The sequence below is a fragment of the Beta vulgaris genome, chromosome 7 (assembly GCF_026745355.1).
Source record: "Beta vulgaris subsp. vulgaris cultivar EL10 chromosome 7, EL10.2, whole genome shotgun sequence".
NCBI classification, from domain to species: Eukaryota; Viridiplantae; Streptophyta; class Magnoliopsida; order Caryophyllales; family Amaranthaceae; genus Beta; species Beta vulgaris.
Window position 1 is genome coordinate 54,090,949 of NC_079208.1, and position 55,600 is coordinate 54,146,548.

At 34.8% G+C, this 55,600-nt stretch overlaps 8 protein-coding genes across 17 annotated transcripts; 5 read left to right on the forward strand and 3 right to left on the reverse strand.

Moving 5' to 3' along the window:
• Positions 1–3,580: 3,580 nt before the first annotated feature.
• Positions 3,581–7,701, reverse strand: LOC104899798 (hypothetical protein). 3 transcript variants are annotated; one of them, XR_007276504.2, is made up of 6 exons: positions 7,386–7,701; positions 7,196–7,288; positions 4,747–4,843; positions 4,451–4,562; positions 4,104–4,220; positions 3,581–3,948 (listed from the first exon to the last, which is right to left on the reverse strand). XR_007276504.2 is itself a non-coding variant. In XM_019250961.3 (5 exons), exons 1-4 carry the CDS (start codon positions 7,600–7,602, stop codon positions 4,490–4,492), a joined length of 480 nt encoding a protein of 159 aa, XP_019106506.1. In that variant the 5' UTR covers positions 7,603–7,701; the 3' UTR covers positions 3,974–4,220; positions 4,451–4,489. The 3 variants fall into 3 exon arrangements, 2 of the variants coding, with proteins under 2 accessions (XP_019106506.1, XP_010685368.1); XM_019250961.3 differs by lacking the exon at positions 3,581–3,948 and having other exon boundaries at positions 3,974–4,220; XM_010687066.4 differs by lacking the exon at positions 3,581–3,948 and having other exon boundaries at positions 3,974–4,562; positions 7,386–7,700.
• A 2,718-nt stretch (positions 7,702–10,419) lies between these two features.
• Positions 10,420–14,774, forward strand: LOC104899799 (hypothetical protein). Its single transcript, XM_010687067.4, has 6 exons — positions 10,420–10,563; positions 12,443–12,525; positions 12,612–12,710; positions 13,877–13,947; positions 14,056–14,118; positions 14,214–14,774. The coding sequence occupies exons 2-6, from the start codon at positions 12,471–12,473 to the stop codon at positions 14,496–14,498; spliced, it is 573 nt and encodes a 190-aa protein (XP_010685369.2). The 5' UTR covers positions 10,420–10,563; positions 12,443–12,470; the 3' UTR covers positions 14,499–14,774.
• Positions 14,775–15,038: 264 nt separating this feature from the next.
• Positions 15,039–19,831, reverse strand: LOC104899800 (uncharacterized). The gene is made up of 10 exons (XM_010687068.4): positions 19,256–19,831; positions 18,673–18,767; positions 17,955–18,022; positions 17,834–17,877; positions 17,367–17,444; positions 17,122–17,275; positions 16,649–16,789; positions 16,431–16,529; positions 15,626–15,691; positions 15,039–15,542 (listed from the first exon to the last, which is right to left on the reverse strand). Exons 1-10 carry the CDS (start codon positions 19,534–19,536, stop codon positions 15,444–15,446), a joined length of 1,125 nt encoding a protein of 374 aa, XP_010685370.2. The 5' UTR covers positions 19,537–19,831; the 3' UTR covers positions 15,039–15,443.
• Positions 19,832–22,329: 2,498 nt separating this feature from the next.
• Positions 22,330–24,440, forward strand: LOC104899801 (uncharacterized). Its single transcript, XM_010687069.4, has 2 exons — positions 22,330–22,926; positions 23,773–24,440. The coding sequence occupies exons 1-2, from the start codon at positions 22,458–22,460 to the stop codon at positions 24,288–24,290; spliced, it is 987 nt and encodes a 328-aa protein (XP_010685371.2). The 5' UTR covers positions 22,330–22,457; the 3' UTR covers positions 24,291–24,440.
• Positions 24,441–26,271: 1,831 nt separating this feature from the next.
• Positions 26,272–32,662, forward strand: LOC104899803 (protein STABILIZED1). 6 transcript variants are annotated; one of them, XR_008967143.1, is made up of 6 exons: positions 26,272–29,651; positions 30,117–30,208; positions 30,313–30,405; positions 30,702–30,812; positions 31,201–31,253; positions 32,210–32,662. XR_008967143.1 is itself a non-coding variant. In XM_057390926.1 (2 exons), the coding sequence occupies exon 1, from the start codon at positions 26,545–26,547 to the stop codon at positions 29,617–29,619; it is 3,075 nt and encodes a 1,024-aa protein (XP_057246909.1). In that variant the 5' UTR covers positions 26,272–26,544; the 3' UTR covers positions 29,620–29,651; positions 31,201–31,254. The 6 variants fall into 6 exon arrangements, 1 of the variants encoding a protein (XP_057246909.1); XR_008967144.1 differs by lacking the exon at positions 30,702–30,812; XR_008967145.1 differs by lacking the exon at positions 30,702–30,812 and having other exon boundaries at positions 30,313–30,373.
• A 2,269-nt stretch (positions 32,663–34,931) lies between these two features.
• Positions 34,932–40,453, forward strand: LOC104899804 (glyoxylate/succinic semialdehyde reductase 2, chloroplastic). Of its 2 annotated transcripts, none has more exons than XM_010687073.4 (12): positions 34,932–35,273; positions 35,738–35,813; positions 36,402–36,467; positions 36,691–36,766; positions 36,842–36,897; positions 38,023–38,107; positions 38,376–38,436; positions 38,595–38,647; positions 38,722–38,792; positions 38,892–38,964; positions 39,937–40,041; positions 40,146–40,453. In XM_010687073.4, the coding sequence occupies exons 1-12, from the start codon at positions 35,042–35,044 to the stop codon at positions 40,302–40,304; spliced, it is 1,113 nt and encodes a 370-aa protein (XP_010685375.2). In that variant the 5' UTR covers positions 34,932–35,041; the 3' UTR covers positions 40,305–40,453. The 2 variants fall into 2 exon arrangements, with proteins under 2 accessions (XP_010685375.2, XP_010685374.2); XM_010687072.4 differs by having other exon boundaries at positions 34,933–35,273; positions 35,735–35,813.
• Positions 40,454–46,256: 5,803 nt separating this feature from the next.
• LOC104899805 (nucleosome assembly protein 1;4) lies at positions 46,257–52,154 on the forward strand. 2 transcript variants are annotated; one of them, XM_010687075.4, is made up of 12 exons: positions 46,257–46,488; positions 46,579–46,622; positions 46,719–46,814; positions 49,378–49,470; positions 49,608–49,695; positions 49,819–49,880; positions 49,980–50,164; positions 50,250–50,427; positions 50,514–50,557; positions 51,037–51,253; positions 51,705–51,722; positions 51,830–52,154. In XM_010687075.4, exons 1-12 carry the CDS (start codon positions 46,398–46,400, stop codon positions 51,896–51,898), a joined length of 1,185 nt encoding a protein of 394 aa, XP_010685377.2. In that variant the 5' UTR covers positions 46,257–46,397; the 3' UTR covers positions 51,899–52,154. The 2 variants fall into 2 exon arrangements, with proteins under 2 accessions (XP_010685377.2, XP_057252079.1); XM_057396096.1 differs by lacking the exon at positions 51,705–51,722.
• Positions 52,155–53,498: 1,344 nt separating this feature from the next.
• LOC104899806 (cell wall / vacuolar inhibitor of fructosidase 1) lies at positions 53,499–54,187 on the reverse strand. The gene has a single exon (XM_010687076.4). The coding sequence runs from the start codon at positions 54,158–54,160 to the stop codon at positions 53,606–53,608; it is 555 nt and encodes a 184-aa protein (XP_010685378.2). The 5' UTR covers positions 54,161–54,187; the 3' UTR covers positions 53,499–53,605.
• Positions 54,188–55,600: the final 1,413 nt, after the last annotated feature.

Consider the following 55,600-nt stretch of genomic DNA (forward strand, 5'->3'; position numbering starts at 1 on the left):
TTATTATTAATTATCATTATTATCATTAATTATTATTATTAATTTATAATTATTAATATTATTTATTTATAACTATCATTTAAAAATATCCAAAATACAATTATTATTATTATTATTATTATTATTATTTATTATTATTATTATTACTTATCATTATAATTATTAGTTAATATTCATATTATTATTGTTTAAAATATTATTTATACATTTATTACATTCAATTTAATTTAATTTAATTCAATTCAGTTCAGTTCAGTTCAGTTCAGCTCCAATAAGTTCAGTTCAGTTCAGCTTCAATAAATACAAATCAGTTCAGTTCAGCTGTTTTATGCCGAAGAGAACAAGCCCTTAGAGTGATCATGGATCGGGCTGGGTTACGCCAAAAATTTGTCCGTTGGTCGGGCCGGGCCAAAATTTAGACCGGATTTCTGTGTCCAAAGCCCGCTATTTATGACCAAAATTAGCGGGCTTGTCCAAAGCCATTAAAATTCGGGTTGGGCCCGATCATGGGCCAAAAAATTCTTCCCAAAACCCGGTCCAAAATCGGGCCGAGCCAAAATGATCAGCTCTACCCTCTTTTCTAAAAAAGTTTCTCTATTATTAGTAGAAATATCTTTATTATATAAGGGGGAATAAGATTGTGTCCTCTTATAAAATATCGGATATACTCTTAATGAATTTAGATTGACATACATATAAGATAATCTTTTCTTTTTCCTACTCGCCATAAATATTGAACAATAATAATGGAATTAAATTTGAATTTTTAATTAAATATCAAATTAAGGAGAATGATTTCCTCTTCTTACATATGTGTGAAAAATTCTTATCAAAAATCAAATTGAGAGTATAACTTGATTGAGACAATTAGAAGAAAAAAGTAAAAATATAAATTTCATATTAATAATTATACTTGTGATATTCTAAAATCTAGATGTTGATTATTATTTAGTAATCTCTATTATATATATCAAACTCTTCCACTTTATTAATATTCAACTATTGAAGCAGGAACCTGATACACAAATTCTTCCACTTTATTTCAGCATAAGCTTTCTTCTGCTTTATATTTCCTTCTCTCGGTACTATATTTGAATAATGATGAACAAATAAGTGAAGAAAATCAACAAAATATTTATTTAAGAAAAACATATTAGAATATTCAAGACCGGGCATCCGACTAATTTGCAGGCTAAACTACAAAGATGTGTAATATAGGAGCAAGATTTCACAAATTACAGAAAAAAAAAAAAATGTTTGTTCGATCAAAAAAATTGTAAAACTGATGAATAACTAATTGAGAAAAAAAAAAGTTAATATGACACGCATGCATAACATGAAAAAAAAGCTAGTATATACTAAATCAAGGGTGAAAGTTGGGTGTACGGTTTAGATTTAGGCCTAATTCAATCAACTAGAGACATAATTTGGATTTTAATTTTTCAATTCAAATCCAAACCAATTAGAATTTGAGTCCAACCCAGTTCAATCCGAACTTTATTAAATTGGATTAGGTACGAATTATTCAACTTTTTAAAACCCCGTTTTTTGGTGAAATAATTAAATTTGGCGCGAGCATCAAAAATAAAGTATCGGATAATAGAAATAATATTCATGCAATTCCTTACATATTCATTACTAACTAATAGTAAACTAATAATTCATTACATCAAAAGGTTCAACAACATAAGAACGTGTTCAACTATACAACATCAAGTTAGAGTCTGAACTTTTAAGTGAATGGAAGGATTGCGGACCTTTGGGCTTTTTTTAAAGTAAATCAGTTAAGCCCAAACAATATAGGATCTATTTATTATTTGGTTATTTTGGAATTTTGGATCCAATCCAATTCGAAAATTTAATTTTTCAAGAAAACTCAATATGAACATAGTTCGAGTCCAATCCAAAATACTTATTCGATTTGGATTCGTTTAGATTTCAATTTTATCCGAGTAACTTTTATCCAATTATCCCTATATCACCTATAGGATACCACAAACTTTTGTGATGGAAGCCCATCAAGGCGATTAATTTTGCCACTTAAATTGTTCAATTGAAATAGAGAAGAGTGGGATTACTTCTTTTTCCGTGGCCTAGTATTCCTATCAAGCAAGGAGATCTCCTATAATAAAATGGGTGAAGATTAATCAAAAGGAAGCTAATCTATGAAACAAGGAGAAAATAATTGAGTGAATTATCTTATACTTCTTCCGTTCTAAAAATGATGCAACATTTGTATAGTAATTACTATTCATCTACCAACATTTTCCCATCTTCTCTCACAAATGTATAAGAAAAGAAATATATTTAGGTGATTTCCTATTTAATTCATCTTAATATATACTCTCATAATATCAACTCTTATAATTTCTAACTATACAGAATGAAAGACATTAAGGATCAAAAATTTGCATTAGATAGCGTGTACTATGCAAAAGTTGCATCCAACGAATGAAGTAGAATCCAAATGACTATAACGAAGAGACAATTTCATTGAAGAGTTGGAAGTAAATCAAGGGTATATGACTATATGCGAAAGTCAAAGAATAGAGGTAGAGAAGGCATTGGAAAATGAAAAACAACTGGCCTGGATGGAATTCACAATGAGATTTGGAGGTGCCTAAACAAGGTTAATATTATTGTATATGATACTCAGACAACATTTGGATAATATTCAATATACACAAACTCGAAGGAAAATAACCTTGTCACCAATGAACAAAAACAAACTAAGACTGCTCAAATAAAAATTCACCTATTTCATTTGAAAAATTAACATTTTCAGCAACCCCAAAGATTTGGGACCAAAAGCAGTTAGCAGTGACCATTCCAATTGCCATTCCAAAAGTAATTAGTATTTTTGGTACCGAATCCGTTTGATTTCTAAAACAGATTACTAATTCTTAACTTTTCGAGGAATCCTTCATCAGTTGTACAATCTTAATTTTTAGAAAAATTCAAAAGTTGACCGGGATCGGAATTCCCACCGGCCCCATGATATTCCGCCACTGTATAACATACACTGGTGTATTACATTAGCAAATGATATTGTATAATTGGACGAGACTAGAAATGGGTTGATTGTGAATTGGAGTAATGGATTCAAACATCATCAACTTGAGCCTTAAGGCTAAATTGAAGCAATATAGAGCATATGAAGTACAATTCTAATAATGAGACGGAGCCAATTGAAGGTAAGGTGACATTGGATTGAAAGGAGTCGTCTATTAGTGAATATTTTGAGTACTTTATCTTGATAAAGAATGGAAACATTAAGGAAGACATGATTCGTGAGATTCAAAGAAATGGCTTAAATGAAGACATGCAACCAAGATTGTAGGCAACCGCAGTTTACTTGAGGTTAATACTTCCTTTATCCCTTTCAAGTTTGCTTCAAAGGAGATTTTCAGTTTATTAGGAGTTGCGCAAAAGAAGACCATGTGAGGTAGTCCTTATCGACTTTTCCCCGACTATTTAAAAGAGCAACACTGGTAAATTGGTTATAATTAATGGAAACAAGGGTGCAAAACAAAAATAAAATTAGACCAATCTTAAAAGGACGGAAGGTGTAGAAGAAATCTACAAGACAAACTACTAGACCAATATTATTGGATAGCATAGTGTTAGGCATTTACAATCCGTATGGTCATAAATTATGGTAATCGTAATGTAATTTAGTACTCATGACGATAAAATATCATCCTAAATATGAGTTTTCCTTTATAATTTTCCAAATAAACAAAATAACAATCCTAGCTCATTGATTAATGTTTACACTTTTCTCGTCTAATGGTTCATTACCTTCGGAATCAGAACCCTCGGGCATCGGGTAGTAAGTTCTACAGAAAGTTTCATCCACTGGTGTGCCGAAATGGAACAAACAAGTAAAATTCGAATCCGATATCCCAAAAGTCAAAACTAATACTTCCTTTTTTTTTTCCAAAAGTCCTGAAAATTCACCACCCATTCATCGAGAAAACAAATCATTTTGAAGTACTGCACATATCATGACTAGTGACTCAAATAGTTATAGAGTTGTCTACATTGAGATAAAGAAATCTTTATTACAGAAAGAAATAGTCTGTCTTTTAAGACTGGTTTACCTTTCTATGAGAGATCGCAAGATATGCTGACAAAACATAAGGCTCGAGGAACTGCCTTTTCACCAGCCTACTCTTGCTTGTACGGGCGTGAGCTCTGAAGGAACTCTCTTTCTCTCTCTGCAATAGAACTATCACTTATCTAATAAATTGAGAAGCTAGATTATCTCTGTATTATTTTGTCTAAAAAACTTTTAATCCGAGAATGAAAATCAATCAAGAATTAGGTAAACCATGAAAGCGGATTTGATTTCAGCAGGATCATTGTGACAATGCTACCTATCCAGATAAAAAGAGAGGCTAATGCAGCACACCAGATCAAAGTGTATTCTTATGTGCCAAGATCTTACAACGTTTGCGAGCAAAAGCAACTGGTTAGCACAAAAGATCTAAGCTGTGATTCGGTGGCGCCCCTTTGCTATTCTCCGAGCAATCACTCTACGGCCACCTTTTGTAGCCTTGCTGCAAAGTGACAAGTGGTATATAAGTAACAAGAAACATAGTTGCCAACTACTTTTTTAGACTTTCGTCATGTTTCTCTTCTACTATCAGCCACATTTCCAGTCAATACCAGACGCTCAGTATTGGCTCACAAGAAATATATTTTTTCGACACAATAAACAGATAAAAGACAATGGAGACTTACCGTGCAAAGAATCCATGATTCCTCTTGCGACGGAGGGTACTTGGCTGGAAGGGTCTCTTGGGAAATAAGATCATTGAATCGTTTGAAGAATCATCGGCTGCAACCACCAATAATATTAGCTCATACATAGCAAACAGAAGTTACACAAGTCACAGCATGCAGTCATGCCAAGGAAAAGACACGTGAAACTCTGCAGTAAAATGATTACAGATAAGCAATGCAGACACAATCCAAGAATACCAACACCGAACATAATAAGAAGCAGGAGTGAGTCATGCTGCCATCAACACAACCAGCTCAAGATCAATATAAAGGGGGTCATCCAGAGACTAGTTACACCATTACTGTTGTAACTCAGTTATTATCGGTTGACCTAACAGTAAGAAGATACTTTCTTTTATTCTGACATGCATAGAAATAAAACTTATGACAGATATTCAATCTCCTTTTATGCTGAATACAGAACAAACTAAAAGAAAAGGTGCATTCTACAATCATGTGAACAGTTTCATCTGAAATCAACACCATAAAAAACAACAATCATGGCATCTAGTTCAACAAGAAAGAGGCAATTGACGTTCTGAACCGCAAATTCTAAACAAAAATCTTACAAAACAAGAATATATAGAGCAACGCACGGAAAACATGTCAAGTATCAGTACAGAAATCAAAAAGTTCCCATTTTTGCACCCAACATAACACAAAACAAACCGCAAAATAACGGGTTTGGCATTTTCCCAACTTGCACCGCGTTAAACAGTTTGGTACAAGGCGAGTTAACCATTAATTTTCCTGCAACAAGTTTTATAATTTGAAAAGAAGAGTTCTGTTATTTGGTAAGTTCACAAACTTTATAACAAATACTGGAATTGTGTTTCACTACCTCCCCTGCCCTGCCCTTTGTCTTAATAAAATTCAAACCATATCAACATTTTATATAATCTGTGACAAGTATATTATAACTTGCACTGCATTAAACAGTTTATGGATGCAGTTTGGATTAAAAATTTCAAACCAAACCCAAACCGCAAACCACAGCTTGGTCAAAATCCAGAACCAGCCCACATTTTTTAGAATGCAACCAACACAAACCACAACAGTATTGTTTGGTGTAATCCTGACCATACTCTAAACAACCCTAGGCACCATCCTCTGAAAGTCAAGAATATGTCAAAACTCAAATTCTAGTTCAAGTGTTCAGGCATAGCCCACACTCTATTCAGCCGCAAAATTCGACAAAGACAAATTATTTTAATGCATGGATATCCCTAGACCACCTCAAAGACCATTTACCTCCTCAAATTACCAATAAAAGGCTACTTAACATTTTAGGAACATTGCATCTGACCTGCAGAAGTTAAACTCCGCAGAAAACTCAACAACTGATTCAAAGGACGTGTAAAGCCAAATGATTTGCACTGGATCTGTTAGTTTATTTTAAGGCCTAGGGATCAAGTGCTAAGTAAAACTCTTTCGAATGGTTGACGAAGTGCATGGCCTATTAAATTACGAGCTTAGCTAAACTTGTATATGAATTATAACTTATGAGCAAGTACTTTGTTTTTCCTCTTATCACACACTTGCACGTAATTCCTCAACTGAAACCTGCAGATTGTTTTAAGGACAAAGGAAACAAGGTGCTAACACTCTGATAATCAGTTTGCCACAATAGTTTGAGCAACAATGCACTCAAAACTGGACAGAGAATATCCATCATCTGTGTGATTCTCTCAATGATTGATGCAAATCAAGTCAGTGAAATTGCTGAGTATTCAGGGACAGATTTGCAGTTATCTAAGCTAGCGTTAAATATGCGTCAAACTCCTTGCTGAACTAATATAAAGATGATGCTACTCGTGCACAATATAGCATTCAAGTAGAATATCTTCCTTACTTTAAAAGTAACCATTTGGAGCTTAAACATTCTCCTATAATTAAATGGTGAATGAACAATCCAAAGGCTGAGGATTCTTACTAAAAACATCAACGCGCACGCAAGCTCAGTGACAAGCTCCATCGTGTATCACACACTAGCAAATGCTATATTAAGCTTAAGCGCCCTATTCTCTCTAATTGCTTGAGTCTATAACATCTCAATAATATCTCAATCAACCAGTACTTAGTAAACCATACATCAAAATTTTAGATCAAATTAAGCTCCGATTTCGCAATGCCCAATCAATCTTCCTCATAATCATCCAAATACACATCTATATCTCAAACTTGCCTCAATATATTTCATCACATAGAAAAACATCTTAATAATCCATTCACCTAATGAACATTTTCTACAATCACAATGTCAGAAATTTCACATAAACAAGGGAAAACATCATAATCAATCTCATTAATAAGCATCAAATCACTCATTAATATCTAGAAATATAAATTTACAAAATTTAAAAAATGTGATTTGTAGAACAAATTAAAATTAAAAGAACATAATTACCATCAGGCAAGAAGAACTCGAGTGAAGGAAGACCACAAGGGTTCAAAATCTTCGCAATCTCCAACCTCTTTTCTTCTACAATATTCTCATTTTCTACAATTTTATCGATCAACCAAACACGACTTTATTTCACAAAAAAAATAGAAAATTAATCAATCAATTAATCAACAAGAAAAGAAAAAGAGTGTACCATGAGAGATGAAATTGTTGGAAGAAACGACATCGTTTTGAGGAGAAAAAAACAGAGAGGAGTGAGGATTTGATAAGGAAGAAGAAATCAAAAGTTTCGATGCAGAAGAAATTAGGGTTTTTTGCTGAGTTGAACTCGGGGGTTTCTGAGTTAAACCCGAGTTAAGAAACCGAGTTACGATCGAAGCTCCAGAACGTAGTAGGGTTTTAGCTGCCATGTTTGGGAAAGATTCAGAGAGAGCGAGAGAGAAAGAAAAGTTACACTGAAGCTGGGACTGGGTGGGTAATGGGCCTGGAGATGGGTTTATTAGTTGAAAGACGTAGGAATATTAATGTGCTTAGTAAGCTTGTAAACTATTTGAACTCGACTTGAAATGTTTAAAACTCGATTTGGTAAATGTTTTGGTTCTGATGAGGTGATTTTTGAATCACATTGTCAAGTTGTGACTTGCAATTAAGGGCGTGTTCGGTAATAGTAGTTGTGGTGATAGCTTTTAGTTGTGATAGTAGCTGTTAGATGTGCTGGTAGCTGTTAGTGGTTGGTGTGTAGCTGTTAGCTGTCCAAGTAGCGGTGTAAAATATTGATGTTCAGTAAAAGAAGTTGTCAAAGTAACTGTTTAAGAATAACTAGTTAAAATTCAAATAAAACTTTAATATATAATTTATACACCACTAAAAGCTACCCAAAAGCTACAAATTGTAGCTTTTGACAAACACTACTGAAACACTACTTGTACCACTAAAAGCTACTTACACCACTACCTTGCCAAACACTCTTATTTTTTCTAATTAGTCTTTTGACCTAGTCAAGTCACTAAAAGCTATTTAAAAAGCTTGTGCCGAACACTCCCTAAGTGTTTTTCAAAGAGTTTTCTCTACATCTTGGATCTTGACATTATTCTACATGAAAATTTAGCTTCTTGTTCTTCTTTTTCTTTCTCTTGTTTGATCACATGTTAAATATGATGGTAACTTTGTGGCTAACCATTTAGCAAAGCTAGTTCCTTTTGGAGTTGAACAATATGGACAAATCATTCTCCTCCGAAAGGTGGCGGCGCCCTATATACTTATGGACACTTTGTCCATGATTTAATCCAGCTTGTTTTTCCCCTAGAAAAAAGTAAAATTCGATTTGAAAAATTCATCGTTAGGCTCGAAATATATTTTTTACATTAAAGGAATTTAGTGAAAAGTTATATTTATTCCTTTTTTTTTACATGTTATACTTTTCACACGTGCCAATGCAATACTTTGAAGACATATATCTCTTATCTTTTATTTGTAAAAATTTATAAAAAAGTACATATAAAAAAATACAGTATATATTAAGACTAATCAAACAAGATTCTACATGACTATATTTTTATTCACGTATAAATCACTAACGATAATAAAAGTGAAATTTTTGTGAATAATATAAAATGTCAAAATATAATACGTAAAAAAAAACGAAGAAAGTAATTAAATTTTCCATAATACTTATAAAAAATTAAAATAAGTAGATTAAACCAATTTATGTCAAAGCGTGGATTATGGACTAGGGTGCATAATGTTCATTGTGCACCCAAAAAGAACATCCAATCAATATAAAAGAACACGAACTTTTTTCAAGAACTTTTCTACTTTAAAAAAGAACACACGGCTTAAATTAAAGAACATGTAAATCTATATTTATAAAAGAACAAATGCTATAATAAAAAGAACATATAGTAAATGAACATCTACACTTAAGGTAACAGAACATATACCTTTTAAATTTAAATTTGAAAAAAGAATCTTTACTTGCAAAATTTAAGGAAACAAATAACAATAATTTTTTAAAATTATACTCTAAAAATGAAGAAACGATGTAGTTTAGAAGAGGGTGCACCATGCTCTACATGCACCCAGGCGCATGTACTTATTTGCGAAATAAAAAAAACTAAAAATAACAAACCCTTCTTAAAACTTAACCCCAACAACAACACAACACTACTCGACTACGGGCCTGTTCTCCCCAGCTTATTTTCAGTTCAGTTCAGTTCAGTTCAGTTCAGTTCAGCTCTAATAAGTTCAGTTCAGTTCAGTTCAGCTCCAATAAGTTCAGTTCAGTTCAGTTCAGCTCCAATAAGTTCAGTTCAGTTCAGTTCAGTTCAGTTCAGATCAGTTCAGTTCAGTTCAGTTCAGCTCTATTCTTTTATAACCATTTTGTTAAATATTATTATTATTATGTTGTATAATTTATTTTACTAATTACTATTATTATTATTATTATTTAAATATATATCATTACTATTAAGTATTATTATTATTATTATTATTATTATTATGTTGTTGTTGTTTCTATATATTTTTTTATTATAGCTTTACTAATTATTATTACTAAATTATTAGGAGGAACATGGTTTAGGTCAAAGCACAAATAAACCCACTTTTTTTAGCCCATAAACCAATCAAATCGCGTCAAGACGGTTTATGACGTAATTTAACCCAATCATTATTTTTATTACTAAATATTTTTAAATTATTAAATCTAATTATTAAAATAGTAATATTAATTTACTTCTTAGATATTATTGTTATTATATATCATGTCAAGTATTAATATATTAATACAAATAATATAAAATAATTATTATTAATTATCATTACTATCATTAATTATTATTATTAATTTATGATTATTAATATTATTTATTTATAACTATCATTTAAAGATATTCAAAATACTACTATTATTATTATTCATTATTATTACTTATCATTATAATTATTATTTAATATTCATATTATTATTGTTTAAAATATTATTTAATATATTTATTACATTCAATTTATTTCAATGTAATATAATTCAATTCAATTTAATTCAATTCAGTTCAGTTCAGTTCAGTTCAGTTCAGTTCAGTTCAGTTCAGTTCAGTTCAGCTCTGATAAGTTCAGTTCAGTTCAGTTCAGCTCCGATAAGTTCAGTTCAGTTCAGTTCAGCTTTGATAAGTTCAGTTCAGTTCAGTTCAGTTCAGTTCAGCTGTTTTATGCCGAAGAGAACAGGCCCTACTACCCCAATTTGATCCCTCAATAAAATTACTACCTTGACAGCAGCAGCCACCACCGAGCAGTCTCAAACCGCCGCCTATAATTCCGACTCGCGTCTTCGTCGCCCGTAATTCGAAGTTCGACTCATTGTCACAGAGACCACAGTAAGTTGTTTGGTTTAGATTTTTGTGTTTTAATTAAACATTTTCCTACTTTTATAAGTTTATATATACTATTAGATTATTATATTGATTGAATATTTAGATGTAAATTGTTGAATGGGGATTGTGGAAATTGTTTATTAATTAGTTAGGGTTTGCTTATTGTAATTCGAAATTCAAATTGACATTATTGAAATTGAACAATTTATTAACTTGGGAATGAAAAAATAGTATTAAGTTCATAATAATTCTGACTTTTGGTGAATTGGGGGGTGGGGGTTTACCTATTTCTTATCATATTATACAAAATGGATCCTGATTTAAGATTTCGGTGGCTTCAAGTGAAGTTTTTTTAATTGAATTTTTATTTACATGGAGGAAAGAGCAATGCAAATTAGTATGTTCATAGTCCAAACAAATTGTTAAATTTGTTGGTTAATTATATGGTAGTTTACATACTAAAAAAATAACAAGTCCAACAACACCAAAAACGACCTCCATAGTTGAAGCCCCCATTATAATTAAAAAAAAAAAAAAAAAAAAAGGGTGTAGAGAGTATGATCATGGTAAAGGGAAAAGTGTTTGTGGCGAGTGAAATTATATATTTTCGAATTTACTTTTTGGTGAGTAATAGTTGTGGAATTATATTCTGGAATTTTACATATAGTAACTGATTAATCTTTTTTTATTAAACTCTATTGTCTAGCATACCATCTAAATTGATAATTAGTGTTTTTTATTTTTTTGAGCAATTGAATGATTGAGTTGAAGTATCTTCATCTCAGCTAGAAAAGATAAGAAGAAACTAGGATAAGTCAATTTTTTTTCTAATATTTTTTAAACCAACCCACGCCCTTGTATATGCACGAATGAAAATTATGTAATTAGGAACAGCAAGTCACCTTCAACTTCAAGTAAGTTGTAGATGATCACAATTGCATGTGGTGCTCACTAATATTCGTAGCAGGAGTTCAGAAACATAACTTTGCTTTTTTTCTTCTATTTTTTTAATTATATAAAGGTGAAATTAATTATGGTTAAGTTCTACAAAATTTTAGGTGTTGTATTTTAGCCTTTTCTTTTGTTGTATATAGCACTTATGTATAATGAATACGGATTTTTCATCAACTTCTCATGAGGTTTTACGAAATTCATGAGGTATCCTTACGGTTCCAAAAATTCACCAGGTACCCCTTAAGTTTACGTATAATGTACCATATACTCTCAAGAATTTTATTGGTGTTGATTCTGCTAACTTAAATGACCTGAAATCAGTTGAACCAACCTAATTCGTCTACTAACCTACATTATGCCAAAAATGTTCTTTTATAGTAATATAAATCCCTTTTTTCATGTGGTAAATAGTTTTAATAATAACTTAAGTACCTATTAAAAAAAGTTGACTGCTTTTAAAAGACTTTATTAGGCATAATATGAAATGTTAGGGGAATTATGATAGATGTCAACTGATTTTGAGTAATTTAAGTTAACATAATCAATACCAGTAAATTATTGAGGGGGGTTGGTACATTATATGCAAATTTAAAGGGTACCTGATGAATTTTTAAAACAGTAGGGTACTTCATGAATTTTGAAAAACATGAGGGTTACTTGCTGAACAATTCGTAAAATATATGTAATTTACTTTTAGAACTTAAATTGACTTTCAAAGTAACTGGAAAATTTATGCTCAAGTATTAGTAAAAAGTGTTATGACCCAAGCCGAGCCAAGGCGAGCAACCCCAAACTCAGTCTTGGTTTGGCTTGGTAATACCCCTCTAAGTCCCAAGGATAAGGTCCATCTTAGTAAGGTATTGTTTGGGTCTTTGGGAAGATGTATTTAAACCCGGCAAAAATAAAATAAAACCCTTTCTTCTTCAAGGTGAGCGAAATTTTGGAGAGAGAAAATTATGGAGAAGACAAGTAAAGAGTTGTTGCAATTGGAGCAGAAGGACCTTTTTAAAGGTAACCCTTATTTTCTCTCTTTCTAAATTTTTCTATTTTATCTTGTTAATTTTGATTTTTTAAAAAAAATTGGATTGGAAAAGCAGAATCAGCGTTGATTGTTTGTGGGAAGAGCAAGAAAGTAGCAGAAGAGAGACCAAATCCTGAAGGAAAGCCCTTAACTGCACCACTTCCTAAAAGCCAAGGTTTTTTTTTTAATCTCTATTTTTCAAATTCTGAATAACGATATTTCGTTCTACTGTCAAGAATGAATGATATAATATGGAGTTGCAATGGTTGGTTTGATATAGCATCTATTAAGTTGTAATATCGATTTTTTGAATGCACTCATAACTATAAACAGTCGTACTTACTAGACATTCCAAATTCTTAGATGCTTCTAGGAGAATGTAGAAGTTAGAACTAGCATGTGCTACCGAGCACATTATTTCGCACATTTGTCACATATTTTGATCGAATGAGCAAATAGTAAAATGTGCAAATATATGATGTGCAAAAAGTGTGAGAGGTTCCTGGGAACACTATGGAGGCTTTGGCTGAATATACAATTGTTTGTAATTAGTAAGTTTTCAGTAATCAGTATGAGATGAATACATGATACATCCATTATTTGACATAATTTCGAATGAGATCAATTTGGAATATTTGAACTATGAGTTTCTGAATTTGTGGAAGGGTTGTGATTTGTGGTTTTCGATTTCAAGGAAGCAACAATGCTAGGAAGTAGGAAGTTTGAAGTTGGATACTTGCGGATGGAATAAACTGATGCTATATTTCTAATATCACCTTATAGTTACCTGTTACCCCTTTGAAGTCGGAGATGTGCATTATGTTTTTTGTTGTTGTTGCCTCTCCATTACGCTTATGTGTGCGGTTCAGCGTTTGTGCCATATATATTCAGTGCAAGAAAGTTCTTGAATTTGTCTTGTTGCAGAACTTTGCGGATAAGATGAAGAAAGGCACAAGGTTGGAAATGTTGAAGTAATAAATGGATGAATGGTTTGGTATCTACCATTTGAGTAAATTATCATAACTGGATTGGCCTATATGCTGTTCTTGTATAATTTGATGTATTTGTTTCATACATGTGTTCTCTTTTGGTTGCTATGTGTTAGCATTGTTCTCTTCTATGAATATCTATACTTATGCTCCTCATTTTGCTGGATTTCAGTAGCTGAAATAGGCAATTCTCAGTCTCTCCAAAGGGTTACCTTCATTGTTCATCTCGTTATTAATTCCAACCCCCCCCCCCCCCAAAAAAAAAAAAATAACATGATGAAACCTAAATATAGGAGCTTTCCAATCGATTTCTAAGATTTAACTGTGTACTAACTGATTAACGGTTGTGCAGTGCTTGGTAAGGTGAAGGATTTCTTAGGAGTACTATCTGAAGCTAACAAAACTCTCCAGCTCAATGCAAAGGTAACAACTGAGTACCAACAAACCTTGTAAAAGGAGTTACGGTTCCCTGAGCTCTTCAGGCGACACTCCTAATTACTTACTAGAATGAGTGCTTTTTTCAATGTGCAGGACAAACCAAAGGATTTCGACATTGAAGTTCTAGATGGTAATGAATCAGAGTACATTGAAATGGTATAGTTGAACTCCCTTCTCAGGAAATCTCAAATATTAGATGAGTTTTTGACTGGTATACCAGGACTAAGACTCAATTGCTTAATTCAATGTAGGATTTGATGCTTGGTGTTACTGATCTTCAAACTCCAGAAGCCATAGAAGCCGCAGAGGCTGCAATTGCTGGAAACCAGCCTGTTATTAATTTGTATTCCAATGATGGTTCTTCGGAATCAGAATCTAGCAGTGATGATGATGACAGTGATAATGATATTGATGAAAAAGAAAATCAGAAGCCTGGTTCGACTGGACAATCAGAAATGGAGTTAGATGGTTCTTCAACACAACAATCAGAAAGTCGTACAAAGAGAAAACGTCCAAAGATTGTTGAGCTTCCATGATGAAACTCCTTTCTAGGAACAAATATCACAATGGCGATCATGTTTGCCTGGGAGTGTTTCAAATGATGATTTGTTTAGATCTTTATTCTGCAGTCTTGTATGATTTTACATGTGAGCAATTGTGATCTATATGTAGTCTAAATTTTGCTGCTTAGTCTTATACATGGGTGGCTATTGCTTCGTTTTTCACCTCCGAAATTCTCAAGTTTGTACACTACCGAATGTACACGTTTGCTTTATTATATTGCAAAGTTTACGGTTTGCCCTTGTTTTTCACTGATTTCTTTACAGTTAGCTCTGGTTTCTTACATTCTGAGTCAATTATTTAAGATCATGCTGCAAATACTGAAGATAAGATTAAAAAAAGGAATTGTTCAGGTTAGTTTAAGTATGTGAGATGTAGGAACATATAACACCTACAATAAAAAGACTAAAAATATTGAATGAAATGTCCCTGTGAAGCAGATACTTGTCACAGTGAAACAGCAAACCTGAAAATGGGGCACAAGTTCAGGAGATGGCTTTTTTGAGAAGAGCAACTGAGTCAAATTTCATTCAATAATTATCAACCCTAGCCCATCTTGATTACAAATTTGTTCAGAGTACAACAGACAAAAGCTACAAGTCATAACTTAAGAAAACTGCTGTGGACAAAATCAAGCCATAACTTGGGGAAAACTGCTGTGGAGAAAAGCCAACCCCTTAACTCCAAACTCAAATCGATCTCGTATCGAAAAAAGCCAAAGTCAGCCATTTACAACATGCTACAATTATATAAATCCAAAATGGAAGCATTTCCTTAAGCTTCCACAACCAGAGAGTGAGACAAAATAATTTATGAACCAAAAGCAACCCAACATACATGCTCCCTTTGTATGTCTCTTGATAGCTTAAACTAATGGCTTCGTTTTCATTGTCAGCTAACTATCAGACAGTTTTATGCTCTTACTGGTCTTCTTTGAAAGTAGACATAATCCACTCGGCAGCTGCTGTCTGAGTGTCTGACTCCATGTAGGGAGAAATAAATATGGGAGTAACAGCAACCTGTCGATGAATACCATGAATGAGATGGTGGGAAAAGGATTAACATTGAAAAGGAGTTCCCTCCCAATTTTCTATCCACTTACAAAATTGCTTTCAAGAGCATTGATATCTGAATCTTCATCCGCTCCATCGTGTTCTTTCTCAATAAACTGTAAAGGATTCAAAGACATGAAAGTGAACCGAACTTGCCAATACAAGGCTAACAATGGCAACTAATAATTACTTTCTTCAATTTTCATTTTGCAATGTTTGTTTTAGAAGGTCTCGAATCGACAAACTTTCATGTGATAATATTACAAATGATGAAAATTAGATATTTAAATATCATGCATTGCCACAAATCGAATAAAATCTCATGAGAAAATATTTTCAAAATACACTAGTAAAATAGAAGTGGTCAAAGTTTGTGCAATCATGTCCCACATGTATACAGCATGGAAGGCTCCTCAAACAGAATTTATGTAAAGGGCGTTATGAATATGACTTTATAATGTTGTTGTAGATTATGGGTAAATGACTTTATTAGCTTGGAAATAAGTAGAGAAGTTAGTTAGAGAGAGGGGGTGGGGAGGGAAACAGAATTCTAAAAATTGATAGGGCGATAGAAGATTCAAGATTATACGGAAAATCATTGAGTTGTTTTAGCTTATCTTTGTACTTTGAAAGAAAGCAAGCCACTCGAAAAATTATCCATTTATTCTATAAATATTCGAGTTTATCATTCAAAGTTTATCCTCTTTTCTTACTCAACTTCACTAATCTGTTCAAACCATGTTGATTCATACCAGACTATAATCCCACATTTGCTATAGTGAACTTCAGTGTTTAAATTAATATGGAAATCAATCCTTACACTTAAATGTGCATTCTTAATATTCAATTTATTACCTCAAGGCGAAAGTGCTTTTTTACAACCTGGTTAGATTTGGATTTCCCAGAAACCCCAACTGATTCGATCTCTTCATTCTTCTTATGGCGAGCTGCACCCTGAGAAACATTCAAGTTCCATTAGAAGAATACATATCATGAGAATTGAGGCTGAGGAAGAGGCTAAGTGAGCTGCAGCCTGTAAAAGATCAATGAGTGACAATTTAAGAGGTACTCACAGCAGCAGATGCATCTCGACCAAGCTGTGCAAGCTGGAAGCCTAAACCAGGTTGATTAGACATGTATGAATGCTTTTTAACAGATGTAGCTTGCCAACACAATGTGGATCTCCACAAACTTTGCTTAGTCACCTTAAAACCCTGCCCAAAAGGTTAAGCTCATAGGTTATTGCCTACAATTATGAGCCTCAATGATGAATTTATAAAATAAAGATAAAAGCTCATTTCTGTTCACTAAAGCCAAGCCTGAGCTAATTTCTCCTAGGATTCATAGGTTCTAATATTCACTCATTTGGTTAATGAAGCAAAAATGTTGTCAAGGGTCATAAATTAAACATGCTAATCATTCTAAACCTCTGTCATGATTAACACTCATAATCACAACCACACGTGAACAGGTTTCAGCTATTAATATGCAATGAGATTCACTAATAGACTGAACAAGAGAACTCATCGAAGTGCTGGACATGAACCTTATTTGTCGAAGGCGATGTTGGAATTTGTATGCTGAATGCGCATTTATTAGGAAAGCTCCCGTTTTCTATATCCCTAATGGCAGCTTTTATTATTGGTACTGAAACAGCCACAGCATCCTTGAGATCAGTTTCCTGGCTTTCGTCCTTCTTCCTATATACATATCATAAGACTTGAGTTGTAAGTTACAAACCAATACAACGCAGGAATATATTTCAGGTAAAACGACAGTCTTCAACTTTACCAATTCAATGATATGGAAATTGAAGGAATGCCACCAATCAATGCTTCTCTTGCCCCAGCAACGACACCAGAGTAAAACCTAAAGGTCCATCATTGATAGAAGCAAAGTAGAAAGAAAAGGGAAGGGATTAGAAAAATTACAAAGGTCAACATAATATAGCACATATCAAGCTCTAGACTCCTATACATGACATAGGCAATTCATCAGGCTAGCTACACATAAGTTCTCATTGTAATGCATTTAGAACAGGTGGTTCCAGACTTCCAGTTTTGAATATGTTGGTTCCATGCATGACATTGACAATTTGTAAGGCTAGCTACACATAAGTTCTCATTACAATGAATATTGAACAGGCGGTTCTAGTTTTTGTCAATCTCCAATGCAATTTTGGACTTACATTCGTCACTTTCAAAGCAAATGATTAAGAATCAAGATTTAAGAGAGATAAAATCACAAACACGACTTACATATTATGCCCGCAATTGGATCCCTTGTTGATTCCACTAACAACCTAAATACAACAATGAGTTAGTTAGTTGCCATTATAGGAATCATTATATTCACAATTCCTGGAAACATGAGTAATACCAGCATCGGTTTGGACCAAGAAAATAAAGCCCCGGATAATGCCAGTGAGACGCAGTCAACAGGTGTGCCTGTAGTCAGCAAGAACCATAGCTAGTAAACTTCAAGAACTACCAAAGGCAAGTACTTGATCAATAGGTCTCTATAAAGATGGCTAACACAATTGAAAAGAAAGGACCAAGACTGAACATAGCGTAGTTATAGCCAAGAATACACATACACAGTATTGTAAATGTTTTCATGTAATTCTTTCTTACCAAAAATCAGTTGTAAGATCGCTGCAAAACATGATATAAGCTGTAGAAAAAGTAAATTTAATCATCTCATCATTTTATCTCAGCTGCATAACTCAGAATTAGGGACAAGGGTCGGAACAAGCTATTCTCAAGTAGAAGAACCAATCTGTGGATGCATTTTAAATGCGTAAATGACATCATACCATAGTAGGATAGCCAAGGGTTGCACATGGAAACTTGTAATTGAAATGAAAAACCAATCCTAGTAACATGATCTTGAATATCTGATAATCATCTAATTTTGTAACACTTCATTCATATGAAGTATATATGAACTACTTTAAAGAGAAGCAAACAATCATGGATTGATCATGAAATTACTCAAGAAACCACTTTCACTCATTGAAGATGAGACAAAATTATGTGAATATCGCATAGTTCTCATAACATTGTACGAAGGAGATTTCGGCCAGAACGAAATGTACCTGAAACCTCAAAAGCCGTGGCACCATGCATCTCAACAGAACTAACAGCAATTGTTTCTCCAAAGGTAACCCCATGTCCTGATGATGATTTATCCCTAACATGACAAATTAATTTTGAATCAACCAAAAGGCAACCCATCTAAGAACATTATCACATACCATAAACAAAAATAAGCACATATTTCACAACAAAAAGCAAATTAAACAGGCATTGAATCCTACAAATGCCACATCATGAATATTTAAATAACCACAAAAAAAAATCACACAACAGGGGGAAGAAACAACAACAACACAGCTAGAAACCCATGTTAGAAACATTAATACGCAAAAACTATATATATTGCATGAACCCTAATTTTTAATCCAACAAAAAGAGCAACCCAATTCAAAAAAAAAAAAAAACAATGCAACACAACATAACCCATCATAAAATATAATACTCATTCTAATCCTTATCGTTTGCTCCATTTGCTTTTTCATGGTCTCCAAGACGTAGCTTTGACCATTAATATCATAAACTATGTAAATATTAATAAACTCTTAACACAATCTATTGCTATATAGAAGAGAGAGAGCTAACATTTGCGGGGCACAAACATAGACATTGTAAAGACCCTCTTTAACAAGAGCTTGAACAAGGTAGGTGAGACCAGAAGACTCAATTCCATCACCATTAGTGACCAAAATTCTGGGTTTTGTGCAGTCTTCATCTTCAACCTCGGTACTCACATTTTCAGTTTGTGAAGAAGATGAAGTGGGTTCACATGATTCATCTTGTTCTGCAGATTTCCTTCTCAAAAGTGCCTGATTTAGGTTAGAAATTAAGTTGGGTGGCATGAAATTGTTCTTCACAGAAGTCATTTTTCAAAAAGATTCAAACTTTCTAAAGAAAATTACAACAAAAAGAACATGAAAATTGAAATGAAGGGGGGGGGGGAAATGTGCAAGAAATGTGGAGAGGAATTTTAAAAAGATGGGTTTTTTTTGTTTTGTTTGTTTTGGGAAATGATGATTGAAGAAGATGATGGTGGACCGATTCAAACGGTGTGTTATTATAGAGAGAAAGAGAATTTGAAAGGAAGAGAGAGGGAAAAGGAGAGCTGGTGAAACAGGGGATATTATTTATTCTCTGTTGTCCTAATTATTAGTAAGGATTAAAAATGACAAAAGAAGAGGATGATCAGATTGTGTAAAAAGCATAATTGCTTCTTTTGTGGAGTAATTTATGCTTTGTTGGATAGGTTAACCACTTCTTACCACCTCACACCTTTCTTTTTCCAATTTTGTTATCTTTGTGATTTGTAGCTACGTGGAGAATTTTTACTACATAGTAACTATTTCTTTCGTTCCAAAATATAATTTTCATTTCTATTTTGGGAATCAAATTTTAAAAACTTTGATCAAATATTCTTACTAATATATATGAAAAAACATATTCATTAGACGTCTTGTTAGATTCGTCTCAAATCTCAATGTATTAATTCGTAATATCAACTTTCTATATTTTTTACTAATAAGAAATAGAAGATATCGTAGGTCAAATGTACGTCTTGGAGACTGTGCAAAATGAGCACCCCCCCAAAAAAAAGGGTAAAGATGTTATTTAAGCTTAGGTGCGACCTTCCTCCTCCTATCTCCCTTAGGCTATGTTCAGTTCACCTTATTTTTGCTTATTTCAGATCTAATTAGATCAGATCAGATCAAAAAAAATAAGTTCAGATCAGATCAGTTCAGATCATGCTTATATTTAAAAATCACTATATCTTTCATTACATATTAGTAAAAATTATAATAATTGAATATTAATAAAGTACTCATTGAGACGAATCAAACAAGACCAATGACTATATTTTTCTTATATATTGAGAAAAATCTAAAAGATAAGATCTTGTTATCAGATCAGTTCAGATCAGATCATATCAGAAAAAATAAGTTCAGATCAGATAAGTTCAGATCAGAAAATTTCAGGTGAACTAAACATAGCCTTAGTCCCTCTTACCTCTTTAAAGCTCGTAGTTTTTCTTTATCGATCGAAAGGGGTACTACTACCCTTCATAAGATGGTAAACCACATCCCCTCTATTTTTTTTAATCCCAACACTCGTTTATAAGAAAACCTCATTCTATACCTATTGAAGAGTATTTCTACTGTATAGATTTAAGGATAATGTTATATGTAGCCCTAAGGGCTACATATAAGCATTAAATACATTTCTTTAAATGGAAACAATTTAAGAATTCAAATCATATTTTCACATCAACTGAGGTAATAAATGCTTGATTCAATATTTTATTTCCATTTTAACTACCTTATACATAACTCTAAGGCTATCTATATCATTTTCCTAGATTTAATTAGGGATGGCAATAGATGGGTCCTACAAGACTTAGACCCAATTTTTTGAGGTGGACATTGACCCACTAGTCTAAAATATTTAGACCCTTACATAGACTCGTTGGATCTAGCGATATCTGTGTTCAAAATGGGTCCTTAAGATTTCTTTTATCATCAACATCCTTTAATGTATACGTTTCTTTTACCCAAACTTTTTTTTTTACATATAACACAATGTTAGCATTAAACTCGACTATTAATACTTAGTGAATAATGAAGTAATAAAACTATAACTCAAGAAAAAACTATTTAAATATATTTCAATTTTAAAAGTTTAGTACACAAGACTACTAGAAATACATAATATAAAAGATGTTTACATAAAATTCAGTATTTAACAACAATATCAAAAAAATTCATTTGCTATTCTCCTTCATTTCATCATTTATTTTACTTTTAAGAAAATAAAGACTTATTATTGTGAGCAGATATATTATATTTTGCAACTAAAATATATTTATTTATTGGAAAAAATTATAAATGGGTCCACAGTTGGATCTTGGGCGAGTATGAGTCCGACATCATTATACTCGACCCCAAACCTGGCTCACAACATTTAGACCCAAACCAACTTGAACCCAGACCCTTCAAAATGGTGCGGGTCCATCAGGGTCTGGGTCAAATCTCTGAGGTTTTTATATATCTGTTGGGAGAATTTGAAGAATTTGTTTTTTATTTTCGTTTTTCATTACAAATTAATTCGTAGGTAGAAAGTTGTACGGTGTTACAACATACCTCCGTTTCTTAATAAGTGGAACACTTTTCTTATTTGGAATTGTCACAATAAGTGCAACCAAGCTCAAAATGGTAAAAAAAATATTATTACAAATATACCACCAAAAAGCAAGAGTGGACCACAACTTTTTTGTTTGATCACTTGAATTACTCTACTTTATTTTAATCCCGACTTTCTCTCTCTACATTTCTTAGTATCCCTCTACTTTTTCTATGTTACACTTATTAAGAAACGGATGAAGTATATATATCAATTTTTTTCGTATAAGGAGAACAAACATAGATTAGCACCCTAACCAGTCTAAAACATCCTTACGGATGAATTTTTTTGATATACAATCGATTAAACTAAACCAAATTCTACTTGAGAATTACACTTGACCAATATCTTTATTGAGTAAAAATTTGTTGAAACAATGTGAGAGAGGGTCTACAATATCCTCAACAATGGTCTTAGTGATTTTAAATTTTTAATTTCAAACAAAGTTCAAATTGTAATAATATCACATACCATAAACTAAACAAAAATAAGAATATCCCTCATTCGGTCCTTGGACTTTCTAGTTTCATAAAAGCACGATTTCCCCAGTCGTGCGGCAAAATGAATGAGAAAAAATTCCCCCTAAACTCCAAAACTAGCACTTATCATTCAGATGGAAATCGAAGGTTCAGATGGGTCAAAAACCCTAATTAATCCCAATTCAACCGCAGTATTTGGCAGAGGAAATGGGTTTAATTTAAACGACTTATCAGTTTCTCGTCGTCAAATTTCATTCGACTTCAATTCCTTGCACGACATCCAAACAGACCCTAGGGTTTCATTTGAAGTTTTGGGAAAAAACCCAATTTGGGTTTACAAAAAACACCAAGATAACAATGAAAACATCAAACTTTTTAAGAGATTTCAAAGGGGTGAATTGGGTATTCATGATTTCTTCTGTGTTTCTGCCAAAAACCCTGTTTGGTTTACTCTTAAGAAGGTTGAAGAAACACAAAGTGAGGAAATTAAGGGAAGAATTAATGATGAATTGAATCAAAGTTTAGAATCTGCTTCTGGGTTTAATGGAAATGAGGATTTTGAGTTGGGTTTTGTTGATGTTTCCAATATTGATCCTGTTCAAGGTTTGTTTAAATTTGTTCTACATTTTATTTTTCATTGATTCTTTTTACACATATTATTATTGATTTTCGTGTTAATGTATGTGTGCTTACAAGTTACAAGATGTGTTGATAGTGCTACATTTTATGTAAATTTGGTAATTTAGATAGTGTATGGTTGTTTTGTGGTTTAATTGCATTTTTAACTGTTGTATAGGCTTTGGTTTAGTGGATTAGTTGGTTTCCCATTGAAACTTGTAAAGTTGGAGAGGATGAATTTGGAAGTCAGTGAATTTTTTGTTGAATTCAGAATGTATCTTTTTATGGATGCTATTAGATTGTTTATATGATGGTGGTTTGTTTTCTGGATTTTGAGCATGTGTTCTATCGAACTTATCTGAACTTATTTGAACTTATTCTATCTTAATGTCTTATGTGTGCTAATGTGAACTATATTTCTAGTGATTTGCTGGAACTTATTTTGTAACTTGTCTGAACTTATCGTAACTTTTGTTTAGTAGTTGAAATATAAGTCAAAATTTGTTGAGCAGAATATTGGAGTGCTTGTAGTTAACAAATGCTATGATTCTGTGGTTGTAACTTGTAATGGATGATTTAAGTTTAAGTACTTAATGAAAGGAGTAGTAAGATTTGGGGGAAAAAGAACATTGGAATTCTTCATATTATCACAGAGAAATTGGATATTTGATTAATTGGACACTTCTCTGTCTTTCTCCTTATTTGGTAATGTCATATGTGAATATCTGTGGTAAATTTGTTTTACTTTGCTGGTGACTATTACGTCGTGTATATCATGAAAAAAACAATTGAAGAATTTCTCATCCTTGTTTCCTTTTTTCCAAAATTCAGAGTTTGGTTTTCTTGTGATTGGACATGAGTTTGATCAGTATCCAAAGCATATGATTCGTGAGATCAATAAATGGGATTGGTTCCTTGAGGATCTCAGGAGAGATACTGATGACGAGGAGGATTCTGAGAAGAAACGAAGTATGGGTGGAAGGAGGAAGAGGAAGAAAACTAATGTAGCAGATGATGATGCAGATGAAGAGTGGACTGCTGAGAGCGAAGGTGAGAAACAAACTACGAATGCAAGGAAGGCCCAAAGACCGAAGTATCAAACTCGATCGAAAGAACATAGTGTATGCCGAAAAGGTAGATCAAATAGTGAATTGTCCGCTCAAACAAACAGAAGGGAGGAAGAGGAGGAAGAATCTGAAGATGAGGAGGACGAGACTTTAGGAGGCTTTATTGTCGATGAAGATTCTGCAGAAGAAGATGAAATTGATAAAGATGAAGAGGAAGAGGAAGAGGAAGAGGAAGAAGAAGAGGAAGAGTTTATTGAAGATGAAGATGAATTAGAGGATTGACGGCACATGTGTATTTTAAGATTAGTGTTTCAATGTCTTTTCTGCGCCTTGTATAGTTGTATATATAAATTATATTCACAGATTCACCTGTTCATTTCTTTGACTCCTTTGATGAACGATACAAGTAGGATGAGTTGGTTTTTTGTTGCATTCGTATTGTGTGAATACTCACTCCAAATATCAAATGGAATTGTGTGAGACTATTGTTGGGAGTAACAAGTGACAGAGTTGGAGTACTAGATACCCACGCATCTCTGTTATCTAGAGAAGACAATGGAATTATCCTGGAGATTTTTGAGCACCAGTTTCATAGCTAGACTTGATTTGAAGACACTTCTAATTGCAAAAGATGAAGAATTGGGCAATATATAATACTCCTAGTTAGAGATGGGCAGATGGCCAACAGTGCGGGCTAATCTAGCCCATTCTGTCTGGACTTCTAGTCTTCTAGTTAGACTTTACGAAATTTAACTTGTAAAAAAAGAAAAGAAATGAGCAATCTTTTAAAAACTACAAAATAGCAATCTGTAGATAACGCGCACGTTCTTATGGCGAGGGAGGCACAAAAATACATGAATAGTCAAATGAACATATGTACATGGTTAACAAGTTAAATGAACATATATATCTCTATTAGTATATGTTCATTGATACTGACCTTTATATTGACAACCTAATCTTTAATGTTCATCTTGCGCACCTTACTTAGTATAGGGACATGTGCACCTACTAATTTGCACAGAAATAGAGACCACGAACATTATAACTTATAAGAGCATGATCAATGGAGTTGGTTTTGGTTGGTCTAGCAAAAAGTAAAGCTAGCTTTACTTATAGTTTTACTATTGGAGCAATCGACGCTTGGAGTTGGTTGGTCTAGAATGCTAGACCAACTATGCCTTGGATGGTGTGCATAACAACGAACGGGGTGATGCCATATGTATCAATATTGATATATTGTTGCTGTTTTTTTTTTACAAGATTGCTTTTTTGTTTTAAAGTAAATGAAATCAGCTTATATTTTTTTAAAAAAAATTATATTGAAATTATCTATAAATGAGCCTAAATTTGATGTATTTTATCATATTTTTTCACAACCTACTTTTCTTTCTAATAACTTTCTCCTACCTAAAATTATTCATAATGTATATAAATTAATTAATACATCACTAATTAAAACACGAATAAAAATTATCTACTCTATATAAGAATAATAACATTTTCGATAGGAAAGAGAGTATATGATGGAGTATACTAAAAGTAAGAGAGAGAATTAGAAAAGCCAAGTAGAATTAGTCTAACCATTGTGAGAAAAAAAAAAAGATGAATTGGTGGGAAGTTAGTGGGATTATGGGTGAAAGTTCGGTGTGCGCTTTGGATTAGAGCCTAATCCAATCCGATCCGAATCAAATTTGGATTTCAATTTTTCAATCCGAATCCAAACCAATTAGGGTTTGAATCCGATCCAATCCAATCCAAATTTTCAAATGTTAGATTGGATCCGATCGGAAAATCCGATATTTTATAACTCTAGTTTTTCGATGAAATAAATTAAGCACAACAAGAACAACCTAGTAGATTGAGGAAATAAGTGTAGTTAGTGCTTTAGGGGAAGGGTTGAAGTGTTATATGTATTGGGCTATGGAGTAATTTTTTTATTTTTAAAAAATCAGTTATGCACTTAAGCCCAATCAGCTACATAATACAAGGTATACTATTATTCGGTTATATTGTATTTTTGGATCCAATTACCCTCAATCCAATCCAATCCGAAAGCCCAAATTTTCAAATAAAATCTCAATCTGAATCCAATTCGAACACAGTTCGAATCCGATATGAATTACTAATTCGAATTGGATTGGATTTTGGATTTTTATCCGAATAACTTTCATCCCTAAATAGAATGTGAGGGGTAAGAAAAAGGAAAAGAGAGGATAGAAAAAATACAAAAACCAACAAAAATAACCCAACCAGCTATTGTACATGCACTAACTTTTTTCTGTCCAGAAAAATCTTCATCTCACCGACTTATTGCAGTATTAGTGAGTCGGGAGGTTTTATATAGAAACTACCAACAAAGAAAGCTTCTGTCCACCATCCCTCCTCCGTAACACTCAACGCCTCCATTGATACTTGTATTTCTATCTTCATGTGCTTCTAATCGCTGTGCTACGACGTTTACAGGTACTTTTTGATATTTTAAACCCTAACTTTCTTTGATTCTATTTTTCTTTTGTTGCAATTTCACAAAAATATGGTGTATGTCATTACTTTAGACAGAAAAACCCTATCTCTTGATATAAACCCTAATTCCACAACATTGGGGAATCTACAACAGACAATTAATGATAGATTAGGCCTTCCAATTGAACACCAACGTTTTTTATCATCTTCCAAAAGATTAATTGGTGATGTTAATTGTGTAATTGCTGATTTGGGTATTCGATCGAATTCAACCCTAACATTACATGTTCCCCTTTGTGGTGGTATGCAAGCTCCTGTGCAGCCTAAGGGCAAGCTTGAATTTCTCAATTTGAAACCCCCTACTAATTATGTTGCCGGGTTGGGCCGTGGAGCCACTGGATTTACGACCCGGTCGGATATTGGGCCTGCTCGATCGGCCCCTGATTTGCCTGACCGGTCGGCAACTACGATTGGGGGTGCTGCGGTACCTACCACGGGCCGTGGAAGGGGGAAGGGGGGAGCTGAGGAGGATGAAGGGGATGAGGAAGGGGATGAGAAAGGGTATGATGAGAACCAAAAGTTTGATGAGTTTGAGGGTAATGATGTTGGGTTGTTTGCTTCTGCGGAGTATGATGAGGATGATAAGGAGGCCGATGCGGTGTGGGAGGAGATTGATAAGAGGATGGACTCCAGGAGGAAGGATAGGAGGGAGGCTAGGTTGAAGGAAGAGATTGAAAAGTACCGAGCTTCGAACCCTAAGATTACGGAGCAGTTTGCGGATTTGAAGAGAAAGCTGCATACTTTGTCAGTGGAGGAATGGGATAGTATTCCGGAGATTGGGGATTATTCTTTGAGGAATAAGAAGAAGAGATTTGAGAGTTTTGTGCCTGTGCCCGATACACTTCTGGAGAAGGCTAGACAGGAGAAAGAGCATGTTACAGCGCTTGATCCAAAGAGCAGATCTGCTGGTGGGACAGAGACACCTTGGGGGCAGACCCCTGTTACTGATTTGACTGCTGTTGGTGAGGGTAGGGGTACTGTCTTGTCACTGAAGCTTGATAGACTATCCGATTCCGTAACGGGGCAGACAGTTGTTGATCCAAAAGGTTATTTAACGGATCTTAAGAGTATGAAGATTACAAGTGATGCAGAGATTTCGGATATTAAGAAGGCTAGGTTGCTGTTGAAATCTGTCATACAAACCAATCCAAAGCATCCTCCTGGTTGGATTGCAGCTGCTAGGCTAGAGGAGGTTGCTGGCAAGATTCAGGCGGCTAGACAGTTTATCAAAAAGGGATGTGAGGAGTGTCCGACTAATGAGGATGTGTGGGTGGAGGCATGTCGTATGGCGAGCCCTGATGACGCCAAGGCTGTGATAGCTAGAGGTGTCAAAGCAATTCCGAATTCCGTGAAGTTGTGGCTTCACGCTGCTAAATTAGAGCAAGATGATGAGAGTAAGAGCCGGGTACTGAGGAAGGGGCTTGAATATATTCCAGACTCGGTGAGGCTGTGGAAGGCAGTTGTTGAGCTTGCTGATGAAGAGTCAGCCACTCTCTTGCTTGGTAGGGCTGTGGAATGCTGTCCCTTGCATGTTGAATTGTGGCTTGCTCTTGCTAGGCTGGAAACATATGAGAGGGCGAAACAAGTGCTTAACACGGCTAGGATGAAGCTTTCAAAGGAGCCCGCAATTTGGATTACTGCTGCAAAGTTGGAAGAGGCTAATGGAAATACTGCGATGGTTGAGAAGATCATAGAGAGGGGTATAAGGGCTCTACAAAGAGAGGGAGTTGTAATTGACAGAGAAGCTTGGATGAAAGAAGCAGAGGCTGCTGAGCGTGCTGGGTCTGTTGTCACTTGCCAAGCTATAGTTAAACACACTGTTGGCATTGGGGTAGAGGAAGAAGATCGGAAGAGAACATGGGTGGCTGATGCCGAAGAGTGCAAGAAGAGAGGGTCTATTGAAACTGCAAGGGCTATATATGCTCATTCTCTCTCCATCTTCTTGACAAAGAAGAGTATATGGCTTAAAGCAGCACAACTGGAGAAGAGTCATGGAACTAGGGAATCTCTTGATGCCTTGTTGCGGAGGGCGGTTACATATGTCCCTCAGGCTGAAGTTCTCTGGCTTATGGGTGCTAAGGAAAAATGGCTTGCTGGTGATGTGCCTGCTGCTCGAGCCATTCTCCAGGAAGCTTATGCTGCTATTCCAAACTCTGAGGAGATTTGGCTTGCTGCTTTTAAGCTGGAGTTTGAAAACCATGAACCTGAAAGGGCAAAAATGCTCCTTGCTAAGGCTCGAGAAAAAGGAGGAACTGAAAGAGTTTGGATGAAATCAGCAATTGTTGAGAGAGAACTTGGTAATGTTGCAGAAGAGAGGAGGCTGCTTGATGAAGGCCTGCAACGCTTTCCATCGTTTTTCAAGTTGTGGTTGATGCTTGGGCAGCTGCATGAACGATTTGGAGAGCAAGCCAAGGCTAAAGAAGCGTATGAATCTGGTCTTAAGAATTGTCCACACTGCATAACTCTGTGGCTTTCACTTGCAAATCTTGAAGAGACGAGGACTGGTCTGAGTAAAGCTCGAGCAGTTCTGACTATGGCTCGGAAAAGGAATCCTAGGAATCCTGAACTGTGGCTTGCTGCTGTTAGAGCTGAACTTAGACACGGGCACAAGAAGGAGGCTGATAACCTGTTGGCAAAGGCTCTCCAAGAATGTCCTAACAGTGGTATCTTATGGGCAGCTCAAATTGAGAATGTTCCCCGTCCTCAACGGAAAGCAAAGAGTTCAGATGCATTAACAAAGTGTGACCAGGATCCCCACGTCATCGCTGCTGTAGCCAAGCTATTTTGGCATGACAGAAAGGTGGACAAGGCAAGGAGCTGGCTCAACAGGGCAGTGACACTTGCTCCGGATATTGGGGATTTCTGGGCTTTGTACTACAAATTTGAACTCCAGCATGGAACCGAGGACTTACAGAAGGATGTTCTGAGACGTTGTGTGGCTGCAGAGCCCAAGCATGGTGAGAAGTGGCAGCCGATTGCTAAGGCAGTTGAGAATGCTCACCAGCCAACTGAAGCAATCTTGAAGAAAGTTGTAATTGCTCTAGGGAAGGAAGAAAATGCTGCTGGGAACAACAATGCAATCTAGGAGATGGTAGAAACAAAAAACGCAAAAATTAGGTCTTTATTTCTTTACATTTGTGTTCATGCTTTTTGTGAAATCTCAATATATTCTGACTGATACTCCCTATTGTAGCATTACTGTTATGGCGTGGACTTCTGGCTTTCCTGAATTCTACCCACTAATTTGAATAATACAATTTGGCTTAGCATTTTGTCTTTGTTTTAATTTTTGTTCTGTGTTCATTACATCATTTTCACAGCATCCTAATATTTGTAGTTGCTAATTATGTGCCAAATCATGCTTTTCTCACATGTAATTGACTCTAAATGCCTAGTAATCTCATCATCGCTGTACGGACTACTATTGATGATGCTTGTTATTGTTAGCATGATGATGGGATATGGCTTGTGAATGTGCCTCCCTCAGGATGATGGGAATTCTGGGATATGTTACTTGTCTTAGTTTTTTACCTACCATTGTCGAAGATTGTCATGTCTCATAAATCGTCATACAACATATAGGCCGTCGATATCTCATGTAGACAGTTGCCAAACAGGGGAGATTGATACAGAGGCTTCTTATACTTCTTGTTATGGCGCTACACTGACTGAAGGTGTTCTTATCTAAAATATATATTAACATTAGTCATTACTTGTTTTTCTGCAAAGAGCTTTTACAGAATTATCACCGTATCTAAGGATGCAATTACGCAAACAGGTGTGGATGGGTGAACAAGCCTATGTGTCACACCACCTTTGAATTGAATGCAGTACCGAAAGTGAGAAGTTCATCCTTGTGAGAGCAAATTTGGTGATTGATCATTTAGCTACTACATTTTTTTTATTCGCTGCATTTACTATAATTACACGTACCAATTACTTGGCACGTTTCCTGTGTTGGGTATGTGTTCCACATATTATTTATGCCTACTTTATATTATTTATGTTATTTATCTGTGTATTTTAGCTTTCTTTGTCATTACTAAAAAGTTATGGTTCCCAACACCTTCACTTGCATCTCCTAAAATCTTGCCACATGCATTCTTAAATTCTTGTATCAAACTACAATGTAGCAAGGTCTTCATCCATGTGTTTGTCATCTATTAGGTGAAAAGAGTATGATATTGTCGAGGATGTCACGAGCTTCTAGAATTACAGCGAAATATTAGGGTTCAAATTGAGATGGCTTAGGACTGAATTTGAATGCCATTAGAGGAGGTTCCTTTTTCTTTTTCAATTCTTTGTTTGTTTCTCTTATATAATTATTGTTTTTCTGATGTGAAATTAGTGTTAAAAGTTCTTTGTATCAATATTGATTACAGTTTTGACGATGATTGCTTTAATGTGGGAATGTTTTGATTGCTTTAATGTGGGAATCTTCCGATTATTAAATTGTTCTTGGCTATATTCCAGTATTCCTAACTATATTTGAATTGAAATTTCTAGAGCTTTAAGTTACTAGGAAGCATATGTTAAACTTTGTTCAGTTCAAGTAAATCGAAGGGGCCAGTTTGAAAAGAAGATTTTAATATTACAAATGTATTCTTAACTGCTCTTATTATTTATCATACCAATTGATCATCTTTCACCTGTTTTCATTTTGCAGTTGCACAACTTACAACGGAAACACTTCATCTCTCTTCTGTATTGCACAATAAGGTAAATACTTCACCAGGGATCCTCCACATTTCTGTACATTATTGTATGTTACAGACGGATATGGATATTCATTTAGGAATTAGTTTCTCTTGCACTTGTATGGGTCCTCTTTTAAGAGATAGCTGATGAAGCCTAATGAAACTTTTTAGTTTTTTGTTTTGATGTTCCTGGGAGATGATAATGATGAAAAATAAAAATTAATATAGCTAGCTTAAGGGATGGTAACTCTCATATCTGTCATTTAAGTAACTTGGTGTTGCTTTCTTCCCTATCCTTTGTCTGAATCGGAACATCTTGCTCTTGAGTGGCAATGCTATCTGGGGGATCTTCTAATGGTGTGATAAGTGACTTAAGTAATTTTGGTTGTTTCTTGGAGGCAATTTCAAACAGTTAATGATCCTAGGATGACAAAATTTGTCCCACATCAAATCCAGTTGCCTTCCTCAAAGTTCTTATGCAGTCTGTATACTGCATTCTTTGTTAGACGAATATATGTCATTTATGTATATTGCTTCCTTCCAGTATTAGTTGTCACATTTGCCAAACCTGTCATAATCTAGGATATGACATGGTTGTTATTTTAGGTGGTCTATTACTGTCCATCTGCTCATGTCACTGAAGCAAGGGTTGCCTATCTGTGTGTGTGTGTGTCGGGTTGGGTATGCGTGGCCTATATCCTATCTCGATTATTTGGTCATATTCTTTGTGGTTGGAGAGACTTTTTGTCAGTTTTATGGGAAAACTCTTGAAATAGGACTGAACATTTGAGAATATGACCGAAAGTTGGGACTATCTATAAATATTTCCCGAAAAATGGATAAACATGATATAGGACTATAGGTGATGGAAAGTTTACTTGTATGCTTTTCCTTATTGCCTTGATACATTTCTTTATATGCCAGAGGTTCTTCTGTCATTAATTATAAAACTAACAATGATAGTGTTCCTTATTTTAGGATGAACATTATCGTCGAGGACTGCTAGCGAAGGTGCAGCAGGGGAAGAAGCTGTTGAAATATCTTAAGAGAAGAGACTGGGAGTCCTACAACTTTTTTCTTTCTAAACTTGGCCTCCTTGACAAGCCTAATTACCAGAATTAAAAGAATGTATGCAAATCATTTGTTTTCACTGGGGGAACAAACTCTGAGATTTCGCTTTCAATCCGAGTTCTTGCTGCCCATTCCTTGTTGAGAAGTTCTTTTTAGGTTCGAACTCGGTTAGGATAAGTACTGAACTTTTAATGTATCAGCAAGTCCTATGCTGATTTCCAGTTTAATTGTTAAAATCAGTTGTATTGATTTTCAATTCTATTTGAATTGAAATCTTGTTTACGGTAGACTGTGTTTGAGATGGTTAGGTATATTTAAGTATTGGAAATGAGACACATCTCTCAGATTCGTTTCTTGTTAGCTTGCAATATTGTTTATATGCTTTCATATGGGGTTCATAATTATTGTTGAAGTAATTTGTTTTGGCAAGAATCAAAAGCATAAGGTGGGGAAAGTTTATGGAGCATCGTACTCAGTTTCGTTTCATCAACTTTGTTCAAAAATCTCCTGCTTTGAGTTTGCTTATGGGTATATGATTAGTAATTTTACTCATTAAGGTCTTAGTTTTGTTAAAATCTTCGCAATATGATTAGTAATATCAGTCATCTGCGTAAAAAAATTGTTGCTTCGAGTTTGCTTCTAGAATATATTTCGAAATTATATGTTTGATTTCGGTGATTTAATGTGGAATCACGAATAGGTTAGTAATTTACTCCCTCTGTTTTTTTTTATCTTTCTCACTTAGAATCTTGACACTATTCATGCATAGAGAGAATCTTCTCAAATGTTCTCAATTTATAAGAAAAAACATAGTCATGTGGGGTCTTGTTTGATTCGTCTCAATTAGTACTTTATTAAAATTCAATCGTTATAATTTTTACTAATATATAATGAAAGATATTTAAGTTTTAAAACGTGCATTGGCAAACGTGCAAAGTCAAAGTAGGAATGATAAAAAAAAACAGAGGGAGTACTCCCTCCGTCCCATAATATAAGTCTCCTTTCATTTTAAAGTGTCCCAAAATATAAGTCTTGTTTCTATTTTCAATCAATAATTATACCCAAAATACCCTCATGAAAATAATTTAACTCCCAAAAAGTCATCATAATTTCAGCTTCCAATGCACCATTATTAATGATAAAATAGAATCTCATAACCCAATAACCCATTAAACTCCTCTACTCATTAAACTATGTAATATTAATGTTAAGTTTTTATTTTTTGTTAAAAAGAAAAAAACAATGTAAGTGTTTCCCAATAAAAATGAATCTTTTTATTTAAATAAAACAAGATTCTAGTTTACCTTAATTCTCTTGTAAAAACAGAATCAGGACTTATATTATGGGACGGAGGGAATAGTAACTTTCTTTGTGTGGTTTATTGCAAGATAGCATTTTTCATAGTGATCTTTGTTTTGGGAGACCTTTCAATCGGGGGCCAACCTAAAATATTCTTGTGGATGAAAAGAGAAAATATCATAAGGAGGATATTATAGACGAGATTCGAGAAAGAAAGCCTACAATACGCCATTAAGTCCGCTGTCTTGTTTGCTTCCCGAAAACAATGTTGAACCTGAAAAATGTTAAATTTAAGTAAATTAGCATTGACATCTAAAATGATCTTCGTTAAATGTGTGGATAGCCAATTCAGAATGTGATTGCCAGTTGCCACATTACATTTCTTAATCTGTCGAACTCAAAAACTGCAATTTGTTTTTGAGCTTGAAAGATTGCTATTAGATGTGTCTTTGTGAAGTTTGGTGTCCAGTCTGAATGTAATAGAATTAATTTTGTAGTAGCACAAATTTTTAAATACATGGTGGTTGGTTGTTCCTGTTACTGTACGGGTGTTTTCTAAAGTGTATTTTTTTTTTCCCCATTTCCCATGATTTTGCTTAGCCAAGTTTCCATAGCAGCTGGTATGTTTCTGCTAGATTTGAAGACTTTATCATGAAATATTTATAGCTTCATTTATCTCAACATAACTTCTATCCTTCATTCACTAAAAATTTGAAAAAAATCATAATCACCTAATACACTAGCCTGAAGTTGCGCACATACAGGTGATATTTTAGAGCAAAGAGCACATATTTTGCCTTTATCACCCAATACACTAAAGCCCACTACTAAATTATAATCACCTAATATACTAAAGCTCGCTACTAAAACCGTCCAACCTGGACCATGAAACCGGACCAACCATGCCTATGAAACGGACCAGCCCAATCCAAGTAAATATTGAACCAAATTGTGTATATTTTAATCAAATTGTATATATTATAATTCAATCAAATGTTAAAATAATGAAATTATTCATTATCTATTAATAATTGTATATATTTCAATGATTAAATAATTTTGAAAAAAATATCTCATGTCGGCCCACCAGCCCACTAAGTCCCACGAACCGCCAGAACGGGTTTCCGAACCGTGAAAATCGATAACAGACCGGTGTGGGCCAAGATTTTTCAGCCCACGGACCAGTCCACACAACCCATAATTTCACGGTCTAGTCCTGGACCGCGAAATCTCAGCCCAACCCACTACGGCCCACGGTCCGGCCCGCCCAACCCGCACCAGTGGCCATCAGCCCATCACTACCTCCTCCATATATATTTCTTTATTAAAACAAACACAAGAAGGAAAGGAGGAAAAAAAAAAGTAAAAGAAGATTATATCCAACTATCCAAGTGAAGCAGTGTAGTGTAGCAGTAGCTCACTCCACAAATTGAAGCTTTAATGGCGATGGCAATGACTACACTGAAGACCCACTGCCATAACTGTATAATCTCTAAAACAACAACCACAACTTCAATGCCTAATTTTATGGCATTTAACTTTTCTTCATCTTTTTGTCCGCAGCTTCCTCTCCATTTTAGGCATAAACCCACTTCTCCTCTCTTCTCTAAACCTCTATTTTCTCTCTCTTCCACACAATTTTCTTCTCGGACTATCAATGCTTCAGCCAAAGGTATCACCTTTTTCTAGTGATTATCTTGAATATTTTATAAAGTTTGAATTTTTAATTTGATGTTGTGGGGTTTTAGCTCTTTGAATGGCTTTTTTTTTTTTGGCGTTGTAAATATTAGTTGAATGTTTGAATGATAAAATCAAGTTAATTAGAATTTGGAAATGGGGGAAATTAAAGATAATGGTAATATCAAATTATGTCTGAATTTAGAGGTGGGTGACAAGCTCTTGATGAACATATTGCAAAAGATGTTGGTAAAAAGTGTTTTGAAGATATAGTTTACAAGGGATTTCTGGGTTTTGTAATCTGTATGAAACAGAATTTTGAGCAAAATATATCATGATAAAATGAATTATGGAATGTGCATATGACAGTTCTGAATAATTCTTCTGGTGCAATTTGTTTTCAATTTTGTCATTGTTTTCTTAACTCTAGCCAATTTAATACATGTGTTGATGCAGAAGAATTCTCAGGACGTGTTGGGTTTCTTGGAATTGGAATAATGGGTTCTCCAATGGCCCAAAATCTCATAAAAGCCGGGTGAGAACTATATAAGCTACTCCTACTACATTACTTGCCCGACTCGAAGAAAGTGCATAGTATGAAGGGTTTGAGTGTGGAGAGGGTTGGTTTGAGTTAGTCTAGATAATTTATGTGTCTTATCACTTATTTCGTCATGCTATGGATCGACATTTTGAATTCACTCTTTTGCTCCTTAACATGTATGGAGGACTTCTAAATGATTACAAAAAATTAGGTACTTCTTCAAATTAAGTTGTTCAATGATTAATTTTAATCTTTGGTTCCAACATTCATGTATAGCATTTGTATTACCCCATATGTTTGGAGCGCACAGACTCTTGGTCCCTTGGCTTTTGCTGGAAACAGGAAATTGTTTGTGCAAATCAGTCCACTCGCTAGAGAACCATGTTCCTAATTTAAAAAAAATAGAAGTTCTTTTTTGCTGATTGAACAAAGACACATCTTGATTCTTTTTTTCATTGGTAATCTGCAGGATGTTTGAAGTGTTTAAGCATGAAAGAGCTTTATTGAATGATACTACTTTATGATGAATCATTCATTGGAACTTTCTGCTAATTGTTGCAACTTATAATCTGCGTGTTATAGGTGTGATGTGACTGTCTGGAATAGAACTAAGAGTAAATGTGATCCTCTCATCAGCCTGGGTGCTAAGTAAGTCTCTATCTCTATATGTATACCACATTTTGTTATTCCCTTGTACTCATATAATAGTCAAACTTGCACAAAATTAAATATAATCTTCAAGCTGACAGAAACATAGATGGGCTATTTGATATCATCTCCATGTAGTGTTCTGATGATTGTCAATTCTCCATCAATCTACCTTCATTAACAACCTTGATATGATCGGCTTGTCACCTTTTCACTGATGCAGGTATAAACCCTCTCCAGAAGAAGTAGCTGCGTCCTGTGATGTGACATTTGCCATGCTTGCCGATCCTGATAGTGCAGTGCGTATGTTTCTATTGTGTTCTCTTGCTTGATTTAACTTTCAGTGATTGCAATATCTAAGCCTTTTGCATTAGGTGGATGTTGCGTGTGGGAAGAATGGAGCCGTAAATGGGATGGGTCCAGGCAAAGGGTGAGAAGTTCTGCATTAATGTCAAACTTTCGTGCTATAGTCAATGTCATTTGTTCTGATTTACAAGTGATATTATTAAAGACGATAGTTGGCAGCAAAAATTATTCTTTTAATATCTGTATTTTTCTATTCTCTTAGGCTGATGGAAATGTTGCCTTTATTACTCTTTCTCACTTTCTATTGTCTTTGTTAAATAAGTTTTTACCTAGTATTATCTTTGTATTAGAACTAATTGATGATGGGGATTCAACTTTTTGCTAGTTTAGCACCATGGTATGCTGAACCCTTAATCCTATTACCTCTTTTTGTCAAACTGTTGGTCTTGGGGCGAGACCTTGTAATGAACTAGTTTTTTGTCAGTAAAATAAAAGAAGATGAAGATGATTTTGATTAGTTCAAATGGAAATTGCAGAAAATAAAGATAGATTATCAAATTTCGAGTAACTTACACTCCCCAAGCCAACCACTAAATGAACTCTCAAATATATTCTTCATGATCTCTTCTCTCCTTAATCTTTTCTATTTATAGTCTGCTTGCCTTACTCCCCAAACTAACATAATAACTAGTGTTTACTACCAAAAGTGCCCCTGACCCCCTTGGATAGTCTATTACATACCTGTAGCAACTCAGCCCTCGACAATTTAATAAGGCATCATAAAGTCACCCTAACATAAGAAAATCACCCCAAACCCAACGGGTCACACTAAAGATATAGGTTCGCCCAATCGCACACACAGATTTTGCATTTGCTTAAAGGCCTGTAATTATATAAAGAGCTTTTTACATCTATGAAATTGTTGTTGCTTCATAATGGAATTTTTATAATTAATGCTTCTTATTTAACCGCCAAATTAATGCTCATATATTTTTCTAGTTCAACTATTTTGATCAAATTGTTTTCTGTAACAGTAGGCATATCAATTATAAAATTTCTTGCTAAAAACATATAGCTTGCAGTCAGACTCATTCTAATGAACCTTACATATATTTTACATTTCCAATGAGATTGTCTAAAGTGGTGTAGAAAACAGGTAGTGTTTCATACTCCTAAGAGATTGTCTTGTATTGTCATAATGTTACATGCTGAATACTCTTTGAAAATTTTATTGGATTGAGATGTGAAGGTATGTAGATGTTTCAACAGTTGATGTCGGGACAGCTAAACTTATAAGCGAGCGTATAAAAGCTACCGGGGCATTGTTTTTGGAGGTATTACTTCTTTTTCACTTTTCTCTGCATGATATCAAGATCTATGAAACCCCTTCTTTCCCTCAAAGAAAGAATGAAATTTATCTAAAACAAGGTTAGAGGAAGAATGGGAAAAGGCCAGTAGGAACTATTTCCTTTGTAACAGAGCTTTTCTGCCACTGATGTCTTCCGAGTCCTCGAAGCAGAGAAACCACTAATCATATTGCATCCACTAAGACCTTTATCAGTAAACAGGAAAAGTTTCTCATGCTTATGCATATTGTAATAGGCTCCAGTTTCTGGCTCCAAGAAGCCAGCTGAGGATGGGCAGCTGATATTTCTTACAGCAGGTAACCTTGGCTTGTGCCCTTTCCCCCATATTCAGCTTAGATATTCGTTATTTGTATATGGAGATAACAATGTCCCTTTTTCTTTGTTTACTTCTCTATGTTTGTCCGCTTGTCTCTTGTTTCCGGTTTAAAAAACACTTGGACTTGCAATTTCACAGGTGACCTGTCCCTAGATGAAAGAGTTGCTCCCCTCTTAGAGATCATGGGAAAGGTACACTATTCTCAAGTATCATTTCCCCTTGCTAGTTTTAAATTTCCCTCATTCAACTAACAATATCATTTCAGTCGAAATTCTATCTTGGAGATGTTGGCAATGGTGCTGCAATGAAACTTGTCGTGAACATGGTCATGGGAAGGTACCGAGACTAGTCATTCCTTCATGTTTGTTCATTTTAAAGGCCAAAGTGTCAGATTTTCACTGAACTTTCATCCATGATTTTTTGGCCGTTTCGCAGTATGATGGCATCGTTTTCTGAAGGACTGATGCTTAGTGAAAAAGTTGGGCTGGATGCAAGTGTCCTCGTTGAGGTACATAGATATAGTTATCAAACACCTATTGTTACATTTCTCTTGATGCAAGTGTGGTGGTCGAGTCGTGCTCACATAAGTATTGCACCTTTGTGACTGTATCAATGCATAAAAAATCTCTCCGTCCTAAAAAGAAAGTCGGTTTCCTACAACGTTCACTGTACAGTTGGGAGTTGTGAGTTTTGCGAGTGGAGCCACATTATCCTACTTACAAGTCGCATAGAGTATATAGGACTTGCCCATTTTTAGGAATCTGGCCCAAAATGTAACTGATATTGTTCTTGGCATTCGAAGATTATTGTAACCTAGTTATGTTGGGAACTGAATTAGTAATTAATCCATAGAATTTTGAACATGTCCCTAGTTCAAGACCCCAAGACTTTCTTGTATACATTCCCTATTTCATGTTGTCATTTTGAGCTTGGATTCAAAGTAAACCTGAGCTTATACAATGATTCAAAAAGGAATATGAATTGTGACAAAAACTTGAGATGATTCATATACATGACAGAGAGATTTTGCACATGCATTTTGGCATATATTCTGAACCAGAAGTAGATTCCACTCTGGTGTGCTATTGTCGCTTCCATATGCTCCTCGATTTCTCTAAAAGTTTCTGGGTATCGTTGCAAATGTATGCACTTCCCTAAACGTGTTTGGGTTCTTCTTGTATTTGCTTGCTGACGAGGTTTAGAACTTCTTTGAGGTAGTTAGGTTTTGCTCTTTATTAGTATCTTGCTCTAAAAGATTTGCGTTTATTCATTTGGTTCTTTTATCGTTTATCATAGAGAGAAAATTTTGCTTTCACTTATCTTTCATGTCATAGAATGTAGTTATGTAATGTACACTCATGCATTTTCTAACATTACAGATAATTCTGCAATATACATTGTACAATGTACACTAAATCTTCTTGGTTAGAAATTAAAAAAATAGTGTCCTTCAGAATATTTAATTGTGCTGTAACTCCAGGTAATCTCACAAGGCGCAATTAGTGCACCAATGTACAAACTCAAGGGACCATCAATGATCCAATCCCAATATCCTACAGCATTCCCCTTAAAGCATCAGCAGAAGGTCAGTAACATTCATAAACCGTGAACACCCATCCAAAATTCACTGATCGGTTCCCTTGACCCTTGACTGAAATTATTTTACCTGATTTTAAAAACTTCTGTCAGGATTTAAAGCTTGCTCTTGGATTAGCAGAAACTGTTTCTCAGCCGATACCAATTGCAGCGGCTGCAAATGAACTTTACAAGGTTGCCAAAGCTCGTGGCCTTAGTGATCAGGACTTTTCAGCTGTAATTGAAGCTCTTAAATCCAACCCCACAGAATAAAACAGCAACCCAATATTACACAATACACTCCTTGTTGGTTTCTTGCTGTAGTTTATCCTTTTCTCTTTAATCCTGTAGAATCTGACCCTCTTTCCTATTGAGGAAAGCATACAAAATAAATTCAATTGGTTCTTTTCTTGTTCTTCTCCTTCCTCTCTTTTATGGCTTTTAGATGTTGTGCTTTGTTTTGCTTGCATTTGAAGAGGGAAAAGAAAGGGTACTAGAGTTGTCTTTGAATCTTTGAGCTTTCTGAATATTGTGTAAAGTGAGAATGAATATATGCTTGTCTTACTTTGGCATGCCAAAGTTGTTGTCCCTTTATACTTCAGATGATTGCCTTCTATTTTCATGATCAATAAGGCTGTGTTTTTTTTTTGACTTATTTTTAGTTGAGTACAATTCACTTAATTTCAGTTTAGTTTAATTATTATTATTATTATTATTATTATTAGAGTTCATTAATAATAATAATAATAATAATAATAATAATAATAATAATAATAATAATAATAATAATAAGGAAAATGATATATGTAGCCCTTAGGGCTATGTATAAGGTGCTTAAAATGGAAATAAAATATTGAATCAAACATTTATTACCTCAGTTGATGTGAAAATATGTCTTGAATTCTTGAATCAAGGTGCTTAATAATAATAATAATAATAATAATAATAATAATAATAATAATAATAATAATAATAATAATAATAATAATAATAATAATAATAATACAGTTCAGTTTCTCTCATGGTAGAAGAACGGGGCCTAAGTTATCATACTAAGAAAAGAAAGTGTCAGAAAATATAAATAGGATCGACTTGTATAAGATACAATACTTCTAGCAATTGGTCTTGTAAGAGACCGCCTACTTTTAGTTTAAAATTAGGCATGGTTCAAGTCCAATATTAAAAAGAGAACATATCACCTTTTTTAATATAGTGACTAATTTAATCTATTTAGGGACCTGTTTAATTTATTTCGTGACCAGATTAATCTATTTAGTAATGACATTTTCTAACCCATTTAGTGACTAGTTTAATCCATTTGTCTAGTTTAATACGTTCGGTAAGACCATCGAGTTATTTTCGATGGTAGTTCGAGAATCAAGAAAACAAAGAAAGGGGAAGATAAGAGATGACTAAGATAGTGTTGGGTAGAGGTGTCAATCTGGGTCACTGGCTGGGTTTGGGTTGACCCAAGCTGGGTCGGAATGATTTGGGTCGGAATAATCTGGGTGACACTGTTTCATGGGTCGGAACTGGGTGGGTCGGGTGAACTTGGGTCGGGTGAAACTGGGTGAGGGGATCTCGGAACTGGGTCAAAATTGGGTCGGGTGAGACTGGGTCGGCCGGTATCTGGGTTGGGTGAATTTGGGTCGGAATGGAATAAGGTGAAGTCGGTCCAAATCGGCTTTCGGAATAACTTGGGTCGGAAGAAATCGGCTTTCGGAATAAGTTGGGTCGGAAGAAATTGGGTTTCGGAATGACTTGGGTCGGAAAAAATTGGGTTTCGAAATGACTTGGGTCGGAATAAATCGGCTTTTGGGTTACTTGGGTCGGAAGAAATCGATATCGGAATAACTTGGGTCGGAAGAAATCGGGTTTCGGAATGACTTGGGTCGGAAGAAATCGGTTTTCGGGTTACTTGGGTCGTAATCGATATCGGAATAACTTGGGTCGGAACTCGGAATAATTCGGCTTACGGAATTACTAAGGTCAGAAGAAATCGGCTTTCGGGTTACTTGGGTCAGAAGAAATCGATATCGGAATAAGTTGGGTCGGAATAATTCGGCTTTCGGAATTACTAAGGTCGGAAGAAATCGGCTTACGGGTTACTTGGGTCAGAAGAAATCGATATCGGAATAATTTGGGTCAGAATAATTCGGCTTTCGGAATTACTTGGGTCGGAAGAAATAGGCTTTCGGGTTACTTGGGTCGGAAGAAATCGATATCGGAATAACTTGGGTAGGAATAATGCGGCTTTCGGAATTACTTGGGTCGGAAGAAATCGGCTTTCGGGTTACTTGGGTCGAAAGAAATCGATATCGGAATAATTTGAAATGTTACTAAAGTAAGACTTATAAATTATACTTATATTATTGGGTCATTCACCATTATTGGCTATTAGTAATTGGCCTATTGCCTAAGTTACTAAGTATCGCTCATTAGTTATTCTGTTATTTAGTTATTCTTATTCATGATTGCATATGTATTCAAGTAACAAGTAACAAGTAACAAGTAACAACTAACATATAACAAGTAACAAGTAACAACTAACAACTAACAACAAACAACCATAAGGATTATTGATTATAGACGTATAGTGTTAGGGTTAATAAACTATTAAACTTAAACATTTTGTTAGTTAGTGACTTACTCACTCTTTTGTCTGAAATCTGAATCAGTTACTATATACCAACAAAAAGAGTTAGAATTAAAGAATTAGGTTGACATTAAAACATTAATGAAAGCATCTCAATTAATTTGTAATTATAAAATTGTTCGACTTTTCATCGTCATGGAACAACTCAACAAGTAACAATGATCAGTTGCAGTTTAAACCAATTTTATCCAAACAGTTAAACCAACCAACGGTTGAATCCATAGCAGTTAAAATATATTACTAGAGCAAATATCTAATATAACTGAAATAAGTTGATACTAGATTATATAATATATCAATGTAAGTGGACAAAGTAATTGAAAATAACAGTGATCTATCCAAGTGAACCTTGATTAAGCTTAATCTATTGCAAATACAAAACATATTACTAGAGCAAAACAAGTTGATTAGTTGAGTTGTTATTAACTTATTCTATTAGATGTTATATATGTGAATACATCTAAACACATAAAAAATTTGAAACAATTTGTTATTGCATAAGGCTAATGTATATATATGCTGATATTGGATTAGATCAATTTATTTATAGAAGTCGATAAGCTAATTGGTGTATATGGTTTACATGGTCCGTTTAAGATATTTTGTATTTTGTATTAGATCGTACGAAGATGGAGACATGAAGTGATAAAGTAGAACTTATGAAATTATATATAGGAAAGCATTAAAAGGATGAAGTTTGTTTAAACTTATAAATTGTACATTGATAATGATTAGTGAATATTGATTAATGATTGATACATTAATAATCAAACCACACATAGGTCGAAATTGTAAGCGCTAATCACCACCTGTAAGTTGTAACTTATAAGCACTAATTAGTAACTTGTAACATGTTCGAAACTTCGCATATTTATAATTTTTGAAGTTTTTAATAATAATTTATTTAAAATTAATAATACTAATAAAATTTTGAAATTTCTATTAATTTATAACAATAATACTAGTTTAAGAAGTTAACTAAATTACTAAACAAATCAATACTATAATCACAAATTTAGAATATTTAATGCCATTGATTTAAGAAAGATCAAAATTGAACCATTGATGGATATTAACTTAGCAATCCATGTGCTTGGTTACTCTCAATGCTCATTGGTCAAAGAAGAATGTGATGGATCATGAATTGAGACCATTGATTAGAGAAAAGCAAAGCTAAGCCCTTCATTCTCTACTCTCTTACTCTCTTCTGAAAAATAAAAAAGAAATTCATAATTAGAATGAGAGCTAATCTCAGTCCTTAAATATTCAATCCAACGGATGAATTAAGATCAAAAACCTAAAGTTCTATTTGATATAAAACCCCCCGTTTTTTAGCCCCCCCCCCCTCTCAAACCCTATTATTTTTTCACTTCTGTCACGCCTCTTCACCACCTCTTTCGCCCATCGCCACCTCCATCTTCCTTTTTCCATCTTCGTCTCCCCTCTCCACCCTCCTCTTAGATCTTACAGCAAATGCTTCTCCTTCATGAATTCCCTACTTCAGTTGCCTTATTGTTTTCATCATTTTCCTACTTTTGGCGAGTTTCCATTTCGTTTTGCTTAAACTTTTCTCTTTATCGTTCTTCCCAGAAAGAAATCTCTCAAAAGGTGTTAATTTTTTTCCCCATTACGATAGATGAATCCAGAGAACTGTTTATACGCAAAGATGAATCCAAAGCCAGTGACCAAGTACGATCTATATGCATATTTTTTTTCTGTTCTCTGAAATTATTCTCTAAGATTATAATAATTTAATTATCTATGTTTTATTCCATCGTAAATCCTCTGTGTTTTCTATGAAATTGCAATTATACTCCATTGTTCTTTAATTTCGTTCTTTTATAGATGTGAATTTGACTCTGACTTCATATTTCAATTTTGTTTCAAGCTATTTTGGTTGGATCTGTTTCAGGAGTGAATTGAAAAGTGATGGATTAGCTTAATTATAAGAGATTTCAGGTTATTTTCTCAAATCAGAAAAAAATATTCGTAAGTTAATTAGAGATTGGTTGTTTATCAATGCTTGAATTTCCATAATGCATTATTATCCATTTTACTAATTACAGTGCTGAACTTGCTGTCTTTTGATGATGATGCACGCAGCAGCTGCAGTTTGCTAGAGGACCAGATTTTATATTAAAATGATATGATTTATAGTTTCATGGTTATTGTTCTGGTAGTTTTTTGACGTTCGCATGTCCCTAGTTCTAAAATAAGCTGCTCTAAATCTTAATGTGTTTATTCAGACAATAATCTTTGCTACTTGTGTTGTATATTTTGTAGCTCCATTAGAAAATTTTTGCTCCTGTATAAACTACTAGCTTCGATTGTTAAGACAAATTTTGCTCCTGTATAACCTACTAGCTCAATTGGTAGAGCATTGTGCATTTGCACAAAGGTTGTAGGTTCAAATCCTACGTAGGTTGTGGTGTATTCAAGTTCAAATCCTATGCCCCTCAAAAAAAAAGTTCAAATCCTATGTATTTGATGGATATTCTACTATAATTGTTGTTTGATTTGTCTAATTGTTGTTTGGGTCATAACTGGGTCGGTGATAGTTGGGTTGGGTCACAACTGGGTCGGTGATAGCTGGGTTGGGTCACAACTGGGTCGGTGATAGCTGGGTTGGGTCACAACTGGGTCGGTGATAGCTGGGTTGGGTCACAACTGGGTTGGGTGGTAACTGGGTTGGGTGATAACTGGGTTGGGTGATAACTGGGTGGGTTTAACTGGGTCATTGGCGGGTGAAGTTGGGTGCGGGTCATTTTGGGTCGGAAACAGGTTGGGTCTGGGTCGTTATTCACGGGTGCAACTGGGTACGGGTACAACTGGGTCGGCCCAACTAGGCTGGGTTACTAATTCCACGGGTTAAACTGGGCACGGGTGAACACTGGGTCGGAATGGGTCGGCTTTCCAACCGACCACTCTCGGCTCGGAACAGGTTGGGTCTGGGTCGCATGCGGGTTCACCCGTGGGTCGGCCCAGTTTTTGACACCTCTAGTGTTGGGTACTTGGGTTCATCAAAAAAAAAAAAAAAAACAAAGATAGTGTTGGGTTAAAGTGAAATAGAATGAGTTTGTTAGAAAAAAGCCTTGAGTTTGTCTAATTTTATGTTAAGGATCGACTTGTATAATACTTCCTGTGTTTAGAAATAGTTGCACCATTTCTATTTTGTGCACTATTCACATCTTACACTTAGATTGTCTTTGGTGATTTATATTTTGGGAAAAACATAGTCATGTGGGGGTCTTGTTAGATTTGTCTCAATGCAAATTTTTTAAATATAATTTTTTTATAATTTTTACTTATTGATAATTAAAGATATTAATGAGGGAATCATACATTGACATGCATGAAAGTTAGACATGATGCAATTATTTCTAAATGAAAGAAGTATTTCTAGTATGAAGGCTGAAGCGATATCATTACTCCACCACCTCAACGCTGCGGGTGTAATACTGAGTCACAATTTAGGTTAAGCAGCGCGCGTGCGTAAGTCGACGAGATCAAACATCAAAGTGAGAACACGAACTTACTGGGTCTAGAGTCTCTAGACTCTAGACGTCTCGTCTTTAAAAATAAAACCTGAACAGAAAAGAGGAGAGAGAAAATAGAATTTGAGATAGACGGAAAACCGCCGACTCGACTCATTTTTCCTTCATTCTCTCTTTCTCTCTCCTCTTTCCACAATCAAAATCAACGCCGCCAAAATGAGCAACAACGACAACACCAACAACACCAACAACAAAGATCAATTAGACATGTCTGATCTCGCCGTCAACCTCCCCGCCGCCGCCGCAGGTTTTTCCCCTTTCATCCTTCCCTTTTTTATATCATTTTTTCAAAATTAATTTTTCCAATTTAACGCATTTTTTATTGTATTGATTTTAGCTTTGAGTGCAGAGGATAGAGCTGGTCTTGTAAATGCGCTTAAGGTACTTTTTTCAAAATTTTGAATATAGGGTTTTTCAATGAAGAAATTACTTGTTAATTTAGGGTTTAATTTTTTTCGATTTTTTTTGTGTGTGTAGAATAAGTTGCAGCATCTGGCTGGAGAACATTCCGATATACTTGAATCATTAACACCTAACGTTCGTAAGCGTGTTGAAGCACTTCGAGAGATTCAGGTCATTTCTCGCTTTCGATAGTTTACTAATTGATTATTTTTTATAATTTGGCTGATGTCATTGTTTTTTTGCAAGTAAAAACACAATCGCATTTATGATTTATGGTGGTGATGTGTGAGGTTGTTTTTTAGTTCAATTGGTGGTTTTGACTTTCGAATTAGTATATATAGGTGGAACAATTTTTGTGTTTGGTGGCATTTTGAGCGATTTCTAGGAGTTTGATTGCTTCTTGAATTCGATGATTTTCGAGGGTTTATTCGTATGGTTGATCATTGGGGGAATTGTGTGATCTTCATTGTGGTTCTGATTATTGTAATCAGGCATTGCAAGTTTGTGTTTTTTTTTTTTTTTTTTTTTTTCTGTGGAGGGGATTTGGAACTTTGCCTCTGTCAATTGTTAATGTCATGAGAGGGAAATGGTGCGTTATTTGTGAATTTTGGTTTTAGTTACTTTATAGTTGCTGGCTTCTGTTCTTTAGCGTCTCTTGAGATTATTGATGGCCAATTGTGAAGTTGTAGGAGAAGAAAAAAGATAAGCTAGGTGTCATTAGTGGAAGTTGGTGCAGTTGGCTTTCTTGTGCTACCACTTATAGATGAGTAGGACTAGGGATTGATCATGGGTGAAACTCACTGACTGTTTGGAAAGTAACTATTCTCCAGTAAATGTCCACTCTTGTAGTTGTAGGGTTACGGACTGCTATTGCTGAGTTCTGATGGTATTTGGCGCCTCTTTGAGAGACACATCACTTATGATGGCAATGGTACTAACATTTGTTGAGATAGAAATCACTTTATCATTCCTTTTGATTTGAACCTTATGTTCAGTGTGATTGCTCATGAGAAGGTCAAAATGCCTTCTATGTTGGAACATTTTTTTTTTTTTAGATTTTTGCGATGACATGTTCAGTGCTAATTGGGATGACTAATATGATCACCATGATTTCAGCCAGCACCCGCAGCTCTTACATCACCTTTTTGTGATACAGCTTGCATAGTCTTTCAGAGTAGTACCTGGTCTTTACTGGTGCAATATGCAATACTGAATACTTGTTGTCTAATGGACTCATTATTTAACCTTTTCTTTTCTTTTTATTTTGGATAACATGCTATTACATATTGTTAGTCTTAGTGTGGTATTAAGTCCTGGTTTTGAATGCTTCTATTTATATGGGTGTCACTATAAAGGAACTAGCCTTATATGCACGCAATGTGTGTGAAAGCATATACCAATAAAGTAGGTAACAATTATTTTAAGGGAGAAGAGGAAAAAGATTACAAAAGAGAGAAGATGAAGATTCCATAGTTTGTTTAAACTTTAGAGAGTGTTTTGAATTTTTTAAAATTAATAACGGTGAAGTTGTATGTAACAGATAGTCATGGGGTTGTTCCATCAAATGATATAATAATTTAATGTTGACAATTTGATTTTGGAACTTAATGTTTCCACGTAAGGTAGTCAATTTATTTGTAGTCTTATGTTTTGATATTTTTTTTTAAAAGTTGAGATATTGCTTTTTTACGGGGGTTTGGTGTCCCCTCCTCCTCTTCCCCTACAGAATGGAGATACATGTTGCATGAGTTCTACATACATTTATTATTGCCTTCTAGTTCGTTTGGTATGTGGGAGTTGGAATGAATTTGGCTTCTACCCCAATATATGGCTTGCAAGTGTTAGAATTGGGAACAGATGGAAAATAACTATTACTTTCTCTTTTTTTTTTTTTTTTTTTTCCTTCTGTTGCATCATATGAGATTTCACGTATGCTATTGCACAACTTTGACCATTAATATCTATAATTAACCATTAGCTAAAAGTATTCAAAGGTCCCATCTTAAAAATATTCATTGACATATTATATATATATATATATATAATATATATATATATTATATATATATATATATATATATATATCTATATTATCATCTTAACTACTAATATTTGTTTTAATATGTTAGTCAAAAAATTACGGTCAAAGCTATTACATAAATAGTTTAAAGTCAAAATAATAAAATAGGGAAAAAAAAGGGGGAAGTATGTGTCATTAATACTAGTTAATACTTAATAATAGGTACATAAGGAAGATATGACCGCAGTCTAAGTCCCTTCTTCTTAATTCTATTTGTCGGTGTGAAAGGCCTTCAACGTTCACTCCAATTCGGCGATTCCCTTATCGATCATGTCTCCTCTGTACCAAACATTCTTTTAAGAATTTTTCTTCATTCTCTCTCCCATCTCCTCATTCCCACATACTGAATGAGCCATCACTTGTCAGTAAAAGGATTTCACATTGTAGGTTTCTGTATAATGGATTGTTCGTGTGATTGGAAATCAAATATTATTTGAAGGAAAGAGACTACCATAATTTTCTTGTATGGTGTTGTTTGTGGCAGAATGCTGCATGTGTGCTATGGATGTTTTGGCCTTTGAGCCCATTTGTAGTTGTTTTGCTTTGCACAAGTGTCTGGTATCCGTCATACTACATATACATGACACCCTGATTCTCTCTTTTATCTTAGTTGGAAAGTTCAAGAGACCCTTTCTAATATGAATTTTCATACAGGGTCAACATGATGACCTCGAGGCTAAATTTTTTGAGGAGAGGGCTGCTCTTGAAGCTAAATACCAAAAGCTCTATGAACCACTTTACACAAAGGTGTGTATAGAATCAAAGTCAGAGAGCTAGTGATTTCATTATTCTTGCCTCTCCATAAGCAGTCCTTTTACTTACCTATTATATGGGTTTGATATAATTTTGAATGCTCCTTCTGGTTTTATTCCCTTTAATTGCAGAGATATGACATTGTTAATGGGGTCGTTGAAGTTGAAGGGATCACAAATGAAACCATTTCAGAGCAAGGAGAGGAAAAAGCAGCGGAAGGTAAGAAGGCAATATTTAAGCTCATCTTTCGCTGTTTACAGATTGTGGTGATGGGCATAGACGTGCAAAGTTGTGTATTAATGGAGTAGTGTGAATCTTTTCTTTCTCTTATACTTTCCTCAGAGACAGGAGTACCGAACTTTTGGGTCACTGCAATGAAGACCAATGAAGTTTTGGCTGAAGAGGTGAGCACTACTTTTTGATTTCTGTTTAATCTTTTCCTTACACTCATTCAGCTTCAGTGAAGAATTGGAACAGAAATGTGACTTGCTTTTTGATTGCAGATTACAGAGAGGGATGAAGGAGCTCTCAAATATCTCAAAGATATCAAGTGGGCCAGGATTGATGATCCAAAGGGATTCAAGCTTGAGTTCTTTTTTGATACAAATCCGTACTTTAAAAATACTGTTCTTAGTAAAACTTATCACATGATTGATGAGGATGAGCCAATTTTAGAGAAGGCAATAGGGTAAGCTGCCAATTGGTAATTTGATTACAGTATATTATTTCCCGTGTCACTTGATGTAATATCTCTTTGTTTTGTTTCTTTGCAGAACGGAGATTGAATGGCTTCCGGGAAAATGTTTGACACAAAAGATTCTGAAGAAGAAGCCTAAGAAGGGGTCAAAGAATGCCAAACCTATCACTAAGACTGAGAGTTGTGAAAGCTTCTTTAACTTCTTCAACCCTCCTCAGGTTCCTGATGATGATGATGATCTTGACGAGGATGCAGTAAGTTAGATTTTTCTGGTGCTCTATATAATAACTGTCCACATGTAACTACTAGTACTAACCACTACTAATTTGATATATGACAGGCTGAGGAACTTCAGAATCTGATGGAGCAAGACTATGAGATTGGGTAAGTATGAAGTAATCGCATTGTGATTGAAAAATTCTTGTTGGCTATTTTTAGCTAACTAAGTGCTTTTTTGGTTAACATAGAAAAATATAGGCAGAGTTTGTAGGAAGTAAAAAATAAGTCAACTTGTTTGGTTAGCCAAAATGTAGGAAGTGTACAGAAAAGTTGCTTACGTAGGTCCCTTAGCTAATAAGAATTTGATCAACCAAATAAGTTATTGTACTTCCTAGGATATACGTGGGAAAAGCAAATTAATAGGAAATATTACTTCCCATGTTCAACCAAATGTGCACTAAATAAGAGAAGGGGGTGATAGGTCCTACACCAAAGAAGCTACAAAAATGCATACACAAACTCGGGTGATAGATCTCCCATTTATGCTCAATTGATGACATTGTCTTGTCTTGTACTCAGGATTTTGAAGTTTTTTATTTTGCCTTGTAACTAATTTACTGAGAACATGTCTTCTCATGATACAGATCTACCATTCGAGATAAAATTATTCCCCATGCTGTGTCTTGGTTTACTGGAGAGGCTGTTCAGGGTGATGAGTTTGATGATATAGATGATGATGATGACGATGATGATGAAGGGGATGATGATGATGATGATGAGGAGGAGGATGACGATGATGATGAGGAAGATGACGAGGACGATGAGGATGATGTCGAGGTGGAAGTTAAGAACAGGAAGAAGGTATGAGAATGAGATGCTTCAAGTCAGTGTTTAGGAGTCTTTGGTTCACTATTTTTGGGTTTAAAAAAACGGAATCAATTATTGATTCCCTTTTTTTTTTTTGGTTCAACCCCTAATCAATCCCTTACCATTACTTGATGGTAATGGATTCCCCCAATTTGTTACCTTCCCTTCCCCTCAAGTAACAAAATCCATTACTTGAAGTTAATGGTTACCCTTCATTTTTATTCCTTGGCTTGAACCAAACACTCAATAAAGGTAACCATTTTTGTTACCATTCCCCTCCTCTATTTGTATCCATTCCCTTTTCATTCCATATCTTGAATCAAACGACCCCTTAGTTATGATTTAACTTTCTTTCTGTTTTTAATAAAAAAACATAATACTGATGAAATCCGTGATTGACCGGAGACTCTTCTAATCCTGGTTTTCTTTATTTTTCTTTTTGCAGCCATCGTCTGGATCTAAGGTGAATTAATGATTATCATTATTTGAATACTTGAGAGCTTGTTCCCCCTTCCCTCCCAAACAAATTATCTTCAAAATATGTGAAATGGAACTGTGTTTTATCTACAGAAGGGTGGAAGGGCTCATTCTGGGCAAGGTCCAGCAGGTGAGCGCCCTCCTGAATGCAAGCAGCAATAGCTGTGCTTGTGGTAGCTGAAAATGCAGGCTTGAAGGGTGTCTGGTCTACGTTGGTATCCTAGAGGGGATTATGCCCTGGAGTTTTGATAGTTGCAAATCTTTATGTTATCAATTGCTTGATTCATTGTGTCTTCCCATTTTCCCTTTCGTGGAGGTTCTGTAATGTGCTTGGGTCATTGTGTCTTTTGCTCGATTTGTGGGTTTGAAAGTGAAGATTTATAATATATGGGTTATTTATATATATTTATTCTCTTCACTTGCCTTTCCACTGTTCACTGTTGGATCGGCGCCTGAGTTGGTTTTGTTCGTAGAAGTTTGTGGTTTCAATTTCTTTTGCTTTCATTTGAGATTTGTATATATGCCATTGCCGGGGCGCCAAATTTGGAAAATTTATTGCTCTTGTTCTATCTTGCATCTGGATCAGCTTTTACCAGAGCTGGTAATTACTGATGAGCCTCGAATTCCAGATCAAAACCTGACCAGAAATTATTTACAAAAATGGGAATCTGACCTGATTGAACTCATTTGTCATATTATGTTACGCCTGAGTAGGTTTTATAATCTGAAATTAAATTGAAACCAAACTCGAATCTGCTGCATGAATTTGAGCTTTGAATCACTTGCTAAAATCATTTTTTTGTGTGAAACATTACACTTGTAGGGCCAAATTGAATTAATAGTTTCGCATAAATAGCAGTTAATAACTGATTGTCATCAATATGATGACCCGATTCTTGAACTTTTAATCAGTTGTAACCGATAAGTTAATTTTCACTGAGAAATCTCTTTCAGAATCTGAGAGTTTTAATTGTATGTGAAGACTGCAAAGCGCAATAATTGATGTGTACAAGTGTTGAAAGGATAGGGACACAGCTGTACTTTCAGGTTCATTTTCAAGGTTGTCTTTAGTCATATGGAAAGTACAGGAAGAGGCGCACTAAATTTGCGTGAGATAAGATATTATATAGGTCATCTTATGGCTTTTTGTAACCAAAAAAAAGTAAAGCATGGCCCAATCTCCATGATTCCCGATAAACTTGAATTTTGCCTCGCTTTCTCATTACTGCGCATCGTGAGATCAACGCGTCAATTTCCAACCCTATATCCTTCTTTCAACAAAAATTATTATATATCCGAGTATACTGTGAACATAATACACTTGATATTATTGTTTGCTTATTGGCTATTTGAAATCACCAAATGAGTAAACATATCATAAATATAGAGTTCTAAATGTAAATATTAGTCTTGGGTGCGCTATTCAGATGGTATACGTGGATAATGAATGAACTCATCTCTCTTATTTCGAACGAAGTTGTGAAAGAGTTGTTTGTAACGTGACGTATCAGCAATACAGTACTTCATAGATCCATCATATTTTAATTATAGTCAATAATATATTAGTCATAGTTTAATGAATATGATTATAATGATATGGGGATTGTAAAGTGGTAAACCTGTGAGTTGTGAAACATGAGCACATGAATTGCAATTTAGCGCTTTTGTAAATAGGCCAACTTATCTAATACTTTATTTGGGAAGCAGGTAAATATGTAGGGAAATTTTGGTTAGGATTTAGATACAAAAACGATGTATAGAGTATAGACAAGGCTCCTGAGACGTTTATTTTTCAAGGAAACATGTCAACATACCTTGACATATAGTCAAATACTTGTATACTTTGCTAACCATAAATCACAAAAAACATCATTCCAAACTCTTAATCATAGAAGCAGCCACATTAGATACTCCATGGAGCATCCGTGTTCGACCCACGATCCGACCCGGAACCTTACCTTCTGGGAACGCCATCCGACACCCCTCGGCCTCATTACCCGCATCCACCATAGCTTGTTCCCCGAATTTCGGATCCCCTTGCTTTACTGCTCTCACTGCTAAACCTACACTTACATCTAACACAACCCGATAGAGTTGCTTACACTCTTGCAGGGCCCGGATTACAGCCGGGTCATGGGTCTTCCGGGTCAAGTCCTCTACATATCGAAACGAGTCCGAAAAGCGAGTTTTGACAACGTCGATCATGATCAGGATCAAACCTTCAGAGTCAGCAGCCTTGGAGCTCCGAGAGTCTGATCGGAGCGAAGCTTCGCAAAGAATCGGGTCGGGTGTTTGCTTGCACGTAGTGGTTACAAGGTCGTTGGTGGTCTTGCGAGAGTACGCCAAAGTAGAGGTGGTGGATAGTGTAAGAAGGGTAATGAAGAGGAGGTGAAGATGTGGTGTAAGGGTGTTTATTGTTGTCATGATTAGTGTGTGTATTTACTACAAAACAAATAGTGTATGAGGTTTCCCTGCCTTATATAGAGGGAATGTAGATTTGTTGGTGTGTTAAGTGTGAACCTAGCAAATGGTGGGGTGCACTCTTTGAAAATGTTGCGGCTTGTATGATTTCATGACTCATTAGTTAGTAGTTTCTGTGGGCGCAAATTAGTTATAGTTCATTGTTTAAGGTTCAGCAGTGTTCTTTTAACCTTTAATAAAAAAATTAAAAGTAAATTAGGCTCAATGAGGTATAGTGTAAGGTTAAATGAAGGCTAATAAAATCCAAATTAATATATTTTGTTTCTGATAAAGAAAATGCAATCATATGGCCATATCTATACAAATATTTTAAAAGGTGTGCATGACAATGTATACTCATCACATATCACATCATTAGACTTGTGCAATGTGTACATAAGTCATGTCAATTAACAAAAATAAAATTAGCTTGACTTGAACCCGTGACCTCTTGCTGTCATACATGACACAATTACCATCTCAACCAACTTCTAATCATGCTTTAAGTGTCCATATTAATATATATGTACCTTTTGAATGTTGAGTTTTCCTTAATACTCCCTCCGGTCTTTATTAGTTTACCCGTTTTGACTTTTGATACTATTCACATACGTGACTTTGGCTATCTCTTGTAATTTGTATTTAATGAAAATATAGTCATGTGAAATCTTGTTGGATTCGTCTAAATGTGTATTATTCAAATATCAGCTTTTTGTAATTTTTGCTTATCGAAAGTTAGAGATATTAAGGTTCAAATTAGTGTATCGACAAATGTGCCTCAAAGAATGAGGTAAACTAATAAAGTCTAGAGGGAGTATATTTTAATGGGAACGAAAAAAAATGTACATCAAATTCGTAAAACAATATTAACTCGTGACAAGGCCCATGCCTAAATACTAGTTATATTACAAATGTCCAAGAAGATGAGGTACATTGTTCAAAGGTGATTTATTAATTAGAGCCTTAGAGAGAACTTATTGTTTGTCTTGTTTCATCCTTAAAATCAAAAGAAGATTGCGTCACGGTTAATCGCAATTGCAGAATGTAGTACGTATTTGTCAATTTGTGTGTGTAATTCTCTTGATTTCTATCCCTCATGTATTTTTTTTAACATCGAAAAAACTTGCAAAACAATAAATTGAAATCTATACTACCATTCAAACAGCTCTATCGCGCTAGATCATGGGTAGCCTTTACCTGGTCTCTGTAAACTTTACCATTGTAGGACAGCTACCATTTGCCGGAATCGCTTACGTTCCATTATTGAATTGAAATATCCAATGTGCAACGGGAGTGCGGTGAATCAATCAGTATAGCCGGGTCTGTTTTGATCTGGAGCTGTTGATATACTTTGCTTGTAGCCTTTGTTATAGCACCATGCACATCGATAGCTTCAGTTGGAGA

What these genes read in the sequence shown, in the direction of transcription:
- LOC104899799 (XM_010687067.4), top strand. Translation starts at nt 12,471, where the DNA reads ATGGAGAAGACAAGTAAAGAGTTGTTGCAATTGGAGCAGAAGGACCTT. An exon ending in CTCTCCAGCTCAATGCAAAG is followed by an intron (nt 13,948 to 14,055) that starts GTAACAACTGAG and finishes TTCAATGTGCAG; the next exon opens with GACAAACCAAAGGATTTCGA. An exon ending in AATCAGAGTACATTGAAATG is followed by an intron (nt 14,119 to 14,213) that starts GTATAGTTGAAC and finishes AATTCAATGTAG; the next exon opens with GATTTGATGCTTGGTGTTAC.
- LOC104899805 (XM_010687075.4), top strand. Translation starts at nt 46,398, where the DNA reads ATGAGCAACAACGACAACACCAACAACACCAACAACAAAGATCAATTA. An exon ending in GTCTTGTAAATGCGCTTAAG is followed by an intron (nt 46,623 to 46,718) that starts GTACTTTTTTCA and finishes TTGTGTGTGTAG; the next exon opens with AATAAGTTGCAGCATCTGGC. An exon ending in ATGATCTTGACGAGGATGCA is followed by an intron (nt 50,428 to 50,513) that starts GTAAGTTAGATT and finishes GATATATGACAG; the next exon opens with GCTGAGGAACTTCAGAATCT.
- LOC104899800 (XM_010687068.4), bottom strand. Translation starts at nt 19,536, where the DNA reads ATGACTTCTGTGAAGAACAATTTCATGCCACCCAACTTAATTTCTAAC. An exon ending in CTTGGTCCAAACCGATGCTG is followed by an intron (nt 17,878 to 17,954) that starts GTATTACTCATG and finishes TGTTGTATTTAG; the next exon opens with GTTGTTAGTGGAATCAACAA. An exon ending in TCCAATTGCGGGCATAATAT is followed by an intron (nt 17,445 to 17,833) that starts GTAAGTCGTGTT and finishes ATGGACCTTTAG; the next exon opens with GTTTTACTCTGGTGTCGTTG.
- LOC104899804 (XM_010687072.4), top strand. Translation starts at nt 35,042, where the DNA reads ATGGCGATGGCAATGACTACACTGAAGACCCACTGCCATAACTGTATA. An exon ending in CTCATCAGCCTGGGTGCTAA is followed by an intron (nt 36,468 to 36,690) that starts GTAAGTCTCTAT and finishes TCACTGATGCAG; the next exon opens with GTATAAACCCTCTCCAGAAG. An exon ending in TCTTAGAGATCATGGGAAAG is followed by an intron (nt 38,648 to 38,721) that starts GTACACTATTCT and finishes ATATCATTTCAG; the next exon opens with TCGAAATTCTATCTTGGAGA.
- LOC104899803 (XM_057390926.1), top strand. Translation starts at nt 26,545, where the DNA reads ATGGTGTATGTCATTACTTTAGACAGAAAAACCCTATCTCTTGATATA.
- LOC104899806 (XM_010687076.4), bottom strand. Translation starts at nt 54,160, where the DNA reads ATGACAACAATAAACACCCTTACACCACATCTTCACCTCCTCTTCATT.
- LOC104899801 (XM_010687069.4), top strand. Translation starts at nt 22,458, where the DNA reads ATGGAAATCGAAGGTTCAGATGGGTCAAAAACCCTAATTAATCCCAAT. An exon ending in CAATATTGATCCTGTTCAAG is followed by an intron (nt 22,927 to 23,772) that starts GTTTGTTTAAAT and finishes TCCAAAATTCAG; the next exon opens with AGTTTGGTTTTCTTGTGATT.
- LOC104899798 (XM_019250961.3), bottom strand. Translation starts at nt 7,602, where the DNA reads ATGGCAGCTAAAACCCTACTACGTTCTGGAGCTTCGATCGTAACTCGG. An exon ending in CAACAATTTCATCTCTCATG is followed by an intron (nt 7,289 to 7,385) that starts GTACACTCTTTT and finishes ATAAAATTGTAG; the next exon opens with AAAATGAGAATATTGTAGAA. An exon ending in CGAGTTCTTCTTGCCTGATG is followed by an intron (nt 4,844 to 7,195) that starts GTAATTATGTTC and finishes TGGTGGTTGCAG; the next exon opens with CCGATGATTCTTCAAACGAT.